This window comes from Rutidosis leptorrhynchoides, chromosome 4, assembly GCF_046630445.1.
Source record: "Rutidosis leptorrhynchoides isolate AG116_Rl617_1_P2 chromosome 4, CSIRO_AGI_Rlap_v1, whole genome shotgun sequence".
In the NCBI taxonomy this organism is placed as follows: Eukaryota; Viridiplantae; Streptophyta; class Magnoliopsida; order Asterales; family Asteraceae; genus Rutidosis; species Rutidosis leptorrhynchoides.
In genome coordinates, this window is record NC_092336.1 from 310686184 (window position 1) to 310758272 (window position 72089).

At 34.9% G+C, this 72089-nt stretch overlaps 2 protein-coding genes across 2 annotated transcripts; both read left to right on the forward strand.

Annotated features, from left to right (window-relative positions):
• The first annotated feature begins 27605 nt into the window (after window positions 1-27605).
• LOC139904572 (glyoxysomal fatty acid beta-oxidation multifunctional protein MFP-a-like) lies at window positions 27606-55542 on the forward strand. The gene is made up of 16 exons (XM_071886487.1): window positions 27606-27763; window positions 28449-28520; window positions 28886-28951; window positions 29120-29173; window positions 29347-29414; window positions 29504-29585; window positions 30454-30509; window positions 30608-30910; window positions 31010-31096; window positions 31207-31384; window positions 31831-31946; window positions 32110-32276; window positions 32561-32797; window positions 33197-33391; window positions 55118-55247; window positions 55326-55542. The coding sequence occupies exons 1-16, from the start codon at window positions 27667-27669 to the stop codon at window positions 55362-55364; spliced, it is 1947 nt and encodes a 648-aa protein (XP_071742588.1). The 5' UTR covers window positions 27606-27666; the 3' UTR covers window positions 55365-55542.
• Window positions 42721-44638, forward strand: LOC139904650 (uncharacterized). The gene is made up of 3 exons (XM_071886583.1): window positions 42721-43312; window positions 43516-43734; window positions 43834-44638. The coding sequence occupies exons 1-3, from the start codon at window positions 42721-42723 to the stop codon at window positions 44613-44615; spliced, it is 1593 nt and encodes a 530-aa protein (XP_071742684.1). The 3' UTR covers window positions 44616-44638.
• Window positions 55543-72089: the final 16547 nt, after the last annotated feature.

The following is a 72089-nucleotide window of genomic DNA, read 5'->3' on the forward strand; positions in this document are numbered from 1 at the left end:
ATTTCATTTAATTTCGATCAATTTTGATGATTCACGAACAGTTATTCATAAATAATTATGCATCAGTAATTATTTGTTATATTAATATTATTATTAATATCATTTCTAATAATATATCATTAATCATTATCATTTACATGTATTACAACTATTAATAATAATATTATTATTAATAATTATTAATAACATTAATATTAATAGTATTATCACTTTTACTAAAAGTGATAAGATTATTATTAATATTATTATAAATATCTTTATTATTAATACATTTATTATTAAAAGTGTTATTAACATTATATAATGATTATTATTATTAATTATAGATAAAAAATTTATCATTAATATTGTTATATTAATATTGTTATCATTATTTTTATTTATCATTAATCATTAATAATATTATTATTATCATTATTATTACTTATATTATTATTAATAATATTATCAAATTATTATTATTATTAATATATATATATATATATTTATTAATATATTTAATAATAATATCAATTAAGTAAAATATATATATACATATAAAAGTTAAAAACCATGCACAACCTATATATATATTTTTTCTGCATTATTGCAATCAAAAACTGTTTTTAATTTTTTAAGAGATCATGATCTGCTTTCCAATTTTATATACATGCTTTTAATTTATTTATTCCATCGTATTTTTTTATTTTTTCCCACTATCTGCTTTTATATTTTATTTCCTGCTTTTAATTTTTTTCTAAGATCGTGAGCGAGCTGTATTTTTTTAATTGAATCTATGTTGACTTAAGTACAAAACAAATTTTTGGTAGTTGATCAAACACTACATATGTTGATCTGCAATTAAGGAATGAAAAACAGAAACATTTGTTTTATTTTTTTATATGCTCGATATATCCCTGTTCGTGCTCAATTTTTTCAAAAACTACGAATTCGAATCGTATTTCAAAATCGTTAAATGTAGTTGTGTTAGGAATCATCCACTCAATCTATCTGCAAAATCCTAGGTTCCAATTCTTGTTATCGAAGTCAAATTTTAGGGTCAAAGTTTAAAAGTAAAAAGTCAACTGTTGTGTTCATCATCAAATTCGAGTTCTAGATGTTGTTTCTGGTTAAATTGAGGATTTAGAAAGATTCTAGGAGTAATTTAGAATCTATTTCATGAATAAACCGAAGTCTAAAACGACCTTAATTTCAAAATCACAAGTTGAGTTGTTCTTGAGCTCTCACGTATTCAGCTACTGCTGCTGTTAATCCTTTTAATTTTTTTCTGTCAGCCATTCTAATCTATAACTGTTTGTTTCTGTTTTAATTAAATTCCTAAATCAAACTAGTAATCCGTTATTATGATTTGATAATTTCTTGGTCGATGTATTAAGTGAAGAAGATGATGACACAGTTAAAAGTTATATAAATTTTTCGGGGAATTAAAATAGAAATGTAAGCAGCAGAGTGATGGTAGGGTGTGTTTGAGGGTGAGCGAGAGGTCACGGGTTCGAGTCTCGTCTTGGGCATTTATTTTTTTGAAGAGCTCCTAAGGTAGTTTTCATTATTATTATTATTATTATTATTATTATTATTATTATTATTATTATTATTATTATTATTATTATTATTATTATTGTTACTAGTATTAAAAGTATTATTAGTATTACTAATATTATTATTATAATTATTAGTATTATCATTATAATTATTGGTATTATTATTAAAACTATCATTATTATTATCATTTTAAATATTATTATTATTATTATGATTAAAATTATTATTATTATTATTTTAACAATACAAATTATTGTTATCATTATTATTATTAGTACTAGTATCATTTTATATTTATAAGAATTATTAATGTTATCATTATTATTATTACTAATAAGATTATCTTTATTAGTATTATTATTATTAATTATCATTTTTACAAAAATTATCATTTTTAATATTATTAAAACAATCATCTTTACTTTATAATTGTTAGTAAAGCTATCAATTGTATTAAAATTACTATTATTACCATTATTATTATAATTATTAGTAAATCATTATTATCAAAAACTATTACTTTTACAAATAAATAGTTTGTACATTGAATACACTTATTTTATATACTACAATTATATTTCATATAGTTATATAACAAATATATTAACATTTTTATATAAATATTCATATATAACAAATTAGGTATTTTTAATATAATACCAATCAAACATATATATATATATATATATATATATATATATATATATATATATATATATATATATATATATATATATATATATATATATATATATATATATATATATATATATATATATATTAATATAACTACGAAAATATATAACAATTGAAATAACATATATAAACTTATTCGATTACGAGTATATGTCTTAATATATATACTTGATATAGGTTCGTGAATCCGAGGACAACACTGCACTTGTTCAGTGCCATCATACACATATTTACTACGAAATATCGTATCGTGAGTTTTCATAGCTCCCTTTTTATATATTTTTGGGCTGAGAATACATGCGCAACTTTTATAACTGTTTTATACGTTAGACACAAGTACCAACTGTTAAACTATGCTATACCTGGCTATGTCCAACAAAGTCCCTACAGTGATATTTTTAATTGCTCGTTGAATGCATTCTTAATTATTGGGGGTAGGCCTATCAGGAGTAATGTCCCCGATACATTTGACTAAGTCTTTGTATTGCTTAATAATGAAATTAAACCGACAAGGACATAACAACTTGTCATTGGGGCAAACTTTAAACGTTTAGTCTAAATATCACGAACTGGCATAACTTTTTGATCTGCGAGATCTACTTCTATAAAAATCTTGTGGTCTATATCTATTACTGAAATCATTGTTTATGACAAACCTATGAACTCACTCAACCTCGTGTTGACACTTTAAAGCATGTTTATTCTCAGGTCCTACATAATGCTTCCGCTGTGCATTTGCTAATTGAAAACAACATTTCAACAAATCATTCATGGATAATTTGAAAGAATTACACTTGCTAAATTGATGATGATTGCTTGCTATGCTTGAAGTCTTCATTACATATCATATCAATTAAAGACATTTTATGCGTTGTTCATTATATACAATGTAACCTATTTATCTTCCGCTGCAAAACTCAATATAACGTCTCATATAGAGTCATTCTCGTTTATACAACTGTGATTTGATATAATTAGTCACAAATACCCCAGGCCCTATTTGGGGGTGTGACACTCACCATGTTTCATTAGAAATTCAGCATGACTTACTGTAATATAAGCACGTTGGCCAAGCGTCATTATATTATACTAACTCATGCTTCAATTTCCAACACTTCTCTAGAAATCATTCATGATTTAAACTCGAATGTTACAGAGATATAGAAACTAAAACAGTTTCCTTTATGATGTAACGCAGACAGCACGAAGAGATAAATAATTTCGGACAAGAGTATTTATGAAAATATCCTCAGAAATATCGAAGATATTTATGATGATATTTGCAATTTCTAAGATCGAAGGTTGATGAAGAAAATTCTTCCGTAAGAATTTAACATGTGTGAGAAGCAAGGTATTCGCTAAAGATTTCCTTAGATACATAATCATCCGGATTCTTTTAATCCTTGTGATTTGTCCATAGTCTCCTTCAGGGTTTGCTCAATCCATTTTTCAGTTCCAAATCTGAGCTTTTTCAACCCACCATTCTTATTATCAAGCTTTTGGCCATTTAGACCATCTATAGCTTTTGCTGCTTCATCAGCATTTTCAAGGTTAACAAATCTGAATCATTGGTTATCGATCCGAGGTGTTTTCAGGAAATTTTGAAGAATTTGAACGCAGATTGTAATCGTCAAGATACAAAAGATTGTTTAAGATGAAATCAAGTGGCAAACTTGAAGAAATGTTTAACTATAGAAGATGTAACTTATTAACGATATTTTAAATCAAAATGTGCTATAATTAATATTTCCTACTCTTTTTAATACTTTTTAATTGTCCAAGGTTAGTAGTTCAATGTTAGTAGTCCAATAGTCCAATAGTCCAATAGTGCAATGGTCCAATATATAATCTTAGAATTAATCGACGTATTGTATAACTATTGTCTCAATTAATCAAGATTATATTATATTGTCTCTGGATTAGCCAAGACTAGTATATTATGACAGTATTTAAATGATGATAATTAAAGTGCGTAAAATAAATAACAATATTTAAATAACAATATTTAAAATTGCGAGTATTAAAATTGCGATAATTAATTGCGATAATTAAAATGATAATTAATAAAATGTAATAGGGAAATAGTCATAACGGGTATAGGAACAGTTAGCTAGGATTTGGTTAGTATAGATTTAAAATTTTACGTAGTTGATTAATTGTTTACTAATCAATTTTATTTTGTCCATTATTTTTTTCATTATGCCACTTGTCAAATCTTGACTTGGATTCTGATCTGTCAAAATCAGAATATGTAATTGAATGAAAATGATGGTTTTTCGGTGAACGGATACATATATTTGTGGATGCAAATAGGATAGTTAATGACTGTTGAATCAGAATTGAAGAATGTACAGTATAACATGTTAATGTGAGATCTAAATATTTCTAGGGTATTACCGACCCGTTAAAATATTCTCATCATTAATAGTTTGTACAAGAGAACTTTTAGTTACAATCTTTAAAAATATATATATACATATATATTTTCTTCAGATGTAATCATGAATTTAATGAGTTAATATAATATTAAACTCATTTGATTTACCGTTAGAACTAGAATACATAATCTCTAAAACATTAGAGATTACAAAATTGCCATGTAGAACGAAGATAAATGATGTAGAACAAATATGTAGAACGAAGATTATGCTCGAGATATAGATTGTGATGTTGAGGCGTGTGATGCGGATGTTGTTGTTGGTGGTATTGGTGCCAGTGATGCTGCTGGTGCTCGTAAGTTTTGCACCATATTCTCCAAAGTTACTACTCGGGCGTGAAGCTCGGTGACTTCTCCTATTACTCCAGGATAATTGGCCATTGGAACAAGCGGATGAATAAGGTTTAGAATAGTAGATATTATGTAATCGTTGCGAGATATCCTGGCAAAGAGGGTAAAGATGGTGTTTCGAACTGGTTCGCCGGTAAGTGCTTCAGGTTGTTCGCCAAGAGGTGAATTCGGTTGGTGGAAGGGATCGCCTTCTTGTCGTCTCCATTGGTTAAGTCGACTACGAACCCATCCCCAATTCATCCAGAATAGGTGATGGCTAATTGGTTGATCCATTCCGGTTACGCTGCTTCCGGAGTTCGTGTGGAAATCCATATCGGGATAGCTGTCGGAATCCGAGGAACTTGAACTAGTTGCGAGTTCTATCTTGTACGGTCAGATAAAGGATTTTTCAATACGAAATGAATTTCGGATATCGAATGATATTCTAATTACATAGAATACCTATATAGTACAAAAGATCGCGTAGATTACGGAGGGAATTAAGGAAACGTGTCAGACAAGGTCTATTATGATAGGATATGAATTTCTCTGTACACCATCTATGCAATAATTGCAATAAGACGTGTCAAGACTGAAATGATAAGTAGATATTTTCCGACAAGAAATGATAAGCAAAACTTTTGACATGCAGACTAGGTCGAAGTCCAGACTCGCTAATGTATCCTATCAACTATCAGTTAAGACACACTAATGCAAAACCCAGTTCGCTAAGACCACCGCTCCGATACCACATGAAACGACCGGTCGCAATCCACCTGGACGAAGTCATCAACATCTGGTCCCATTGCGATGAACGACTCCAAGTAATATCTTTAAAATGAGCAAATGCACAGCGGAAGATTTCTTTCATACATGAGAATAAACATGCTTAAAAGTGTCAACTAAAAGGTTGGTGAGTTCATAGGTTTATCATAAACAATTATATCAATAATTTTAATAGACCACAAGATTTCAGTTTCATAAATAACCTTACACTCGTAAGTGTATAAAAATCATTCATATGATGAACACCTTGTAACCGATATTAGCATAATGCATATAGAATATCCCCCGCATAATGGCACTTCGCAATCAGTATGCTATATACTGGCAATCGCAATCAGTATATATATAGGCAATCGCAATTACCATTTAGATCGAAGTACTAAAGCAGTTCATATCTTTGACTGGGGCTGGTCAGTACCCGTAGATCTACCTTTAGGATTCGCGTCAATTAGGGGCCATTTCCCTAATTCTTAGGTTACCAAGTTAAAGGAGCGATATTCGGTATAGTAATCCAACCATAGAATGTAGTTTCGAGTACTTGTGTCTATTTCGTCAAACATTTATAAAAGTAGCGCACGTATTCTCAGTCCCAAAAATATATATTGCAAAAGCATTTAAAAAGGGAGCAATGAAACTCACGACACGATATTTTGTAGTAAAAATATGCATACGACGGAACTGAACAATGCATGGTTGACCTCGAATTCATGAACCTTAATGTATAAGCCTTTTAAAAAATTAAATGCCCCTGTCTGGGCTCGAACCCGAGACCTCTCGCTCACCCATAACACCCCTTAACCATGACTCCAAATCTGTTTTCCTGATTAATACCAGACTTTCATTTATTTAACCCGTTTATTTTCATTTCGGCCCAACAACTTAAATCATACACGGCCCAAATATAACCCATAAACATGCAGCCTAATCAATTTTCCTAACCCATCTGCACAAGTTCTTTTTATTCGCTAGTTCTATCGACATCCCCAACATAACCACATCATCATCTTCATAATTCAGGTGAACACTCTCATCAATTTTTGATCGTGATTCATTAATTAATATCTATCATCTAAATATCGATACAAGTGTGTGAGGTGTGTATATCGATACAAGTGTGTGAGGTGTGTATGCTATCTCTTTAGTCTGTAACATACACATTAGCAGCAACAGTTCGATAAAGGCTCAACCAATTCGTAGCCCAAAAATTCTATTTAGTTGGCCCAAGTTCCATGTACTTATATTAGGTTAAATAATTCAAAAGTCCACCCGTATGATTTAATTTAACTCGTTGATGGATTGTGGGGTTAGATTAATGATTGTCGGCCATAAAGGAAAAGGAAAAGGAAAAAAAAATATACCACGCGACAATTGTAGTGACCCGAACTTTTCCATGTTTTTATATATTAAATGAAATTTATATTTACATGATTAAATATTTCCAACATGTTAAGCAATCAAACTTGTTAAGACTTGATTAATTGAAATAGGTTTCATATAGACAATTGACCACCCAAGTTGACCGGCGATTCACGAACGTTAAAACTTGTAAAAAATATATGATGACATATATATGGATATATATATAGTTAACATGATATTATGATAAGTATACATATCATTAAGTATATTAACAATGAACTACATATGTAAAAACAAGACTACTAACTTAATGATTTTGAAACGAGACATATATGTAACGATTATCGTTGTAACGACATTTAATGTATATATATCATATTAAGATATATTAATACATCATGATATCATGATAATGTAATAATTTAACATCTCATTTGATTTAATAAACAATGGGTTAACAACATTTAACAAAATCGTTAACCTAAAGGTTTCAAAACAACACTTACATGTAACGACTAACGATGACTTAACGACTTAGTTAAAATGTATATACATGTAGTGTTTTAATATGTATTCATACACTTTTGAAAGACTTCAAGACACTTATCAAAATACTTCTACTTAACAAAAATGCTTACAATTACATCCTCGTTCAGTTTCATCAACAATTCTACTCGTATGCACCCGTATTCGTACTCGTACAATACACAACTTTTAGATGTATGTACTATTGGTATATACACTCCAATGATAAGCTCTTAGCAGCCCATGTGAGTCACCTAACACATGTGAGAACCATCATTTGGCAACTAGCATGAAATATCTCATAAAATTACAAAAATATGAGTAATCATTCATGACTTATTTACATGTAAACAAAATTACACATCCTTTATATCTAATCCATATACCAACGACCAAAAACATCTACAAACACTTTCATTCTTCAATTTTCTTCATCTAATTAATCTCTCTCAAGTTCTATCTGTAGTGACCCGAACTTTTCCATGTTTATATATATTAATTGAGATTGATATTTACATGATTAAATGTTTCCAACATGTTAAGCAATCAAACTTGTTAAGACTTGATTAATTGAAATATGTTTCATATAGACAATTGACCACCCAAGTTGACCGGTGATTCACGAACGTTAAAACTTGTAAAAACTATATGATGAAATATATATGGATATATATATAGTTAACATGATACTATGATAAGTAAACATATCATTAAGTATATTAACAATGAACTACATATGTAAAAACAAGACTACTAACTTAATGATTTTTAAACGAGACATATATGTAACGATTATCGTTGTAAAGACATTTAATGTATATATATCATATTAAGAGATATTCATACATGATAATATCATGATAATATAATAATTTAAAATCTCATTTGATATTATAAACATTGGGTTAACAATATTTAACAAGATCGTTAACCTAAAGGTTTCAAAACAACACTTACATGTAACGACTAACGATGACTTAACGACTCAGTTAAAATGTATATACATGTAGTGTTTTAATATGTATTTATACACTTTTTAAAGACTTCAATACACTTATCAAAATACTTCTATTTAACAAAAATGCTTACAATTACATCCTCGTTCAGTTTCATCAACAATTCTACTCGTATGCACCCGTATTCGTACTCGTACAATACACAGCTTTTAGATGTATGTACTATTGGTATATACACTCTAATGATCAGCTCTTAGCAGCCCATGTGAGTCACCTAACACATGTGGGAACCATCATTTGGCAATTAGCATGAAATATCTCATAAAATTACAAAAATATGAGTAATCATTCATGACTTATTTACATGAAAACAAAATTACATATCCTTTATATCTAATCCATACACCAACGACCAAAAACACCTACAAAAACTTTCATTCTTCAATTTTATTCATCTAATTGATCTCTCTCAAGTTCTATCTTCAAGTTCTAAGTGTTCTTCATAAATTCTACAAGTTCTAGTTACATAAAATCAAGAATACTTTCAAGTTTGCTAGCTCACTTCCAATCTTGTAAGGTGATCATCCAACCTCAAGAAATCTTTGTTTCTTACAGTAGGTTATCATTCTAATACAAGGTAATAATCACATTCAAACTTTGGTTCAATTTCTATAACTATAACAATCTTATTTCAAGTGATGATCTTACTTGAACTTGTTTTCGTGTCATGATTATGCTTCAAGAACTTTGAGCCATCCAAGGATCTGTTGAAGCTAGATCCATTTTTCTCTTTTCCAGTAGGTTTATCCAAGGAATTTAAGGTAGTAATGATGTTCATAACATCATTCGATTCATACATATAAAGCTATCTTATTCGAAGGTTTAAACTTGTAATCACTAGAACATAGTTTAGTTAATTCTAAACTTGTTCGCAAACAAAAGTTAATCCTTCTAACTTGACTTTTAAAATCAACTAAACACATGTTCTATATCTATATGATATGCTAACTTAATGATTTAAAACCTGAAAACACGAAAAACACCGTAAAACCGGATTTACGCCGTCGTAGTAACACCGCGGGCTGTTTTGGGTTAGTTAATTAAAAACTATGATAAACTTTGATTTAAAAGTTGTTATTCTGAGAAAATGATTTTTATTATGAACATGAAACTATATCCAAAAATTATGGTTAAACTCAAAGTGGAAGTACGTTTTCTAAAATGGTCATCTAGACGTCGTTCTTTCGACTGAAATGACTACCTTTACAAAAATGACTTGTAACTTATTTTTCCGACTATAAACCAATACTTTTTCTGTTTAGATTCATAAAATAGAGTTCAATATGAAACCATAGCAATTTGATTCACTCAAAATGGATTTAAAATGAAGAAGTTATGGGTAAAACAAGATTGGATAATTTTTCTCATTTTAGCTACGTGAAAATTGGTAACAAATCTATTCCAGCCATAACTTAATCAACTTGTATTGTATATTATGTAATCTTGAGATACCATAGACACGTATACAATGTTTCGACCTATCATGTCGACACATCTATATATATTTCGGAACAACCATAGACACTCTATATGTGAATGTTGGAGTTAGCTATACAGGGTTGAGGTTGATTCCAAAATATATATAGTTTGAGTTGTGATCAATACTGAGATACGTATACACTGGGTCGTGGATTGATTCAAGATAATATTTATCGATTTATTTCTGTACATCTAACTGTGGACAACTAGTTGTAGGTTACTAACGAGGACAGCTGACTTAATAAACTTAAAACATCAAAATATATTAAAAGTGTTGTAAATATATTTTGAACATACTTTGATATATATGTATATATTGTTATAGGTTCGTGAATCAACCAGTGGCCAAGTCTTACTTCCCGACAAAGTAAAAATCTGTGAAAGTGAGTTATAGTCCCACTTTTAAAAATCTAATATTTTTGGGATGAGAATACATGCAGGTTTTATAAATGATTTACAAAATAGACACAAGTACGTGAAATTACATTCTATGGTTGAATTATCGAAATCGAATATGCCCCTTTTTATTAAGTCTGGTAATCTAAGAATTAAGGAACAGACACCCTAATTGACGCGAATCCTAAAGATAGATCTATTGGGCCTAACAAACCCTATCCAAAGTACCGGATGCTTTAGTACTTCGAAATTTATATCATATCCGAAGGGTGTCCCGGAATGATGGGGATATTCTTATATATGCATCTTGTTAATGTCGGTTACCAGGTGTTCACCATATGAATGATTTTTATCTCTATGTATGGGATGTGTATTGAAATATGAAATCTTGTGGTCTATTATTATGATTTGATATATATAGTTTAAACCTATAACTCACCAACATTTTTGTTGACGTTTTAAGCATGTTTATTCTCAGGTGATTATTAACAGCTTCCGCTGTCACATACTTAAATAAGGACGAGATTTGGAGTCCATGCTTGTATGATATTGTGTAAAAACTGCATTCAAGAAACTTATTTTGTTGTAACATATTTGTATTGTAAACCATTATGTAATGGTCGTGTGTAAACAGGATATTTTAGATTATCATTATTTGATAATCTACGTAAAGCCTTTTAAACCTTTATTGATGAAATAAAGGTTATGGTTTGTTTTAAAATGAATGCAGTCTTTGAAAAACGTCTCATATAGAGGTCAAAACCTCGCAACGAAATCAATTAATATGGAACGTTTTTAATCAATAAGAACGGGACATTTCAGTTGGTATCAGAGCGTTGGTCTTAGAGAACCAGAATTTTGCATTAGTGTGTCTTATCGAGTTTGTTAGGATGCATTAGTGAGTCTGGACTTCGACCGTGTTTACTTGAAAAATGATTGCTTAACAAATTTTGTTGGAAACTATATATTTTTAACATGTGAATATTATGTGATATATTAATCTCTTAACGCGTTTGATATTATGTGATAGATGTCCACCTCTAGAACAAGTCCCATTGACTCACCTAATAATAATGAAGAGTCAAATGTAAATTGGAATGATTCGTGGACTGATTCACAAGTTCCCGAAGAGGAACCGGAAGAAGAGTCGGAACCGGAAGAAGAATCGGAACCGGAAGAAGAATCGGAACCGGATGAAGAAATAGAACCGGTGGGGGAAATAATAAAACGGTTAAGTAAAAGAAAATCCTCAACCAACCGACCAAGGTTAATTATGGTCAATGGTGTTTCCGCCAAGGAAGCAAAATATTGGGAGGATTACCAATTCTCCGATGAATCGGATTCCGACGAGAATTCCGACGATGTTATAGAAATTACCCCAACAGAATTTAAAAAGGCAAAAGAAAATAATAAGGGAAAGGGCATAAAAATAGAGAAATCTAATTCCAACCCCGATGAACTTTATATGTATCGTCAACCTCCGAAGTCCTTAAGTTGTAACAATGACCCGGGAACCTCTAAACCACCAGGTTTTTCTAAACCAATGTGGAAAACGACAGCTCGTATTAGGGGAACATCATATATCCCTAGAAACTTGGCAAAACGAACTAAAACCGAAGAAGAAGAAACAAGCGAGTCGGAATAAGATAGTTGTATTCGTGTGGTGTAATATATGTAATATAGTGTGCTTATGCTTTATGATATATGTAAAAATTGCTTGTATTAATGAGTATTTTTTTATGAATCTAACTCTTGTCTATTTTACAGTATAAAAACACAAAATGGATAGACAACCCAATATTTTAAGAGACCTACCCGGAGACATGATTGATGAAATCTTGTCTAGAGTCGGTCAGAATTCTTCGGCACAACTATTTAAGGCGAGATCAGTTTGTAAGACATTCGAAGAACGTTCCAAGAATGCCTTGGTTTATAAAAGGCTTTCGTTCGAAAGATGGGGGATATCACATTGGGAAATCCATAAGTTACGATGTGTTTACTTTGACGCATATATTGCGGGGAACCCAAATGCTATTTTACGCAATGGGTTAAGAAATTATTTTGACTCAATATATCCGAATATTGGACTTCGTGATTTAGAAAAAGCGGCTAACATGCAACATAAAGAAGCATGTTATGCTTACGGATTAGTAATGTTCGCTTCTCACCAAAGTGAGAACAAGAACATCGGGCTACAACTATTAAACAAAACGTTCCCACAAGTGACGGAGTCGGTAATTGGGGTAAGAAATGAGGTTTTTAGATTGTTACGGGACTGTTGGACATTACGTAACCCTCGTCCCTTTGACGACGTTACAACACGCTGTCTTATCAACGGCCATAACAGTTATGTTCCACAAGACCAAGGATGGGAAGTAATCCTAGTAAAACCAGAATGCATGACTTGTTTCTGGACGTATGAATTACGTGTCTTTATTGCCTTTGCTGAACGACTTGTGTACTAGCTAGAATTATCTTCACAACCACCTTGTATCAAATTTATTGTGTGCTATATTTCATGCTATATGTAAAATAAGTGGTATTGTAAGTTTGTAAAATATTGTGTAAAAGTTTGAACGCGAAATATTATTATAATCAGTTTTTCATATAGAATTGTAGTAGTTGAATTGTATATTAGCTACTAAGTATGAACTTAACGGGTAGGTACTACCCGAATTTAAACTTATAAAACGCTAATATGAAGAAAAAGCTTTTATAAATGAGTTCATATTATGCTACGAAATACTATTAACTACTCTTAATATTCTGTATGATTAACTTGTTCCATTTGACTATTTTGAAGGAAATGGCACCGACTACTCGACACACCGTGAATATGAATGAAGAGGAATTCCGTACTTTTCTAGCTTCAAACATAGCCGCAGTACAGGCTGCGCTACATACCAACAATAACCTTGGATCTAGCAGTACAGGAAATCATGTAGGATGCACCTACAAAGAATTCACTGCCTGCAAACCTTTGGAATTTGAGGGGACCGAAGGACCGATCGGATTGAAACGGTGGATCGAGAAGGTCGAATCGGTGTTTGCCATATGTAAGTGTACTGAAGAGGATAAAGTGAAGTACGCTACGCATACCTTCACAGGTTCTGCATTAACATGGTGGAATACCTATCTAGAGCAAGTGGGACAAGACGATGCGTACGCACTACCGTGGTCAGCATTCAAGCACTTGATGAACGAGAAGTACCGTCCCAGAACCGAGGTCAATAAGCTCAAGACAGAACTTAGAGGGTTACGAACCCAAGGATTTGATATTACCACGTACGAAAGACGATTCACAGAATTGTGCCTATTGTGTCCGGAAGCATTCGAAGATGAGGAAGAGAAGATCGACGCGTTTGTGAAAGGATTACCGGAAAGAATCCAAGAAGATATAAGTTCACACGAGCCCGCCTCCATAAAACAGGCATGTAGAATGGCTCACAAACTAGTGAACCAGATTGAAGAAAGAATTAAAGAACAGACTGCTGAAGAGGCTAATGTGAAGCAAGTCAAAAGAAAGTGGGAGGAAAACGGTGATAAGAAACACCAATACAATAACAACAGCAATTACAACAATAATCGCAATAATTATCCCAACAATCGCAACATCAATCGCAACTACAACAAACGGCCCAACAACAACAACAACAACAACAACAACAACAACAACAACAGCAGCAACAGCAACTACAACAATCATCCCAACAACAATAATAACCGCAACAACAACAACAATCAGAAGCAGCTATGCCAAAGGTGTGAAAAGTATCACTCGGGGTTCTGCACCAAATTTTGCAACAAGTGTAAAAGAAATGGTAATAGCGCGACGAAGTGTGAGGTCTACGGACCAGGGGTTAATAGAACGAAAGGAACAAATGGTGTCGGAACGAGTAATGGCAGAGCAAGTAGTGTCGGAGCAAGTTATGCCAATGTAGTTTGTTATAAATGTGGAAAACCGGGCCACATTATTAGAAATTGCCCGAACCAGGAGAACACGAATGGACAAGGCCGCGGAAGAGTTTTCAATATTAATGCGGCAGAGGTACAGGAAGACCCGGAGCTTGTTACGGGTACGTTTCTTATTGACAATAAATCTGCTTACGTTTTATTTGATTCGGGTGCGGATAGAAGCTATATGAGTAGAGATTTTTGTGCTAAATTAAGTTGTCCATTGACGTCTTTGGATAGTAAATTTTTACTCGAATTAGTAAATGGTAAATTAATTTCAGCAGATAATATATGTCGGAATCGAGAAATTAAACTGGTTAGCGAAACATTTAAGATTGATTTGATACCAGTAGAGTTAGGGAGTTTTGATGTGATAATCGGTATGGACTGGTTGAAAGAAGTGAAAGCAGAGATCGTTTGTTACAAAAATGCAATTCGCATTATACGAGAAAAAGGAAAACCCTTAATGGTGTACGGAGAAAAGGGCAACACGAAGCTACATCTTATTAGTAATTTGAAGGCACAAAAACTAATAAGAAAAGGTTGCTATGCTGTTCTAGCACACGTCGAGAAAGTACAAACTGAAGAAAAGAGCATCAATGATGTTCCCATTGTAAATGAATTTCCCGATGTATTTCCGAAAGAATTACCGGGATTACCCCCACATCGATCCGTTGAATTTCAAATAGATCTTATACCAGGAGCTGCACCAATAGCTCGTGCTCCTTACAGACTCGCACCCAGCGAGATGAAAGAACTGCAAAGCCAATTACAAGAACTTTTAGAGCGTGGTTTCATTCGACCAAGCACATCACCGTGGGAAGCTCCTGTTTTGTTTGTCAAGAAGAAAGATGGTACATTCAGGTTGTGTATCGACTACCGAGAGTTGAACAAACTTACCATCAAGAACCGCTACCCACTACTGAGAATCGACGACTTATTTGATCAACTACAAGGCTCGTCTGTTTATTCAAAGATTGACTTACGTTATGGGTATCATCAAATGCGGGTGAAAGAAGATGATATTCCAAAGACTGCTTTCAGAACACGTTATGGTCATTACGAGTTTATGGTCATTCCGTTTGGTTTAACTAATGCACCAGCTGTGTTCATGGACCTTATGAACCGAGTGTGTGGACCATACCTTGATAAGTTTGTCATTGTTTTCATTGATGACATACTTATTTACTCAAAGAATGACCAAGAACACGGTGAACATTTGAGAAAGGTGTTAGAAGTATTGAGGAAGGAAGAATTGTACGCTAAGTTTTCAAAGTGTGCATTTTGGTTGGAAGAAGTTCAATTCCTCGGTCACATAGTGAACAAAGAAGGTATTAAGGTGGATCCGGTAAAGATAGAAACTGTTGAAAAGTGGGAAACCCCGAAAACTCCGAAACACATACGCCAGTTTTTAGGACTAGCTGGTTACTACAAAAGGTTCATCCAAGACTTTTCCAGAATAGCAAAACCCTTGACTGCATTAACGCATAAAGGGAAGAAATTTGAATGGAATGATGAACAAGAGAAAGCGTTTCAGTTATTAAAGAAAAAGCTAAATACGGCACCTATATTGTCATTACCTGAAGGAAATGATGATTTTGTGATTTATTGTGACGCATCAAAGCAAGGTCTCGGTTGTATATTAATGCAACGAACGAAGGTGATTGCTTATGCATCTAGACAATTGAAGATTCACGAACAAAATTATACGACGCATGATTTGGAATTAGGCGCGGTTGTTTTTGCATTAAAGACTTGGAGGCACTACTTATATGGGGTCAAAAGTATTATATATACCAACCACAAAAGTCTTCAACACATATTTAATCAGAAACAACTGAATATGAGGCAGCGTAGGTGGATTGAATTGTTGAATGATTACGACTTTGAGATTCGTTACCACCCGGGGAAGGCAAATGTGGTAGCCGATGCCTTGAGCAGGAAGGACAGAGAACCCATTCGAGTAAAATCTATGAATATGATGATTCATAATAACCTTACTACTCAAATAAAGGAGGCGCAACAAGGAGTTTTAAAAGAGGGAAATTTAAAGGATAAAATACCCAAAGGATCGGAGAAGCATCTTAATATTCGGGAAGACGGAACCCGGTATAGGGCTGAAAGGATTTGGGTACCAAAATTTGGAGATATGAGAGAAATGGTACTTAGAGAAGCTCATAAAACCAGATACTCAATATATTCTGGAACGGGGAAGATGTACAAGGATCTCAAGAAACATTTTTGGTGGCCGGGTATGAAAGCCGATGTTGCTAAATATGTAGGAGAATGTTTGACGTGTTCTAAGGTCAAAGCTGAGCATCAGAAACCATCAGGTCTACTTCAACAACCCGAAATCCCGGAATGAAAATGGGAAAACATTACCATGGATTTCATCACTAAATTGCCAAGGACTGCAAGTGGTTTTGATACTATTTGGGTAATAGTTGATCGTCTCACCAAATCAGCACACTTCCTGCCAATAAGAGAAGATGACAAGATGGAGAAGTTAGCACGACTGTATTTGAAGGAAGTCATCTCCAGACATGGAATACCAATCTCTATTATCTCTGATAGGGATGGCAGATTTATTTCAAGATTCTGGCAGACATTACAGCAAGCATTAGGAACTCGTCTAGACATGAGTACTGCCTATCATCCACAAACTGATGGGCAAAGTGAAAGGACGATACAAACGCTTGAAGACATGCTACGAACATGTGTTATTGATTTCGGAAACAGTTGGGATCGACATCTACCGTTAGCAGAATTTTCCTACAACAACAGCTACCATTCAAGCATTGAGATGGCGCCGTTTGAAGCACTTTATGGTAGAAAGTGCAGGTCTCCGATTTGTTGGAGTGAAGTGGGGGATAGACAGATTACGGGTCTGGAGATTATACAAGAAACTACCGAGAAGATCATCCAAATTCAACAACGGTTGAAAACCGCCCAAAGTCGACAAAAGAGCTACGCTGACATTAAAAGAAAAGATATAGAATTTGAAATTGGAGAGATGGTCATGCTTAAAGTTGCACCTTGGAAAGGCGTTGTTCGATTTGGTAAACGAGGGAAATTAAATCCAAGGTATATTGGACCATTCAAGATTATTGATCGTGTCGGACCAGTAGCTTACCGACTTGAGTTACCTCAACAACTCGCGGCTGTACATAACACTTTCCACGTCTCGAATTTGAAGAAATGTTTTGCTAAAGAAGATCTCACTATTCCGTTAGATGAAATCCAAATCAACGAAAAACTTCAATTCATCGAAGAACCCGTCGAAATAATGGATCGTGAGGTTAAAAGACTTAAGCAAAACAAGATACCAATTGTTAAGGTTCGATGGAATGCTCGTAGAGGACCCGAGTTCACCTGGGAGTGTGAAGATCAGATGAAGAAGAAATACCCGCATCTATTTTCAGAAGATTCGTCAACACCTTCAACAGCTTAAAATTTCGGGAAGAAATTTATTTAACGGGTAGGTACTGTAGTGACCCGAACTTTTCCATGTTTATATATATTAATTGAGATTGATATTTACATGATTAAATGTTTCCAACATGTTAAGCAATCAAACTTGTTAAGACTTGACTTGATTAATTGAAATATATTTCATATAGACAATTGACCACCCAAGTTGACCGGTGATTCACGAACGTTAAAACTTGTAAAAACTATATGATGACATATATATGGATATATATATATAGTTAACATGATACTATGATAAGTAAACATATCATTAAGTATATTAACAATGAACTACATATGCAAAAACAAGACTACTAACTTAATGATTTTTAAACGAGACATATATGTAACGATTATCGTTGTAAAGACATTTAATGTATATATATCATATTAAGAGATATTCATACATGATAATATCATGATAATATAATAATTTAAAATCTCATTTGATATTATAAACATTGGGTTAACAACATTTAACAAGATCGTTAACCTAAAGGTTTTAAAACAACACTTACATGTAACGACTAACGATGACTTAACGACTCAGTTAAAATGTATATACATGTAGTGTTTTAATATGTATTTATACACTTTTTAAAGACTTCAATACACTTATCAAAATACTTCTACTTAACAAAAATTCTTACAATTACATCCTCGTTCAGTTTCATTAACAATTCTACTCGTATGCACCCGTATTCGTACTCGTACAATACACAGCTTTTAGATGTATGTACTATTGGTATATACACTCCAATGATCAGCTCTTAGCAGCCCATGTGAGTCACCTAACACATGTGGGAACCATCATTTGACAACTAGCATGAAATATCTCATAAAATTACAAAAATATGAGTAATCATTCATGACTTATTTACATGAAAACAAAATTACATATCTTTTATATCTAATCCATACACCAACGACCAAAAACACCTACAAACACTTTCATTCTTCAATTTTCTTCATCTAATTGATCTCTCTCAAGTTCTGTCTTCAAGTTCTAAGTGTTCTTCATAAATTCTACAAGTTCTAGTTACATAAAATCAAGAATACTTTCAAGTTTGCTAGCTCACTTCCAATCTTGTAAGGTGATCATCCAACCTCAAGAAATCTTTGTTTCTTACAGTAGGTTATCATTCTAATACAAGGTAATAATCATATTCAAACTTTGGTTCAATTTCTATAACTATAACAATCTTATTTCAAGTGATGATCTTACTTGAACTTGTTTTCGTGTCATGATTCTGCTTCAAGAACTTCGAGCCATCCAATGATCCGTTAAAGCTAGATCCATTTTTCTCTTTTCCAGTAGGTTTTCCAAGGAACTTAAGGTAGTAATGATGTTCATAACATCATTCGATTCATACATATAGGGCTATCTTATTCGAAGGTTTAAACTTGTAATCACTAGAACATAGTTTAGTTAATTCTAAACTTGTTCGCAAAAAAAAGTTAATCCTTCTAACTTGACTTTTAAAATCAACTAAACACATGTTCTATATCTATATGATATGCTAACTTAATGATTTAAAACCTGGAAACACGAAAAACACCGTAAAATCGGATTTACGCCGTCGTAGTAACACCGCGGGCTATTTTGGGTTAGTTAATTAAAAACTATGATAAACTTTGATTTAAAAGTTGTTATTCTGAGAAAATGATTTTTATTATGAACATGAAACTATATCCAAAAATTATGGTTAAACTCAAAGTGGAAGTATGTTTTCTAAAATGGTCATCTAGACGTCGTTCTTTCAACTGAAATGACTACCTTTACAAAAACGACTTGTAACTTATTTTTCCGACTATAAACCTATACTTTTTCTATTTAGATTCATAAAATAGAGTTCAATATGAAACCATAGCAATTTGATTCACTCAAAACGGATTTAAAATGAAGAAGTTATGGGTAAAACAAGATTGGATAATTTTTCTCATTTTAGCTACGTGAAAATTGGTAACAAATCTATTCCAACCATAACTTAATCAACTTGTATTGTATATTATGTAATCTTGAGATACCATAGACACGTATACAATGTTTCGACCTATCATGTCGACACATCTATATATATTTCGGAACAACCATAGACACTCTATATGTGAATGTTGGAGTTAGCTATACAGGGTTGAGGTTGATTCCAAAATATATATAGTTTGAGTTGTGATCAATACTGAGATACGTATACACTGGGTCGTGGATTGATTCAAGATAATATTTATCGATTTATTTCTGTACATCTAACTGTGGACAACTAGTTGTAGGTTACTAATGAGGACAGCTGACTTAATAAACTTAAAACATCAAAATATATTAAAAGTGTTGTAAATATATTTTGAACATACTTTGATATATATGTATATATTGTTATAGGTTCGTGAATCAACCAGTGGCCAAGTCTTACTTCCCGACGAAGTAAAAATCTGTGAAAGTGAGTTATAGTCCCACTTTTAAAAATCTAATATTTTTGGGATGAGAATACATGCAGGTTTTATAAATGATTTACAAAATAGACACAAGTACGTGAAATTACATTCTATGGTTGAATTATCGAAATCGAATATGCCCCTTTTTATTAAGTCTGGTAATCTAAGAATTAGGGAACAGACACCCTAATTGACGCGAATCCTAAAGATAGATCTATTGGGCCTAACAAACCCCATCCAAAGTACCGGATGCTTTAGTACTTCGAAATTTATATCATATCCGAAGGGTGTCCCAGAATGATGGGGATATTCTTATATATGCATCTTGTTAATGTCGGTTACCAGGTGTTCACCATATGAATGATTTTTATCTCTATGTATGGGATGTGTATTGAAATATGAAATCTTGTGGTCTATTATTATGATTTGATATATATAGGTTAAACCTATAACTCACCAACATTTTTGTTGACGTTTTAAGCATGTTTATTCTCAGGTGATTATTAAGAGCTTCCGCTGTCGCATACTTAAATAAGGACGAGATTTGGAGTCCATGCTTGTATGATATTGTGTAAAAACAGCATTCAAGAAACTTATTTTGTTGTAACATATTTGTATTGTAAACCATTATGTAATGGTCGTGTGTAAACAGAATATTTTAGATTATCATTATTTGATAATCTACGTAAAGCTTTTTAAACCTTTATTGATGAAATAAAGGTTATGGTTTGTTTTAAAATGAATGCAGTCTTTGAAAAACGTCTCATATAGAGGTCAAAACCTCGCAACGAAATCAATTAATACGGAACGTTTTTAATCAATAAGAACGGGACATTTCACTATCTTCAAGTTCTAAGTGTTCTTCATAAATCCTACAAGTTCTAGTTTCATAAAATCAAGAATACTTCCAAGTTTGCTAGCTTACTTCCAATCTTGTAGAGTGATCATCCAACCTCAAGAAATCTTTATTATTTACAGTAAGATATCTTTCTAATACAAGCTAATACTCATATTCAAACTTTGATTCAATTTCTATAACTATAACAATCTTATTTCGAGTGGAAATCTTACTTGAACTTGTTTTCGTGTCATGATTCTGCTTCAAGAACTTTCAAGCCATCCAAGGATCCTTTGAAGCTAGATCCATTTTTATCATTTCCAATAGCTTTATCCAGAAAACTTGAGGTAGTAATGATGTTCATAACATCATTCGATTCATACATATAAAGCTATCTTATTCGAAGGTTTAAACTTGTAATCACTAGAACATAGTTTAGTTAATTCTAAACTTGTTCGCAAACAAAAGTTAATCCTTCTAACTTGACTTTTAAAATCAACTAAACACATGTTCTATATCTATATGATATGCTAACTTAATGATTTAAAACCCGGAAATACGAAGAACACTGTAAAACCGGACATACGCCGTCGTAGTAACACTGCGGGCTGTTTTGGGTTAGTTAATTAAAAACTATGATAAACTTTGATTTAAAAGTTGTTCTTCTGGGAAAATGATTTTTCTTATGAACATGAAACTATATCCAAAAATCATGGTTAAATTCAAAGTGGAAGTATGTTTTCTAAAATGGTCATCTAGACGTCGTTCTTTCGACTGAAATGACTACCTTTACAAAAATGACTTGTAACTTATATTTTCGACTATAAACCTATACTTTTTCTGTTTAGACTCATAAAATAGAGTTCAAAATGAAATCATAGCAATTTGATTCACTCAAAACGGATTTAAAATGAAGAAGTTATGGGTAAAACAAGATTGGATAATTTTTCTTGTTGTAGCAACGTGAAAATTGGTAACAAATCTATATTAATCATATCCTAGCTAACTTATATTGTATTATACATGTATTCTAATATATTATGTAATCTTGGGATACCATAGACACATATGCAAATGTTTTGACATATCATATCGACCCATGTGTATATATTATTTGGAACAACCATAGACACTCTATATGCAGTAATGTGGGAGTTAGCTATACAGGGTTGAGGTTGATTCCAAAAATATATATACTTTGAGTTGTGATCTAGCCTGAGACGTGTATACACTGGGTCGTGAATTGATTCAAGATAATATATATCAATTTTTTTCTGTACATCTAACGTTGGACAACTAGTTGTAGGTTACTAACGAGGACAGCTGACTTAATAAACCTAAAACATCAAAATGTATTAAAAGTATTGTAAATATATTTTGAATATACTTTGATATATATGTACATATTTGTTATAGGTTCGTGAATCGACCAGTGGCCAAGTCTTACTTCCCGACGAAGTAAAAATCTGTGAAAGTGAGTTATAGTCCCACTTTTAAAATCTAATATTTTTGGGATGAGAATACATGCAGGTTTTATAAATGATTTACAAAATAGACACAAGTACGTGAAACTACATTCTATGGTTGAATTATCGAAATCGAATATGCCCCTTTTTATTAAGTCTGGTAATCTAAGAATTAGGGAACAGACACCCTAATTGACGCGAATCCTAAAGATAGATCTATTGATCCTAACAAACCCCATCCAAAGTACCGGATGCTTTAGTACTTCAAAATTTATATCATATCCGAAGGGTGTCCCGGAATGATGGGGATATTCTTATATATGCATCTTGTTAATGTCGGTTACCAGGTGTTCACCATATGAATGATTTTTATCTCTATGTATGGGATGTATATTGAAATATGAAATCTTGTGGTCTATTGTTACGATTTGATATATATAGGTTAAACCTGTAACTCACCAACATTTTTGTTGACGTTTAAAGCATGTTTATTCTCAGGTGAATATTAAGAGCTTCCGCTGTTGCATACTAAAATAAGGACAAGATTTAGAGTCCATGTTTGTATGATATTATGTAAAAACTGCATTCAAGAAACATATGTCGATGTAATATATTTCTATTGTAAACCATTATGTAATGGTCGTGTGTAAACAGTATATTTTATATTATCATTATTTGATTATCTACGTAATGCTTTTAAAACCTTTATTGATAAAATAAAGGTTATGGTTGTTTTAAAAATGAATGCAGTCTTTGAAAAACGTCTCATATAGAGGTCAAAACCTCGTAACGAAATCAATTAATATGGAACGTTTATAATCAATATGAACGGGACATTTCAACAATAGCAGTAACCAAAGTGCAGTAGAAATCAGCAGGTGCAGTAGGTGATGGTTTTGTGATGATCATGGTTTATTGCAGTAAGAAACAGAAAAAAATGGGTGTAGCAGCCGTATAAAATTGCATCGAGCATGTGATTGTTTTGAGTTTGTTTTTAGATGAAACAGAAACAATACTGTTGCTGTTTTCAAACATTAATTAGCAACAAAAAAGAAATATAGTGAGGGGGAGTGGTGGTCGTTGAGGTGATGGCTGTGGTGTGTTTCACAAGAAACAATCGTGGATCTTGGTTTGTAAAATAAACGAATTAGCGACAGTTGCAGTTTTGATTATGACTTGATGAAGTGGGTTTAAGGTGATGGTGAAAGCTTGTGATGGACTACGGTGGTTCTTGGTGGTGGCGGTTTGAATGGTTGATAAAAGGTGAACGTGAGTGTCCACGGTGGTGGTTCAACAAAGGTATTGGTTGTCGGGTGGTTTGATCAAACGAAAGTGAGGGTGGTGGTGGTGGTGGATTCGGTGGTTATAGCCGGTTATGGAATGGGTGTTGCTTGGTGTCCAATAGAAACAGTAAGGTCAAGATGGTGGTTGTGTTTGTGGTTAATCATGTTTGAAGAGGGTGGTGTTTTACGGTTGTGTTTGAGTGATCACAGGAAACCTAAGAATAGCAAGAGCAATCAGTTAACAGAAGTTGCAGGTGGTTAGATAGTAATTGTCGATGGTTAAATGGGTCAAGCAACAATGAGGTAGTGAAGTGGTGGTTTTCATGAGGTGTGATCATCAAGCAATATCAAGAATTAAGTGTGGTAGGATGATTGGAGTAAAACACGAAAATCAATCAATTGTAATATGGAGAAGAAGATGAGTTGTGGGTTTGTGGGTGTTCTAGTCTCTGCATAAGTATATGTAGATATATAACATCGATGATAGAGGATAGATAGATGGTAGAATATAATACTATAATAATGATTGTAATTATTAAACACGGATGGAATCAATTTAAAACAGTGAGTGAAATGAAACGAAATGAAACTGAAAGTGTAAAGCAAAATATTCAGGAGTTTGTGATTCAACAGTATTAATCCATTCATTGTATGTATCCATAAAGAGATATTTACAATCGAATCTAAATCTCAATTTCTCAATTTCAATAGTAATAATAATATAATAATAATTATAATATAATTTAAAATATAAACGTGTGAATTCTTAGCCGTCGTATACTATTCCTTTCACGGACTGGATTTCGTGTTTAATTAGTGGCGGATAAAAGTCCTCCGAAAAATCATAAATTTTTAAATTAAATGTCTTTATTTATTTCAGTCATTATGGTATAAAATTTGGTCATTAACTGTTCAAAATTATTAAATAAAATTTAACTCAACTGTCCGCGCTCAATCACAGGTAAAATATAAAAAAATTTAAAATTTAATAACTAGATCCTAAATACATTTCTAATAAGCCTATAATTTATATCACTCATTTTCGGATCACCGTTTATTTTAAAATAATACAAGTTTGAATTTAACTTACTTAATATCAATCGGAACATCAAACGAGTATTACAATTATTTAATATTAATTTTTAATATACTTTATATATATATATATATATATATATATATATATATATATATATATATATATATATATATATATATATATATATATATATGTGTGTGTGTGTGTGTGTGTGTATATATATATATATATATATATATATATAATATCATATTTTATTTTTATTTTACATAGTTAATTAAAGCATGTAATATTTTAAATTACACTATATACATATCTGTACATATAAAATATATATGTATCTAATTCCAAATAGTTGTTCGTGAATCGTCGGAGATAGTCGTAGGGTAATTGCATATGTGAAAACAGTTCAAAATTTTTGAGATTCAAATTAACATACTTTTCTTATTGTATCAAAAATATTAAATCGTATCGAGAGTTTGATTTAAAATTAGTCGAAATTTTCCAGGTCATCACAATATATGTCCATATATATTCCATTATATCATTTTTACAAGTTATGACGTTCGTGAATCGTCGAACAAACTGGGTGGTCAAACGTTTATGTAAAATTCATTTCAAACATTCAAGTCTTAACAAGTTTGATTGCTTAACATGTTGGAAACATTTATTTAAGTAAATATTAATCTCATATATATATTGATGGAAACATTCGGGTCGTTACAAGGGTTTTGGGTCAAATTGGGGAAGACAAGTATTTAATACTTATGTTTTGGTTTAATTGGTGTCATAGGACCATTTTTACTAGCGTTAAGTGATTATTGGTTAGGTTTGGGCATTGGTTGTGCTTGGAAGTGCATTTGGGTCAAAATTGCACTAAGTGTCAATTTGGGTTGATTTTTAATCCACCTTAATTGTGTTGTTTGTTATGTGATAAATGGAATATGTACTTTCCATTGGCGGGTTCTTTAGAAGACTTTGCTTTTGGAATCGATTTAGGATTGGGTAGTGTTTTTCCAATCATCATGCTCGGTCTTATGTTGGAGTTAAACGCTTTGGGTCAAAAGTGTCTTTTGTTGCGTCAAACGGGTCTTGGGTTGTTATGCCCATTTTGACACCTAACTTATGCAATGCATAAATTAAAGTTGTTTAAACATGTCTAGTGTTGGATGTTGTTTTGAAAATATAAAATAGTGGTGCCGTGTATTAATATTAATGTGTTGTAAAAAAAAAAAAAAATCGGGTCGGTAAAATGACGGGTTGGGTCGTTTCAAAACATGGTTGATAACAACGTCCGTTGGTGGCGTCTATTGCGGTATTTTAGTGACTAGTCCGTCTCGACATCTAATAAATCGGTTAACGGTTAATAGTCGGATCAATGCGAGAAAGATTAAGTCAACTTTGAGTATAAATAGTGTCACCTTGGACTTTATTTGATTTTAAAGTTTTTAAAAGTTATATATAAAGTGAAGCTTGTTTGCATTGTTTATTACGATTTCTTTTGAAAGTCATCTTACACACTTAAACACATTTTTTACGAATATATAATACTTGACAAAAAGGTCGGGATCGGTCGAGTTGAGTCAAGGATGAAATGTGTTCGACTCGAAACGGGTCATGGGTCTAGACATGCCAGCTTTTAGAATAATTCGAATGGGTTGGGTTGAAACCCGGATCGAGTTGGGTCGAGATTCATTTTTTCATCAAAAATTAATTGGTCGGCTTAAGTCGAGACCCAAATTTAGTTTCTAGTTTTGCGTTTCAGTTTTCATTTTCGCATTTTTGCAATTCGGTTTCAGTTTCACGTGTCAATTTCATGTATCGGTTTTGAGTTTACTTTTTATATTCACGTTTTAGTTTTCAGATTTGTATTTTAGTTTCACGTCTTAGTTTTCAATTTTTAGTTTTCAAATCTGCGTACATTTTTAAATCCGTGTTTCAGTTTCAAATTCATGTTTTAGTATTCAGTTTTTAGTTTCAATTTCAGTTTTCATTTTACATACTTTATGTTCGTGTTTCAGTTTTTAGTTTTCAGGTTTTAAGTTTACGTTTCAATTTTCACTTTAACGTTTCGATTCAGTTTCGCGTTTACATATTATGATGCAACGAAAACGCAAAAGGTAACTAGCGCTACACCAATGATTAATAAAAATAATAATAATTTAAAATTAGCAAATTGAAATATACTTTTTCAAGAAAAAATGACAATATTATAGTAGTCAATTTGATGATAAAAAGATATGCCATGAATACTAAATAGTGCGATTAATTAAGTGATACGAAGAATATTTTGAGGTAACGCTGATGATTGTATAAGAGTACTCTTATTAATACACCTAATAACAGGTGTATGTATAAGAGTACTCTTATTAATACACCTAATAACATACTGTACCATATACGGAGAATGATTCACATGGGCTGCCTCTGAGCATTCCGCTTAGGGAATTGATATTTTCAAACATAAATTTGATAGATCCACTCAGAATTACTAACTATATGTTATACAAATTTTTTGATACACTGACATTACTGAAAAAAAAAAAGCAACATCAACTCCCTTCCGCTTATGTTTTTATAACAGAAAGCGAAGCGATAACAAATTATCATAGTTTAATGGCGAACAAAAGCAAAACCCAAATGGTAGTTAGTGACAACGGTGTCGCTATCATCACAATCAATAATCCGCCTCTCAATTTACTATCTTCGTCTGGTAATACTTTAATTTCGTCACTTCATTGTTCATCAAATGGCATATTTCCTTTTTTACTTTTTGTAAGTTTTAAATCAAGTTATGTTAGTGAAATTGTAACTACTTGCTAAGTTATTTTGATGCTGATACTCTTTTGGGTGCTTATGATCTTTCTTCTATGGACAAAAATGAACTTTAATTGATTTGGTTTACTTATATTTATTAGCAATAATCAATTTTGCTATCTCTTTTTGATTTACTATATGAATTTTGCAAAAGCGATAATCAAATAATCTGTACCATTTCACAGTATCAAGTATCCTTTAACTATTTTGTGAAATTTATTTATTGAAATGGAGAATTTAACTTCAAATTTAAAATGACGTCGTCAGTGAGTAGACAATTTTAATGCTTTGCTGGTTTCAATTTGTTATAAATTTAGTAGTAGTAAACTTAATTTGGTGAACACTTTTGGGTGATGTACTAACCTTCTAATGTTCTCGTAAGGCTTTAATACCAGTTAACCCATCAAAACGTCATTATGTTTTGCCAATTGTCTATTAGGATGATGATTTGTAGGAGAAACAATAAAAATTTAGTTCATGTATATTAGGTGTTGTTCTATACAATTTCAGTGCACGGAACCTATATTAATTACTCAAACAGTTTTGTAATATTCGTTTAACACTTTTTGTTGGCCATACAGTGCTTTATAGCTTAAAAGGCAGCATTGAAGAAGCTTTGCAACGTGATGAGGTTAAAGCAATCGTCATAACCGGTAGTTACTAGTAAATTGTATTTTTTTTTTTTTTTTTTTTTTTTTGAACGGCTGGTTAGTTGGTTACTGACTCACGCACCCGAAGGAGGAAACCCACTCTCGAATCTTCGCACAACCTTATTTCAGGAGGTGACCCGACCGGTTTTGTCTGAGGACCCCACCCACCAGAAGTGGAATGGTGATTCAGCCATATGGGAGAAAACCTCCCCTCCCAGGATTCGAACCTACACCACTAGGTGGATACAAACTCTGCACAACAGGGAGTGGCCACCCCGGCTAGGCCCGGATGGTTTAGTAAATTATATTCTAAACTAGGTTAGTAGCATAAACACAATTTAATGACAAACAATGAGTTGATTGAACAGGTTCTGCAGGAAAGTTCTGTGGGGGAGCTGATGTGGCAGTTTTCGGAAATCCTCAAATGGTAAAAAGTGAGTAATCCCATATTTGTCAACTTGTGACTCTAAATCCTAATTTTGTTACTCATGACTCGACTCGTCAGAGTAGTTAATTTTTAATTGCTAACCAACCTAAGGTTTTGTTTTTAAAAAAGTACCGTGTTGTATTTGATTTGTAATATATATCACATGATTCAACAGAAGACAACGAGATTGCGTTTATGTCAATAGAGGTAATCACTGACCTTTTGGAAGGTATGTCATTATGTTATTTTTTATTATCATCTCTTTCTATTCATTCTACCTTTTAACAATATCAATATTAATATTAATGTCAATTCACCCTAAAGTACTTTTTTTTTTTTTTTTTTTTTTAAATTTAGAAAAAATAAATATTCATGTTTAGCTTATAAACATTCATATGCCAGGTGCAAGAAAGCCTTTAGTTGCAGCCATAGATGGTTTTGCATTTGGTGGTGGACTAGAAATAGCACTGGTAAAAATTTGATCTTGGTCAAAGTCGAAGTTGCATTCATTTTAAGTACACACTTGTAATCAAGACTGTTTTGTCACGCTTTCTTGTAGGCATGTCATGCACGCATATCGACACCTACCTCGCAACTTGGCTTGACAGAATTGCAATATGGGATCATTCCTGGGTTTGGAGGTAATTATTTTGTTTGCTTCAGGGTTTGGAAACATTCACATGTTATTCTGATTAGGCCGCGTACACCACAGCAAAAATGTAACCTGAACACAGAAAACCTTATTATTATTATTGTTATTGTTATGTTATTTTTGTTTGCTTCTGTTATACTAATTAGACGATTATTCTATAATTTGTTTCAAGTAATAGCTCAAAAGGGGGTACTTTTCTAACATTAGTCAAGTTGACAACAACAACAAAACCCAATACCACATAAGTGGTGTATGGGGATGTGAAATGTCGACAATCCTTCCTTTATCCGAGAATAAAAACAAGTCATTTCTCCGCCCAGAGTTAAAACACTCTCAAAAGTAAAAGTAGAGAAAGTCATCCCTCTCTTTATTCGACGGATAAAGAGATTGCTTTCGAGTGGACCTCCGACCAATAATGAATTTTTTTTTTTTTAAAATTAGTAAAAATAAAATAAAAATAAAAATTGAGACGCCATGAAAATGGTAAAATCAAATTTTCATGGGTTTTAAATCATGTCTAAAATTTAATTAGTCAAGTTGACTTACTAAAATATTTTAGTTTATGTTCTAATTTTATACACAATTTATGTCTTACATATGACTAGAAGAAATTATACTGATAAATGTATATGTTTCTAATAATTCAAATTAGGAAGGACTTTTAAGCATTTGAAAACTTGAGCTGGGATTTTTTTTCTACCCATTTAACTAGTTCCATATTTTTTTCTTCTTTACCCATTTGACCCGTTTGTTGTCAAATTGGACCCCCGTTCGACATTATTTCTACTAAAAACCGCCACAATGCGTTAATAAGTGTGAAAAAATTATCTAGTTTTTATTCATATAATTTGGAACAGGCAGTCAACGTCTTCCACGGCTTGTTGGCCTTCCTAAAGCTCTGGAGATGATTCTGGTATTATATAACTTGTGCATTCGATTAATTCGGCCATTTTAGTTTAATTAATCCCACTTTTTCTATTATCTTTACTCTTTTTTTTTTTTCATTCATAGATGTCAAAACGAATAAACGGGATGGAAGCTTTTCGTGTGGCACTTGTTGATGTCCTATCTCCCGCTGACGAGTTAATCAGAACAGCATCTAACTGGGCCTTGGATATATTAGACTGTCGAAAACCATGGATCATCAGCCTTTACAAAACCGACAAATTACAACCATTAAAAGAAGCAAGACTAATACTTAACACAGCAAGAGCCCGTGTTAAAAAACATAACCCGAATCTTGTTCATCCCTTGATTTGCATCGATGTCATTGAAGAGGGTATAGTTTCCGGCCCTCGTAATGGACTATTGAAGGTACATTCTGTCATTACTTCAGAGGTTTTTTTTTTTTTTTTTTTTTTTTTTTTTTTTTTTTTTATGATGAATTTCCAACGACAAAATTTCTGGTGGCAGGAAGCACATGCCCTTAATGAACTTCAAGAATCTGTAACTTGCAAAAGTTTGGTCCACATCTTCTTTGCTCGATTTAATACTTCAAAGGTTTTTGAAACTTTTGTTTTTTTTAATATGAATAGCTACGTAAAACATCAAAAATGAAAAAATAGTATATACAAAATTAACATTTATTTATAAATTAACCATTTGTACAGATCCCTGGTATAACTGATACAGGGTTGCAGCCTAGGAAAATAAATAAAGTTGGTGTTATTGGTGGTGGTGGTATATTTGGTTCTGAAATAGCAACAGCTTTTATTCTCGGTAATATTAAAGTACTACTTAAGGAAGATCATCAGAATTTGTTGATGACTTCAATTGGTAAAATCAAAGGTGAGGCTGGAAAGCTAGTGCTGACTAGAGATTACGGTTTTGACCCATTTACTTACAAATGGGTTGATTTGCATTATTTTGTATCTCTAATGGGTAATATATATAGACCTAAAAAGGAAACGGGTCTAGTGGGTGAAAACCACATAAACCTTTTTAGATTACTGTTTTTATTAGTATAGATTTCAATCATAGTTAAGTCACTAATTTTTGATAAAAAGTAATTCTTGTAGTGATCAAAGAGATTCGGGTCAACCCAACCCATTTTGAACCTTAAAAAAGTGGTTCTGGTTATGATTAGTTAGTCGATCCCTCATCTTTTACTTCTAGTGCACATAATTTTCCCCAACCCTCTTTTGTCGTCTTAAATAAATAAGCCTTTATGTTTCGGTAGTACATCTCAAAACTGAAGTCATAATTGTTTGTTACCTGGTTTTGTTCATTTTCAGCTAATTTACAACAGACCCATCTTTTGACGAAACAGAAACTTGAAAAGGCTGCTGCATCTCTTTTGAAAGGTGTAGTTGATTATGATAGCTTCAAAGATGTGGATTTAGTTGTAGAGGTAAGTACAAGTTTTCCTTTTTATTAAATCACATTGTGTTGGATCTTTTTATTACGGTATGTGTTAAAGATTTAACACCTAACTCCATATAAATCATTGATTGATGATAGTTTTAATCCTGTTACAGTAATATTTTTATTATCTGTGATAATTAATTTGGCAGACATCAGAGGGAAGCGTCGAGTTAAAACAGAAAATATTTGCTGATCTTGAACGCTATTGTCCTCAACATTGCATTTTTGCAACCAATAGTTCCACAATTGACATACAACAACTAATTGTGGAGAGAACAAAATCCAAATCCCGGATTGTTGGTACCCACTTTTACAGGTAAGGTAATTCTTAATGGGAGGTAGGTGATATTTCCAACCATGATTTGAAATGAAAATTTGAAATCCACACATATTTTTTGTTACTTTCCAGTAATATCCTCCAATAATTTGAAATGAAAATTTCGTATAACACATCCTTAAGGGTGATTTAGTGACTTTAAGTGGATTTATCAAAAACATATTAGGAAATATCAACACCCGTAATTAAGTATTTATAATCAGGTATCATTATTTTATTATTTTCTTGATAAACAATAATTTTAATTTATATCTTTCAATCAGCCCTTCTCCGCTCTTGGAAATAGTCCGTACCGATTCGAATCCTCCCCAAGTAATTGTCGATGTACTTAATCTGGCAAAGAAGATGAAGAAAACACCGATTTTGGTCAAGGGACATGCGGTTAACAGGATGTCTGATGTGTATTTTCGAGCAGCATCGTTTGTTGCTCAACAATTTGAAGAGAAATACCAAATTGAGCAAGTTATGCAAAAATTTGGAATTGGCATACGTCTTTTCAGGTACCTCTAAACTTTAGTCGGAAATCTGTTGATTCTCCAACTTTTGGTCGTTAATTGTTTTTTGGCTATCTTTTTATTATGGATGAAATGAAGTATGATCATTGTTGAAAACGGCGGCCCTCATGGCCGACTAGTTGGTTTGGTCGCCTGTCCGTTTCACCCAAAAACGTCTAATAAGTCGGTCAACATTAAATTGATGGGTCAAAGTCAGTCTGTGTCGATCAAAGTTGGTCAAGATCAAGGTTGGTTTAAGTTAAGGTCAAAATGTTAATATTTTTTATACTAAGATTTTGTGTCTTACACATGTTTGAAATATTCGTCAATATCCGACTCGACCCCGACTAGTCGTTTTAAAGTCCCAACTCAATCTTGCAACTTTTCCAACCTTAAATATGACAGGACAATGGATCATATCCAATTAGTCGATACCATGCATAAGAATCGTGAACAAAGCTTGTCAGAAGAAGAAATACTGCATATTATTATGTTTCCCGTTGTAAACGAGGCTTGTCGCATTTTGGAACAAAAAATTGTAGTCAAGGCTTCAGATATCGATGTTGTTTCTGTTCTTGCAATGGGATTTCCCTCATACAGGTTTAATGATATATATATATATATATAGGGGCTGGATCAATGGGGAAGTAACCAATCGGGGGGAAGCAAATTTTTTTTTTTCGTTTTTTTTTCCGGCATCAAGATCACACGAAAATATGAACATTTAGAAGAGACACTTCGTGATGAATGTTATTATTTAGGCGGGAAAACGATCGACAAAAATAACATTCAAGATAATATTGTTCGTGAAGAATATGAACGTTTTTTTTCTTCATGTTTTGTAAAGTAAAATTTAGCCCGATTTAGAGTTTAGGGTTTAGGGTTTAGGGTTTGGTGTTTTGGGTTTATTCCATAAACCCAAAACACCAAACCCTAAACCCTAAACCCTAAACCCTAAACTCTAAACCGTTCGTGTTAAAAAACTCAATCTAAATCCTAAATCTAAACCCTAAATCTAAACCCTAAACCCTAAATTTCTAAACCATAATATCTAAACCATATAAACCTTAATATCTAAACCCTAATATCTAAACCCCAATAGCTAAAATCTCAACATACACTCGAAAAACACGATAATTGTTATATATTACTTCTTCGAGCGTTTTCCCGCCAAAATAAAAACATTTATCACAAAGTGTCTCTACTAAATGTTCATATTTTCATCCCATCTATAATGTTCGTGAACAAGGTTTTTTCAAAAAACGAAAAAAAAATTTTTTTTGCTTCCCCCCGCTTCCCCCCGATTAGTTACTTCCCTCTTGATCCTACCACTATATATATATATATATATATATATATATATATATAATCAAGAGGGAAACACTTTTTTGGGGGAAGTGGGGTGAAATAATTTTTTTCGTTTTTTTCGAATTTTTTTTTTTCAGGCATTAAGATCACATGAAAATTTGAACATTTAAAAAAGACACTATTGTACTATTTTTCGTATAGCGGGTGTAAGGTACCAGTACAGAACAATAGCCGCCTAGCGTTGAGTGATTGGATGCCGATTGATGTTTACCCTCGGGAAATAATCCCTGCAGACCCGGAACATGGATGAGAGATCCGTGGGGTGGCCTTAATCAATCTTTGGATCAATCTGTAATTGATCCGTCTAGCGTTCTGTTGCCAAGCGGTTAATGTTTTAGAGTGAGAAAGAATTATGTGAGAGAGAATGTACTTCTCTCTGACTGAAGTCCAGATGTGAAATGTGGTGACCCAAGGGGTCTATTTATAGGCGTAGAATGTCCGAAATTCTCTGGATACACGTGTCAATCGCTGATTAATTCTGTTATGCGAAGTATCCGGAACCGACTTTGGCGTGGCTGACGTGGCTGCGTGCCGCTCACGCGCCTAGTAAAAGGGCTTAAGCATAGAAGCTGCCTGCAGGGCTTACGCATGATGTTGGGCGGCCTGCTGAGCGCTGAACGACAAATGCTAAAAACTGCCAAATATTGTTATCTTTTATGCTTTTTGATCCATTCTTCTGCATAAAAATGATGCTTTTATGCGTGTATCCCCTAGGATACACCATTAAGTCCCCCCAGTTTAATGTCTTTATTTTTGCAAAAAAATAGAGTCATTAAACTAAAAAATAAAAGATGCCTTTTTCCTCGGGAACATAAACCTGCTACAGCCGTTCTGTTTCTCTGCAACGTCAGTCGCTTTTCGATCATGGTTTGCAAAAAGGTGCTTTTTGAATTTTGAATTTTTGTTTTCAATTAAATTTTTATTTCCCGCATATTTGCACATTCGACACGTGGCAACATATCGTCCATGCGATTAACCGCTAACTATTCATCTTCATTACGCTTATTTAATACCCTGATTTTACTGTTTCACATTTACTCTACCTAAATTAAACTCTCATCTACCTTAAACCTCTACACAAAATTCCTTTTCTGTAATTGTTAATCAATGGCTCCCCTTAATGTAGACTATTCGCAGTGAAATCACACCGACCTATTTAAATCGTGTTAGAGAATTATTCCCAAAAATTTTTAGGGCCGACGCCGTAATTCCACTTTCACACGAACGTGCATCCCATCCCCCTGCTGGCAAAGTTGCCATTTACGGCCGTTCATTGTTCTACTCACTTCTTCGAATCCCTTTTACAACATTCTATTTGAATGTTTGTAGTTTTTATGGCGCAAGCGTTGGCCAATTTGAACCGTTGTCAATTCGTAAAATTTTGCTCTTCGAAATGTATTGTCATGCTCGCAACATTACACCTTCTGTTCGCCTCTTTTGCCATCTTGTTACTGTTAAGCCATACGATAAAGGATGGTTGTGCATTACACACATGGATGAATTCCTTCTTTCTTGCAGCGATGTTCCTGAAAATTGGCAAGATAGTTTCTTCTTTATTAATAACGATGTCATTCCCAATAGTTCACTAAAACTCGCTACTGGCGCATTTCACTCGATACTCCCACAATTATCCACCCTAAATTGTCAAAAGATGAACGAAAACTACTGAATGTGATGAAAAAAGAGAAAATCCCTAACTGTCGCTACCCTGAACACATGTTATCCTTGTGTTCAATTAACGCATTAACGCATTAACGCAGAGTGGAATGCAGACGCACGTGGCTGTGCTGTTGTTAGGCTGAAGAACAAAGGTATGTTTAAAATTGACATTTATAGCATGCTTGTATAGACACTTCTACTTTATAATGTATGTGATATATGGTCGGATGGCGATGCTCGAAAATGTCAAGCTCAAGGTGATCATATACATGGCATTGTATATGTATATTTTATTTGCTAAAAGCCAAAGGCAGAACTACGCGAATTATAAGGTAAAGCTATACAATATTCGCTGAAAATAAGTACAGCGGTTATGTTTTCGCATTAATGCAAGACTGCGGTTTAATCCGCTGAGTTTCCGCGGATTGTTAAGTAACTCGCAGACCGCGGATATTTCGATTCCTATAAATAGGGAGCTTGGCCTCTCATTTATAGGTTGTTGATTCTCTGCCATTTTACCTAAGCCTTTGTAATTTCCACTTGTGATCTTGCCCAAGGGATTTTTACACCGCGCAAAGGTGAATTAAGCTAATTAACAATCAAGACCGGGTCGGGGTGGTTGATCACTTGATAGTTAAAGTGAAAGACGATCATCGGGGCCCAAAATAATCATCAAACATTCCATCCTCCATTATAATTTTATTGCACTCAATCCGTAATTATGTAACATCATTAATTAAGGATTGATCAATTGGCGCCATCCGTGGGACACGTTTTACAAATTAACCTGAAATTTTTTTGTTTCGTGCCGTTAAACAATTAATTTGACGGTTTAATTGCAATCGTGTTTTTGTTGTGATGATTTGCAGGTGCTTTTACAATACGCAATCAGTCGATCTGCTCGACAATCATGATGACAAATGCAAAGCAAACTGGTGGTTCTGCGAATGCTGATGCACTGCCTGGTGATTCGCAGAACGTTGTGATATTTCCATTACAAACAAATGCTAGTATAACCGCGGGAAAATCGGTTCAAGAACCGATCGCTAAAACATCTGCTGAAAACAATGCTAGTGACTCGCAGCCAGAAGTTGCTGCTGAAAAAATGATTGCGCGAAGAAATTTGCTACAAAATCGCAGTGAAATAACCGCTGATGGAAGCGACCAAAAGCTTTAGCTGGAAAATCTAGTTTGCGAACTGACAAAATTGTTGGTACTGCAATCGAGCAAGCTAAGAGAGATGCTAAGCGTAATTGTGAATCTCGCATACCGCGCACTTACTTATGGCCATTGAATGATTCAGGATCACAAGTTGATCGTCTAGTTATTGAGCATAATGATAGCGATAGTGATAATGCAGAAGATCGCATTCATTTGAACTCTGTGTATAAATCAAAAATTGGCAAAAACGCCAAGAGAGGAGTGCGAATTTTCTGATGATTCGGACAGCGTAGAAGAGTTTGTTAAAAATCCACAAATTAAGCGAAAGCGACCACCAACACCTTTCCCTCGTTATGGGGAAGAGGCCGACGCATCTGACGCTGCTCGCAGAGAAAATGCCCAGAATTTTTTGGCGGATGCTTTCAGAAGCATTGCGCCAAAGTCAATGCAACATAAGTTTGATCAGCCAAACTTTTTGCAAGACATGCTTACCAAGTTTTGTGCGGAAAATGCAGATACTCGCATAAAAAAGGCAACAGAAATCACTACTGCTGCGGACAAGTTTGCCCAACATATTTCTGACTATCCAATTGTTTCTCCGCCGATCGTGGCGGCAATTGATCCTTTGGATTTTCTACAACGCTTCGAAGGCGTTGTGAGCACTTATAACTGGGATGAACCAGTCGCGTGTAGAGTATTCCCCATGGCCTTGCAAGGGTCAGCAAGGGAATGGTTCCATAGTTTGCAATCTCGCAGTATCATTGGTTTTGTAGATTTGCGCGAAATTTTTTTGCTGCAGTTTCAAAATCTATTACCGCAGAAAAAGACCCACATAGAATGTCACGATATTAAGCAAGGCAACAAGGAGACTTTGAACGCATTACTTACGCGGTACATCTACGAATGTCAAAAGATTCCAAGCTTGCATGAAGATCAAAAAATCTCTGGATTTTTGCATGCTATTAATCCGCAGAGACATCCAACTCTGGTGCGAAGGCTGCGAAGAGATGTCCCGCACACTTTTGCTAAAGTTCAACAGGAAACATATGATTACCTCCGTGGTGGAGAGGATAGCACTATAACCCCTGCGTGTGGGTGAGGTAGAGACAAAAGTTGGCGAGATGATAATGACTCTTTTCGCGATGGTAACAGTGATAATTACCGCGGATCAGGTTTTCCGCGAAGAAATGGCGGCGGTGGATACCCGCGAAATGACAGGTTTCAAAGCCAAAATGATAACCATGAATATGGACGCCGTGATCGCTATTCTACGCGAAAGTGGAGCAATGAATCATTCAACATCATTCAGACGCTAACAAAAACGCCCAAGGAAATTTTGTTGCAAGAAAGAGTTGCTAAGTCTTTTCCTGATCCGCAGCCTTTGGGAGAAAATAGCAGGCGCGATAGATCAAAATTTTGTGTTTTCCATGACGATTACGGTCATGACACCAATCGTTGTAGAGATTTGGCGGAATTCATTGCGGAAGCATACGAGCAAGGCAAGTTGGATCATTTAATCGCACAAAACACCACGAATGCGATTATAATGCCTACAGAAGCTAATACCTCGAATGCGTCAAACTATATATATATATATATATATATATATATATATATATATATATATATATCGGTTGAGCGAAAGGCTCCCGCAGTAAAAAATCTGGGAGTAAAAATGGTGAGCAAAAAAGAAAATCAGCGCGGAATCCAGGTAATCAATGTGGTAGAAGTGCAGGGCGACACGTCGATAATGCAAATTTCAGAACAGATTGTCAGTTGGAAATGTCCTTCTATTGCGTTTCCTCCTGCAAGTTTGACCGCGGATGATGATAAGCCTGTAGTGGTTTCTTGTCGCATTGCAAATACTGGAATAATGATAATGAAGTACATGTGGACACTGGTAGCAGTGTCGACGTCATGTACGAACAATGCTTTAGCAAGTTGCCCGCGAACATTCAAGCTTTGATGAAACCTACTGCGGTTTCACTTGCCGGGTTCTCAGGAGAGTCATCCCGGCCCGTTGGTCAGCTGGAATTACAGATGGAGTTAGTTGATGACAGCGATGAATCGCTAAGGCGCCAAGCTTTATTGAATCTGTACATAATGCGAAATCAATCGCGATTCAATATGATACTTGGGCGCACAGCTTTGCGCATGTTTGGCGCTATACCATCTACCATTCATGGTATGTTAAAATTTTCTGCCAACAAGGGCATTGGCTCGCTGATTTCTGCGGAAGTTCAGCCATTCTGCGCTATGATTATGGCAAATGCGAATTTGGGTATTGAAGGATGATCAGTTAATCCTGAATAGTGCGAAAATTTAAAAAGTTGTAGTAAGATGCTAAGGCAAAATTTATAAATGCATGATATTAAGATGCGAATTTGATAGTTGTGTTTATGTTTCGAATGCGAAATAATAATGAATAAAGCAAAGTTAATTTCAGTGTTAGTAATTGTTTCTTTACAAAGCGAAAACATTGCGTGTGGCCACGCGTAGTGCTTATTTCGCAGAATGCAATTATTTGTCTTTTACAACACTAAGTTAATGTTTGTTCTGCGGATATTTTAAGTAAGGTGGCATGATTTTCGCTAAGCGTGGCCTACTTAAATGATATAATAATGCAAGAATGCATTGTGACAGAATCTGTTAAAAACAAAGTGATGAAATTGCCCACTTGTGTTAATTTGAAAATAATTGCGAAAGGATAACACTTCCTAAGTATTTGATCTTGCCAATACTTAGATGCTTCGCAATGCTAAATTTGCCCAAGGATCGTTATGGCGGACTTAGAAGATTCATAACGTATAAGTATATACGCATACAGATTGTTTCGCAAAAGTACACATTTATTATGTGCACAATAATAAAAGTTGAAAATTGCAAAGGACAAGTCCGTGTTATGAATATTGATAATAAAGCGCTATATAAATAAAAGAAGTTGCAACTGCGAACTGTGAAAAAAGTGATTAATATTAAGCGCGTACGCAACGCGGATTCTTACAGCAAACGCAATTTGTAATTGCGAAAATACATTCAAAAACAAATTAGTCAAGGCAAAACTAAAGTTCTAATGCATTAATATCTGCAAATGAAACGCCTTCCCGCCGACTGAGCTCCTCAAGAACAGGTATGCTAATCTTCTCAACCTCCTTCTTCGCCCTCTCGAGTATTTCGCGAGCATCATCGGTGGCGCATATTTCTTTCGCCATGTCAGAAGGAAGAGGTTGCGAAAGATCGCCAAGTTTGCATAATAAATCATACCACTCGCAGCGAGTGGCAAGCTTTGCTGCTTGAGCATATGTTTGAAATTTTTCAGTGACTGGCTCGGAGTCCATCACTTTATCCGCGAATGTTGGGAGATACTTGACTAGCTGTGCGAACTCATGTTCCGCGACTTCTGCCCTTCTTTTGAGTTTGGCGTTCCCTTCCATCACCTTTTCAAGACGCGTCTCAGCTTTTCGCGCCTTTTTCTCTTGTGCATTGGCAACTTTCACTACTTTATCATACTCGTCTGACATCTCGGTAAAGCGCTCCATGCTGTCGACTGTCAGATAAATTGCATTGTAGCAATTATGTAGTCGTTGTCTGGCAGCCTCGGGATAAGACAATTTGCGATATTGCTCTCTTGTTTCTTCAGGAACAAATTTATAAAGTCTTTGGTATAGTCTAAAGGCCCGATTTGCTGCGGCAGTTTCTTTCGCATCGGCTTCTCCTTCCTCTTCCTGGTTGGACGTTTCTGCGTCAGATGGAAGAGATAAATCTTCATTTCCGGGTTCATTGAGAACATTTGTAGGGATTCTCCCTCTAATGTTGTAAAGCGGTGTAGCTTCAGCGGATGACCCTGGAAGAATAGCTATAAACAGATAAGCAAATATAGCAAGTTTATGCTAAAACAAACAATGTGTAACCAAAGAAGCAGTGCTTCAACGGTACCCGTCCCTTTGAAGCTGGGGCCCCATGTTTGGAAGCTTTACACAAAATGGCGCAGGTTCGAGTCCCGGGGGGAGCAATTCCCTCGGAGTATGCCTTCGGGTTAGGCTCGTGCTTGCCACTCATGGGGTATTCGGTGGAGGTGATTTACAGGCATCCGGCTATTACGGGGTTGGCTTGGTGGGTTGCCAAAGGCAACACAGGGTTAAGGTGTCCCTGCCAATCTACACTTTTTACACAACAATGTGTAATCAAATAAATACTGCAAAATAGCATTTGCTTACTTGCTTCTTGTTCAGAATGAGTGCGTAGACGTTTCTTGCGTGGAGTGGGAGTAGTTTTCGCAACCTTACGCTTGCCGCGGTCCTCGTCTCCAACAATATAACATGTATTGATGATCGGTTCATCAATAAGAATAATGTCGCCGTCGCCGTTCTTTAGGCGACGGGCAGGGCTAATCCTGCTTATATCAGCGGACCTCATGATAAGGTCAAGTGGAACCACTGTAAAAATAAAAGCGCATAGTGTTATGCAAAGCGAAAATATTGCGAAAAATGTAAGTGTATTATGTTAATATACTGTGATAAATTTCAGCGGCATACCATTTTTTGATTGGTCAACCAAAAGCGCATCATGGTCGCTCCACGGCCATTGAATTGACACTTTGCCAATGTACAGTGGTACATTCGAGTAAGGTCGTAGAAATATGCCTGCGTTTTTTAGTGTCTTGAGAGTGTCATTCTCAAGATCATCGAGTACATGCCTCTCATTGAGCTCGGGATTTAAGCTCTGTACACCAAGCTTTAGGAATAGCACTGTCCAAATAGGCGGTGTCGTTGATGTAAAAGAACGAACTGCGCCAATTGCCTATTGAGTCCTGATCAATCCTTAATTAATGATGTTGCTTAATTACGGATTGAGTGCAATAAGATTATAATGGAGGATGGGATGTTCGATGATTATTTTGGGCCCCGATGATCGTTTTTCACTTTAGCTATCAAGTGATCAACCACCCTGACCCGGTCTTCGTTATCGATTAGCATGATTCACCTTAACTCAATGTAAGAAGTCCTTGGGCAAAGTCACAAGTGAAATCTACAAAGGCTTAAGCAAATGGCAGAGAATCAACAACCTATAAATGAGAGGCCAAGCTCCCTATTTATAGTATCCGTGATATCCGCGGTCTGCGAGATGCTCGACTCTCCGCGGAAAGTCAGCGGATCAAACCGCAGTTTGACATTTCAGCGAATACTTAACCGCAGTATTTATTTTCAGCGAATATGGCATAACTGTGCCTTATAATCCGCGTAGTTCTGTCATTAGCTTTTTAGAAAATAAAATATACATATACAATGCTATGTATATGATCAAGTCCCCCCAGTTTATTATGATGCATTTTCGCGAAGCAAATGCATCATGATAAACTCTAAAAATAAAGAAGTGCATCTTTAAAATATCTCGCGAACTTTATTATATATTTTTTACTGTCCATTTATTACCGTTGTTTTAATTAGGCGAAACGCGTAATTACAACGGTAACTTTCGCTATTCTGTCAAATCAGCTTATTTTAACGGCTAGATTTTTACCGTTTTACGCGTCACAGTAATTACAGCCGTTAAAATTCAATGATTACCTTTTCAACTTGCTCGCCCTAATCCCAATTATAAATAGCAGACAACGCCGCACAAAAACTTTACGCTTTCCTTTCCCAATTTCGCATTCAAATTCGTTGAATCATAATCGTACCGTGCAATTAATCAATTTCAATCTTTAATTTCTTCAATTTTATCATCCAATTTATTTGCAAATGGCATCGTCTTCTTCAATGCACACTCCCGGAGGATATGTTTCCTACATGACGGAAGCAAAACTGCAAACTTTGCAAGAATGGTACCCACCACTTTCCCAATTCGTTCCTACCGTGCCTGCGGCAGAGCAGCGAGCCGATACTCCCCCTAAAGGGATGATATCCGTGTACGAGGTTGCCATTTCTCAAGGCAACCTTCGATTTCCCCTTACCCGTTTTTTTCGCAGCGTTTGCGAATATTATAACATCGCTATAGCGCAGTTGCATCCTAACGCAATTAACAAGATTATGCTATTTGAGATGTATTGCAACGCCATCAGCCAACCACCGCTGCTAAACGTTTTTCGGATGTGCAATAGCCTGGTGCTATATGACGTTGGGTGGTTTTCTTTCCGCAGTAAACTTGGCGTAATGACTTCACCAAAAGATTCAATTGGGAATTGGCGCAGTTCCTTCTTCTATACTAACGATACAGCATATGTGAATAACAAAATACCGAAAACGTGGTGTACAGAGCTTAATCCCGACGTCAATGAGAGGCCTGTACTCGATGATCTTGAGAATGACACTCTCAAGATACTTAAAAACGCGGGTATATTTCTGTGACCTTACTCGAATGTACCGCTGTACATTGGCAGAGTGTCGATTCAATGGCCGTGGAGCGACTATGATGCGCTTTTAGTTGACCAATCAAAAAACAGTATGCCGCTTAACTTTATCGCAATGTATCAATCTTACTTTCATTTTTCGCAATATTTTTGCTTTGCATAACTTTACGCGCTTTTATTTTATCAGCGGTTGCACTTGACCTTGTCATGAGGTCCGCTGATATAAGCAGGATTAGCCCTGCCCGTCGCCTAAAAAATGGCGACGGCAACATTATTCTTATTGATGAACCGATCATCAATACATGCTTTATTATTGGAGGTGAGGATCGCGGTAAGCGCAAGGTTGCGGATACGACTCCCACTCCACGCAAGAAACGCCTGCGCACTCACTCTGAACAAGAAGCAAGTAAGCAAATGCTATTTCACAGTATTTATTTGATTACGCATTGTTTATATTGGCATGAACTTGCTATATTTGCTGATCTGTTTATAGCTATTCTTCCAGGGTCATCCGCTGAAGCTACACCGCTTTATAACATCAGAGGGAGAATCCCTACAGATGTTCTTAATGAACCCGGGAATGAAGATTTATCTCTTCCATCTGACGCAGAAGCGTCCAACGAGGAAGAAGAAAGAGAAACCACTACGGAAGAAACTGCCGCAGCAGATCGGGCGTTTAAGCTGTACCAAAAGCTTTATAAATTTGTTCCTGCAGAAACAAGGGAGCAATACCGCAAACTGTCTTATCCCGCAGCGGCCAGGCAACGACTGCATAATTGCTATAATGCAATTTATCTAACAGTCGATAGCATGGAGCGTTTTACTGAGATGTCAGACGAGTATGAGAAAGCAACTAAGGCTGCCAACGCCCAAGAGAGAAGGGCGCGAAAGGCTGAATCGCGGCTTGAAAAGGTGATGGAAGAGAACGCCCGACTTAAAAGAAGGGCAGAGGTCGCGGAACACGAGTTCGCACAGCTAGTCAAATATCTACCGACATTTGCGGATAAAGTGATGGACTCCGAGCCAGTCACTGAAAAATTTCAAACATATGCCCAAGCATCAAAGCTCGCCACTCGCTGCGAGTGGCACGATTTATTATGCCAACTTGGCGATCTTTCGCAACCTCTTCCCTCTGACATGGCGAAAGAAATTATCGCCACCGATGATGCTCGCGAAATACTTGAGAGGGCAAAGAAAGAGGTTGAGAAAATCAACATACCTGTTCTTGAGGAACTCAGTCAGCGGGAAGGCGTTACATTTGCAGATATCAAAGCATTAGAATTTTAGCTTTGCCTTAACTAATTTGCTTATTGAATGTATTTTCGCAATTACAACTTTCGTCTGTTGTAAGATTCCGCGTTGCATACGCGTTTAATATTAATTACTTTTTCGCAGTTCGCAGTTGCAACCTTTTTATTTTTATAGCGCTTTTACTTTAATTATTCATAATTCAGACTTGTCCATTGCAATTTCCGCATTCGTTATTGTGCACATAACAAAGCGTACTTTGTGCGAAACAATCTTTTAACATTATGAATCTTCTAAGTCCGACAAAACGATCCTTAGGTAAAATCTAGCATTGCGAAGCATCTAAGTGTTGGCAAGATCAAACACTTAGGAAAATTTATCCTTTCGCAATTTTTATTAACATAAGTGGTCAATTTCATCACTTGGCTTTTCTGCAAAATATTCCGCAATACAGTTATGTATTGGTATATTTTTTTAAGCAGGTCATGTTTAGTGAAAACAATGCCACCTTACTTAAAGCATCCGCAGAGCAAACATTAACTTAGTGTTTCAAAAAGATAAGTATTTGTATTCTGCGAAATAAACACTACGCGTGGCCACACGCAGTGTTTTCGCTATTTAAAGAAACAAGTACTAACACTGAAATTAACTTCGCTTTATTCTTTATTAATTCGCATTACATTATTCAAATCATGAACATAACATGTCTCGCATTAATGGAATTTCAATACAATATTTTGTTAATCATTTTCGCACTAAGCAGGGTTAACTGAATGCCCTTCAACACACATATCCGCACTTGTCATAACCATAGCACATGAAGGCTCCATTTCCGCAGAAATCAGCGTGCCAATTCCCTTATTAGCAGAAAACTTTAGCATACCATGTATTGTAGATGGTATAGCGCCAAACATGCGCAAAGCTGTGCGGCCAAGTATCATATTGAACCGCGATTGATTCCGCATAATGTACAAATTCAATAAGGCTTGACGCCTTAGCGACTCATCGCTATCATCAACCAATTCCATTTGTAATTCCAATTGGCCAACATGCCATGATGATTCTCCCGAAAAACCAGCCAATGAAACCGCAGTAGGTTTCATCAAAGCCTGAATTTGTGCGGGCAGCTTGAGAAAACATTGCTCGTACATGATATCTACACTGGTACCAGTGTCAACATGTACCTTCATGATTATAATGCCGGTATTAGCAACACGACATGAAATAACCACGGGCTTATCAACATCCGCATTCAAACGCGCTGAGGGAAATGTAATAGAGGGACATTTCCAGCTAACAATTTGCGCCGAAATTTGCAGCACTGACATTTCACCGTGCACTTCCACTACATTAATCACTTGTACCCCGCGCTGATTTTCTTTCTTATTTACCATCCGTACTCCCAAATTTTTCACCGCAGGAGCTTTCCGCTCAACCGCGTTTGGGGCACTCGAACCATTAGCTTCAGCTGGCATAATGATCGCATTCGCAGTGCTGGATGAGTTCTGCGCCAACAAATGGTCCAACTTACCCTGTTCATACGCTTCCGCAATAAATTTCGCTAAATCTCTGCAACGATTGGTGTCATGACCGTAATCGTCGTGAAAGACACAAAACTTTGATCTGTCACGCCTGCTGTTTTCTCCCAATGGCTGCGGATCAGGGAAAAACTTAGCAACTCGCTCTTGCAGTAAGATTTCTTTGGGCGTTTTTGTTAGCATCTGAATGATATTGAATGACTCATTATTCCACTTGCGCGTAGAATAGCGGTTATTACGGCCATATGAATTGTTATCGTTCTGACCTTTAAACCTGTCATTACGCTGATATCCGCCGCCACCATTTTTTCGCGAAAAGCCTGGACCGCGATAGCTATCGCTGTTACCATCTCTGAAAGAGTCATTGTCATCTCGCCAACTTTTATCTCTACCCCAGCCACATGCAGGGGTAATACTGCTATCTTCTCCCCCGCAGATATAATCATAAGTTTCCTGTTGCACTTTTGCGAATGTCTGCGGGACATCTCTTCTTAATCGCCGCACAAGCGTAGGGTGTCGCTGTGGGTTGATAGCATGCAAGAAACCAGAAATTTTCTGATCTTCATTCAACCGCGGAATTTTCTGGCACTCATAAATATACCGCGTAAGTAGCGCACTTAGAGTCTCCTTGTTGCCTTGTTTAATATCGTGACACTCTATATGTGTCTTTTTCTGCGGTAATAAATTTTGAAACTGCAGCAAAAACTTTTCTCGCAGATCCACAAAGCCAACGATACTGCGAGATGCCAAGCTGTGAAACCATTCCCTTGCTGACCCCTGCAAGGCCATAGGAAACACTCTACATGCGACTGGTTCATCCCAGTTGTAAGTGCTTACGACGCCCTCAAAGCGTTGCAGAAAATCCAAGGGATCAGTGAGGCCTGAGTAAACTCCCAACGTCGCCGGCACAATCGGCGGAGAAACAATTGGATAGTCAGAAATGTGCTGGACAAATTTATCTGCAGCAGTGGTAATTTCTGTTGCCTTTTTTGCGCGAATGTCTGTGTTATCCGCACAGAATTTGGTAAGCATATCTTGCAGAAAATTTGGCTGATCGAACTTATGCTGCATTGATTTCGGCGCAATGCTTCTGAAAGCATCCGCTAAAAAATTTTGGGCGTTTTCTCTGCGCGCTGCTTCAGACGCTTCACCTTCCTCCCCATAGCGAGGGAAAGGTGTTGGTGGTCGCTTTCGCTTGACGTATGGATTTTTAACAAACTCTTCTGCGCTGTCTGAGTCATCAGAAAATTCATCTTCCTGCCTTGGCGCTTTCGCCAATCTGGACTTGTGTGCGGAGCGCGCGTGGATTTGATCATCCGCGTTATCACTATCGCTGTCATTGTGCTCAAGAACCAACCGATCACTTTGTGATCCTGAACCACTTAATGGCCATAAGTATGTGCGCGGTATGCGAGATTCACAATTATGCTTAGCGTCTCTTTTGGCTTGCTCAATAGCAGTATTAACAATTTTCTCATAAACTGGATTTTCCCGATAAGATTTTCGCTCGCTTTCCTTCAGCGATTGATTCTTCGCGATTTTGCAATAACGTTCTGCGTGCGATCATTTTTTCAGCGGCAGCTTCAGGCTGCGAATCGTTAGCATTGTTTGCATTAGATTTTTTAGCATTCGTTTCCTGAACCGATTTTCCCGCAGTAACACTTGCATCTGTTTGCATTGGAAATACGATAACGTTCTGCGAATCGCCAAGCAATGCATCAGCATTCGCAGAGACGCCAGTTTGTTTTGCATTCGACGTCATGATTGTTAAGCAGATTAACAATTTGCGTATTGGAAAAAACACCTGCAAATCATCACAACAAAATCATGATTTGAAATTAAACCGTTGAATTAATTGTTTAATCGGCGTAAAACAAAAAATTTTCAGTTTAATTTGTAAAACGAGTCCCACGGATGGCGCCAATTGATCAATCCTTAATTAATGATGTTGCTTAATTACGGATTGAGTGCAATAAGATTATAATGGAGGATGAGATGTTCGATGATTATTTTGGGCCCCGATGATCGTTTTTCACTTTAGCTATCAAGTGATCAACCACCCTGACCCGGTCTTCGTTATCGATTAGCATGATTCACCTTAACTCAATGTAAGAAGTCCTTGGGCAAAGTCACGAGTGAAATCTACAAAGGCTTAAGCAAATGGCAGAGAATCAACAACCTATAAATGAGAGGCCAAGCTCCCTATTTATAGTATCCGTGATATCCGCGGTCTGCGAGATGCTCGGCTCTCCGCGGAAAGTCAGCGGATCAAACCGCAGTTTGGCATTTCAGCGAATACTTAACCGCAGTATTTATTTTCAGCGAATATGGCATAACTGTGCCTTATAATCCGCGTAGTTCTGTCCTTAGCTTTTTAGAAAATAAAATATACATATACAATGCTATGTATATGATCAAGTCCTTGGGTGAAGTCATTATGCCAAGTTTACTGCGGAAAGAAAACCACCCAACAACGTATAGCACAAGGCTATTGCACATACGAAAAACGTTTAGCAGTAGTGGTTGGCCGGTGGCATTGCAGTACATCTCGAACAGCACAATTTTGTTAATCGCGTTAGGATGCAACTGTGCCATAGCGATATTATAGTATTCGCAAACACTGTGGAAAAAGCGGGTAAGTGGAAATCGAAGGTTGCCTTGAGAAATGGCAGCCTCGTAAACAGAAATCATCCCTTTAGGGGGAGTATCGGCTCGCTGTTCTGCCGCAGGCGCGTTAGGAACAAATTGAGCAAGTGGCGGATACCATTCCTGTAGGGTTTGAAGTTTTGTTTCCGTCATATAGGAAACATAACCTCCGGGGGTATGCATAGATGAAGACGACGCCATTTGCAATAAGGAAAATAAATTGGATGATAAGAAAAGCTAAATCGGAGGTTGAATTGATGAAATTGAAGGTTCGATTGGCTAATTGCAAAGTACGATTGTGATTGGTAGAATACGATTGAATGCGAAATTGGGAGAGAAAGGTGTAAAGTTTTTATGCCGATTATTGTGTTATTTATAATCGGGATTAGGACGAGCAAGTTGAAAAGATAATCATTGCATTTAAATGGCTGAAATTACCACAACGTGTAAACGGTAATTTTCTAGCCGTTACAGCGTGTTGATTTGACAGATTGGCGAAAGTTACCGTTGTAATTACGCGTTGAGCTTAATTAAAACAACGGTAATAAATGGGCGGTAAGAAATATTAAAGTATTGTTTGCGAACTATTTTAAGAAGCATTTCGTTATTTTTAAAGTTTATCATGATGCATTAGCTTCGCGAAAATGTATCATAATAAACTGGGAGGACTTGATCATATACATGGCATTGTATATGTATATTTTATTTGCTAAAATCCAAAGGCAGAACTACGCGAATTATAAGGCAAAGCTATACAATATTCGCTGAAAATAAGTACAGCGGTTATGTTTTCGCATTAATGCAAGACCGCGGTTTAATCCGCTGAGTTTCCGCGGATTGTTAAGTAACTCGCAGACCGCGGATATTTCGATTCCTATAAATAGGGAGCTTGGCCTCTCATTTATAGGTTGTTGATTCTCTGCCATTTTACCTAAGCCTTTGTAATTTCCACTTGTGATCTTGCCCAAGGGATTTTTACACCGCGCAAAGGTGAATTAAGCTAATTAACAATCAAGACCGGGTCGGGGTGGTTGATCACTTGATAGTTAAAGTGAAAGACGATCATCGGGGCCCAAAATAATCATCAAACATTCCATCCTCCATTATAATTTTGTTGCACTCAATCCGTAATTATGTAACATCATTAATTAAGGATTGATCACAAGGCATTATTTGGAATATTGCTTCAGATTTTGATAGTTTGAAACGTTTGGAACGCTCTAATCGAGTTCATCGGGATAAGTCAGAAAAGATTGAGAAGGATTCTGAATTAATGAAAGCTGCTAAACTTGAGTTAGATGCTGCTATTGCTGCTAAGCATTCTGCTGAGGCTCGTGTTGTTAAGATGGCAACAAAAGAAAAATGGTACATCCATAAAATTGAAACACTGACCAAATCTGAAAGTGCGTGTTGTTAAGATGGCAACAAAAGAAAAATGGTACCTTCATAAAATTGAAACACTGACCAACTCTGAAAGTGCCTTAAAGGAAAAATTACACGCAAGTTAAGATGAGACTAGGCGGCTTGCTGTTGGCATTTCCAAGATTGTGAAAAATGCCTTTGCTTCTGATAAGTTAACCAAGCCGTTTGATGAGTTTATTACTGTTGCGCTAGACGCTAAACGGATAAGGTTTTTAGAAACTCTGAAGAAGGATGTGCCTGATTTTCCTAAATCATTGCCTGATAACCTCACATTCAAATTGAAGCCAGATGCTATTGATAGGATTAGGATAGTAGGTGAGCAGATAGAATACTTAACGTTCCCTAAATTGGAAAATGTGTGTAACAATCCTGTTGCATCACTGGATGATATTTTAAATTTGAAACTATGATATGTATGTACTATTTGTATTATCTGTTGATTATCAATGCCAAATATCTATTTAAATACTTTGTGTTAATTTTGTCAAAGCTTTATATGTTTGATTTTTAAGAATCAAATATGGTGGCTAGCCATGTATTATTTTTACATTTTACGACGTTCGTAGATACAATCTATTTCCTGGATGCTCAGCGGAGTTCTACGTCATCCGCTGCCATTTCAACCCTTTGTGTATGATTGAACTTCTGCCATCGAGAATAAATTTCTCTTCTGTAGGCAAGGATGACACACAGCTTTATGACATCTGATTAAAAATCTTTGACTGGATAAAAATCATGAACAGTATGCTATAAGTATAACCGTTTAAATTCTTATTTATTAAATTAATCTTTACATTTATGATTGCATCTCATATTCACAATAGTTGAGCAGGTTATTCGAATATGCAATACTACGCATAAAATTTCTTTAAACTCATTGCATTCCATGTTCGCTGCAATTCCTCGCCGGAGGGAGTTGCAAGGGTATACGATCCATTTGGATGTGCTCATATAATTTTGTATGGCTCTTCCCATCGTGGCCCCAATTTCCCTTGATTTGCTTGTCTGCTTGCTTCATTGTCTCTTAATACTAAATCTCCTTCTTTAAATTGCACATGCCTGACCCGTTTATTGTAATATTTTGCCATTCGCTGCTTAGCATCCGCTTGACGGATAGCGGACATGATTCGCCTTTCTTCCAATAAATTCAAGTATTCAGGCAAAACGGATGAATTGTTATCTACATCAAATGCTAAAACCCTTTGTGTTGGCACACGGATCTCAGCTGGTATTACTGCCTCCGTGCCATATACCAAGCTGAACGGTGTTTCACCCGTGCTCCGTTTTGGCGTTGTACGGTGAGCCCACAAAACGTATGGTATTTCATCTACCCATTTAGTCTGACTTAAACTCAGTCCTGCCTTTATGCCAGCTACAATTTCTTTGTTTGTAACCTCAATTTGGCCGTTTGCTTGTGGGTGAGCAACAAAGGTGAACGTTTGTTTAATGTTTAATTCTTCACACCAACTTTTGAACGGGTAATATGCAAATTGTTTACCATTATCACTTACGATTTCGTTTGGCAAACCATATCTACACACGATATCATTCCATTCGAACTTCTTTATGTTTTCACCCGTTATCCGTGCTAACACCTTTGCTTCAACCCACTTAGTGAAAAAATCAATTGCGACTACCAAAAACTTTTCATTGCCAGCACTCCTTGGGAATGGTCATTATGTCAATTGCCCATTTGCAAAATAGCCATGCGGATGAGACTGAAATTAAGTCATATGCGGATGACATGCATCACATGCTTTGATTATCTCTGTTGTATCTCTGTAAATTGTTTGCCAATAATATCCTTGCCTCATTATTCGTGATACCACAGTTCTGTAACTAGAATGTTGTGCACACAAATCTTCGTGCATCTCTTTAATCACATCTAATACTTGTTGTGGCGCTAAACACCTCAAATTTGGACAATTGAAGGATTTCCTATAGAGTACCACAGTTCTGTAACTAGCTGTTTTATCTTGATCCCTTACTGCCATTGAAATTTGGTGATATCTTTCGTAAGCGTCCAAAAAAGACATAAACTGGTATCCACTTAAAGATTCTACTTTCCAGTCTATTTCTGGTAAATGGTAGTTATCTTTCCGGCAAGCTTTATTGATATCTGTGAAATCAACACACATCCTCCATGTATTATCTGGCTTCTTCACCATTACCAGATTCGCTACACAAGTTTGATATTTGACTTCTCGCAATATTCCAGCATCTACCAAATTTCTAACTTCTTCTCTCAAAAACTTTGTCCGTTCAGAAGCCATTCCTCTTTTCTTTTGACATACTGGTGGGATATTATGATTCACATTAAGCTTATGCTCAGCAATGTGTTGTGGTACTCCAGTCATGTCAGATACTTGCCATGCAAATACATCTATATTAGCTGCTAAAATTTTGTAGAGCTTCTCTTTTGTTTCTTTTGTTAATGTATTTCCAATGATAATCTTTTGGTCTGAAAATGCCGGATTTGGTGAAACAGATCCATCATCATGGACAATTGACGTAACAGTTGTATGATTTATCTGTATACATTCAATTGTTCTTTTCCGCTCTGCGTACAGCGTTGCTATGCCGACTGGCGTAGGAAATTTATCATTCCGTGTACCGTCAACGTCACAGTTCCAAATGTCATCACAACTGAACGTCCCAAAATAACATTATATTGCGAATTTACTTATACTACAAGGAACTCGATGTGAGCTGTCCTTTTGAATGGCGACTTCCCTAGCACTACTTCTAAAACTATACTTCCTTATGACCATGATGGATCATTAGCAAAACTTGCTAAAGAAACAAGCGTATCTTTCATCTTCTCTTTTACCCTTTTAGGTAATTGTACGAAACAATGTTCATACATAATATCTACTCCTGCTACAGTATCAGTGTATATTCCTCCAACAATACAATTTGCTATACGAGCTTCAATCACCACAGGAGCATCAGATGGATTAGTATTAAACATAGAAGGAAAAGTAATCAACTCCTGCTTCCAATCTTCCAATGTTTATGCTTTTCTCCGCTCTCCAACTTGCCACGTATGTATCATGTTTGCTTTAATAGGTACTAGCTGATTAGTATGAGTTGCCTTACTCTTGAGAGATAAGTGACTCTTTAAAACGGATGGCGCCCATATGTTGGTACTATTTTTCGTATAACGGGTGTAAGGTACTAGTACAGAACAATAGTCGCCTAGCGTCGAGTGATTGGATGCCGATTGATGTTTGCCCTCGGGAAATAATCCCTGCAGACCCGGAACACGGATGAGAGATCCGTGAGGTGGCCTCAATCAATCTTTGGATCAATCTGTAATTGATCCGTCTAGCGTTCTGTTGCTAAGCCGTTAATGTTTTAGAGTGAGAAAGAACTTTGTGAGAGAGAGTGTACTTCTCTCAGTCCAGATGTGAAATGTGGTGACTCAAGGGGTTTATTTATAGGCGTAGAATGTCCGAAATTCTCGGGATACACGTGTCAATCGCTGATTAATTCTGTTATGCGAAGTATCCGGAACCGACTTTGGAGTGGCTGACGTGGCTGTGTGTCGCTCACGCGCCTAGTAAAAGGGCTTAAGCATAGAAGCTGCCTGCAGGGCTTACGCATGACGCTGGGCGGCCTGCTGAGCACTGAACGACAAATGCTAAAAACTGCCAAATATTGTTATCTTTTATGGTTTTGGATCCATTCTTCTGCATAAAAATGATGTTTTTATGTGTGTATCCCCTAGGATACACCATTAGACATTTTGTGATAATGTTCGTATTTTGGCGGAAAAACGTTCAAAAAAATAAATGATAACATGCATCATATGTAATATTTTTAACTAATGTTTTTTTTATGGGATTAGAAATTAGGGTTTAGAAATTAGAGTTTAAGGACTAAACCATAAACTCTAAATCGAGCTAAATTTTGAAGAAAAAAAAAACGATTAAAAAGAACTCTAATTAAAATATTACTCATGATGCATATTATCATTTATTTTTTCGAGCGGTTCCCTCCAAAATAATAACATTATCACAAAGTGTCTTTTAATGTTCATATTTTCATGTGATCATAATGTTGGGAAAAAATTTTCCAAAAAAAAAAAACGAAAAAATAAAAACAAAAATAAATATAAAAATTTACTTCCTTATTCCCCTAAAAAAAAAGTGATTCCTTCTTGATCAAGAGGGAAGCACTTTTTTTGGGTAAAGTGGGGAGAAGTATTTTTTTTTAGTTTTTTTTAATTCTTTTTTTTCAAACATTAAAATCACATGAAAATATGAACATGTAAAAAAGACACTGTGAGAAATGTTATTATTTTCGCGAAAAAACGCTCGAAGAAATAAATGATAACATGCATTATATATAATGTTTTAGTTAAAGTTTGTTTTAAGGGGTTAGAAATTAGGGTTTAGAAATTAGGATTTGGAGTTTAGACTGAATTTTTAACACAACGGTTTGGGGTTTTGGGTTTAGGGACTAAACCCAAAACACTAAACTCTAAATCGGGCTATATTTTGAAAAAAAAAAATAATCACATAAGATAAAAAAAAATGATGAAAAAAAACTTTAATTAAAACATTACTCATGATGGATATTATCATTTATTTTTTCGAGCATTTTTCCGCCAAAATAATAACATTCATCACAAAGTATCCTCTTTTTTTTATGTTCATATTTTCATGTCATCTTAATGTTTGAAAAAAAAAATTCAAAAAAAATGAAAAAGTAATAATAAAAAATTTACTTCCCCTTTCTCCCCCAAAAAAAAAAGCTTCCCTCTTGATGATGACCCATATATATATATATATATATATATATATATATATATATATATATATATATATATATATATATATATATATATATATATATATATATTATACCTTTTTTTTTGAACGACAAACCATTGATTTATTTTCCTTAGTAACTTTACGTGAATTGAATTAGGGGAGGGATCATTTACTGGGCTAATAATACTATTGGATACAAATATATTCATTCAAGACTTGAAACATGGGCGAGTAAATATGGAGAATTCTTCAAGCCTTGTGCGTATCTGAAGGAACAGTCTTTACTAGTAAGAGACAATTTCAGTTTATTTTCTATACCTGCTTTTTGATAGTTGCTTGTCTAATGTACTGAATGGAAATCTCAGGGGACTACGAAGAACACGCAGATCAAATCACAGATGTAGATAATCATATGGTTACTTACAGTATGGGCGTGTAAAACGTAGCAAAAACCAAGATAAAAATTACATGAGTATTGTGTTGACTTTGTGTGCACGTTATAACACAAATCTATACTACCGCTTATATACATGCTTATGGGGTCACACACTTTAACATTTAGACACCTTTATTATATATTGTTGATATATAATTATAACCTATAGTTAAAAAGTACAATTTAATAAAATATGATTTAATTAAATATAAACAATACAACGTCCCGTTGAAGTATATTAGAGGGGCTTATCTTGATTTTATAAAATAAAATAGTCATATATATATATGGGCCTTGTTTGTTTCGTCTGTTAACCGAAAATCAAATGGAATAAAAGGTTTTGTTTTGTTTTATAAACCGAGCAACCCTTTTTGTTTTGTTTTGTTTTATAAACCGAGCAACCCTTTTTGTATGAATATAATAGCCGCAAAAAAAAAGGAGATTCATTATTTTTCTTTACTTGTTTTACGGCACAATTAAGAAGAAAAGGGGTTCTTTATTTTCGTCTAGTGTTTGACGGCTACAAGAAAAAAGGATGGTGATTTTTGTATATACGTAAACAACACATTCATGTGTTTGTCTTTTATTAATTAGAAAATCAACATGATTGTTGAATTAATTTAAGATTTAGTAATTTGTTCTATGTTGGTTTGAGAGGTAAACAGACGAGACCAAAACTATGTTTTGGTTTATGCTTTTAACTAATATTTAAACAATATAAGATATTGTTTTCGGGTTATACGGACTAGCATTAGATTGGTGTTGTTTGAGGTTCTGTGTAGATCAAGAGATATTCATACACTTTGAATATATGTTTCAACCTAGACGTGGACTATTGTTTCTACCGTTCTTGCATCACTCGATAAAGGTACATCTAAACTCCACTTTTTATGTATATATTTTTTGACAATTATTGGTGGTGTAATTGGATCTTGTTGGGAACCGCTAATCGTATGAAAGTTTATAATAAAATAAATGATGTTTATTTTAATCTTAATGAAAGATGTTTATTAATGAATTAAAATATATTTATTTTTATCGTTCATCTGCGTTTGTAAAATTTAAAAGTACACGCAATTTTCCATTAGTGGTATCAGAGCCGCTTTTACACCGTTTTAATTGTCGTGTGATTTTTCTTTAGATTTAGCTTTGTGGTGTAATGGTGAAAGTCAAAACTTTTTTGATATTTAAAGTCATCTCGGTTGATTTAGACTTAACCTTATGACGCACAAATATGATTGAAAGAAATATCACTATTTTACATTGTAGATTTAATTGTTATGGCTTGAATAAGTATTATAATTGTTGATTGTTTTATTCCATGGTTATACACATGCATTGTAACCATGGACAAGCCATATGTAGGTTTTAATAATGTAGTTATTAAATTTGTGATAGCATACATAGCTCATAATGCCCCGACCTATGTGTTTGATTTTGTATGATTGTTGTGATTGTTGGTCATGGCGATTTAAGCCATGTTGGTAATTGATTTATTGAGTGGCCATGAAGCCAAAGTTGTATTGTATTTATTTTCAATTTCATAGTTTTGTAATTAGGTTTATCTAAAATTGTAAAAGTATTAGATTAGTTGTGTTTTTCTATTTTATATAAATGTAAAAAAGATGAAGATTTAAGATAAAGATGCGACATGGAGTTTGGTTTAGAAGATTGTGCACATATCAAGTTAACAACAATGGCGTTCGACAAGTTTTCACTTGATTTTTAAATCAAGTGGGAGCTATGGTATTGTCCTTAGTTTGACCTCTTGATCTCATGTCGGCTCATGAGATCAAGCATAGGATTTTGGGCTAGGCTATGTATGTGTGTGATGCATGATTGTGTTTTATTTTTTTTCGCATTTATATATATAATTGTTGATTATAGTATATGCTAAATGTTTTTGATGGAAACGTTAAATAAAACATGTAACGAGTTTAAAGATTAAAATTGTTGATTTTAAAAGTTAAACTCTAACGAGTTTAAAATTGATGTTTTTAAAACTCAAATAATATATATGGGCAACATCTTTTAAAATTGTTTTATAACGATGCACGTTTGTGTATTTGTTATTTTTATATTTTATAAATTAAATAACAAATTAGACGCACAAACATAATCGACATATATAATTGGTTAAAATATTTTTTAACTAATAGTGTAGCGAATCTTGTGTGCATGCAATATTCGTTGACACAAACTTTTCTAAAATACCTGTCAAATTTAAGTCATGCCATCCAATGAGTTTGCAAAACACTCCTCGTTATTTTTCTGATATAGTGAGACTAGGCTGAATTATAGCCACGAGGTGGATTTTTCGATCTAGTGAGACTAGCGTGACTTTCCACTGTTTCCAAATTGGACGACTTGATCATATACACGGTGAGACCTGAGTACGAGGCAAGGATGGGACCAACATTGTAACAACCCGACTTTTTCGACTCGCTTTTGTGCCTTGTAATTCAGCGAAACTGCGTATCTGTGCGTACTGTGTTACTTTATACTCTGGAAACTTGATATACGTGGTTTACTTCCAATTATATGTTAAAACGTGCCTTAGAGTACGGAGGATACTTAACTTGTTCACCAGATGCTTTTATAACCGTTAGTGTTATTTAACGTTTCGAATAAACCGCGAACTGCGCGCACGTTTGACTTTTGTCGTAACCGGAATATTATGACTGCGAAATATTGATTATTATTTTATAATAATAATTACCTGGGCTTTTGGATGCTTAATTTTATTTATTTAATGGCTAAAGCCCAATAGTTAGTCTTATTGGACTTTCTACCTTGATTGGGCTTAAGCCCACCCTACTCTAGCTAGTGACCCAATTAATTAGCCCAAGTATTATTATTAGTGGCCAATAATAATAAATAAATAAATAAATAAATAAATAATTAGTGAGTCATACTAGCATAATGGATAAGGATTATTTATTTGTCACATGAGATTCTAGCATTAGTACACACTTTAGACAACCATTATCCAAAAAGCAAAGTTTTGTCTCCCCTCCTCTCCCTCAAAATCACGGCCAAGAGGCCTTTGGTCTTGGCCACCTCATCAATCCATGTGAACCTCATTTGCTTATAAATACTAGCCCTTTGCCTCTCATTCCAACACTTGATCATTTTGGTTTTTCACACACTTGTTCTTCCTTTCTTTCCTTACTTGTAAGTTTTCTTTTTCTTCCTCTTTTCTTCATCATTTTCGTGATCTTCATCATCATTCTTATGGAGATCAAGTTCCTTGTAGCTTTGATCTTGCTTATATCTTGTTGATTCAAGCATGAATCCTTCAAGAACATTGAAGATTCAAGCTTTCTAGCTTTGAATCTTCACCAACTTTGTAGATTCATCTTTCTTTTACTTTAATCTTTCTATTTTGTGATAAAGATTCAAACTTTTGTTTGTAATCTTCATGCATCTTCAAGATCCAAGCTTTATGCTTCAAGATCTTCAAGAACAAACAAGATGCAAGCTTTCTAGCTTGAATCTTCATATCTTTTTGTTAGATCTAAGTTATTTTTGCTTTGATCTTGTTATTTTGTTAAAAAGATTCAAACTTGTGTTTGTTATCTTCATATATCTTAAAGATCCAAGCTTTATGCTTCAAGATCTTCAAGAACATCAAAGGTTCAAGCTTTCTAGCTTTGCAACCTTGTAACTTGTGTGAATAGGATCCAAGCTCTCTAGCTTAGGGCTCCATCACCTCATTTGACTTAGATTGTGTTCATACTTGTTTGATTGATGTAAAGTTTGTAACTTTAGTTGTTATTGTGAATTGAAATTGTGTTAAGACTAAGGATATGATGTAACCTTGGTTCATCATCCATCTAAGACTTATGAATGAGTTGTGTTCTTACTTGGTCTTAACATATTGTGTATTGATGGTGAATCTTGGTCAAAAGTGATGCTAAACCATCAACGAGTTGTACACTTGAAGCTACAAGCATTAAGGATGAGAACCGTGATGAGCATCAAGCACCAAGAACCCCACCGGAGCACTTGTCCACTGATTTTCGTATCTGATCAGACTACCTGGGCTACTGGAAAGTTGATTTTCAGTTAGTTCGGTTCGAGTAGATGATTTTCCGTTTAGGCCTCGTCTTAATCCGAGTTACGGTTTAGGATTTATGGCCCTCCGATAGTCACTACAACCTATTAACGTTGTGCTGAAATTTCTGACCTACTCGCACTTAAACCGTCACCACGGTCAAACGAAGACGAGTTAGGTTCTGAAAATTGGTCAGCTGTTAGGGGACTCATATACGGAGCCATAGCCACTGACTATGCGTCTTTTCGATTTACGTAGAGGTCGTAGCAGCTGACCAAAGTCAGCCTATTGTTTCGATCTCTATTCTTGTCAAACTTACTTAGCTTTTATGATGATGAACGATGATGATTGTAGTGACCCGAACTTTTCCATGTTTATATATATTAATTGAGATTGATATTTACATGATTAAATGTTTCCAACATGTTAAGCAATCAAACTTGTTAAGACTTGATTAATTGAAATATGTTTCATATAGACAATTGACCACCCAAGTTGACCGGTGATTCACGAACGTTAAAACTTGTAAAAACTATACGATGACATATATATGGTTATATATATAGTTAACATGTTTTTATTATAAGTATGTATCTCATTAGGTATTTTAACAATGAGATATACATAAAAATGAGACTATTAATTTAAGAAACTCGAAAACGATATATATAACGATTATCGTTATAACAACGTCTTACTAGGTACATATGAATCATATTAAGATATTGATACACTTGGTTAATTATGTTAAATGATAAGTAAATATATTATTAAGTGTATTAACTATGAAATACATATGTAAAAATAAGACTACTAACTTAATGATTTCGAAACGAGACATATATGTAACGATTATCGTTGTAACGACATTTAACTGTATATACATCATACTAAGATATATTATATATCATAATATCATGATAATATAACAATTTAACATCTCATTTGTTATAATAAACAATGGATTAACAACATTCAACAAGATCGTTAACCTAAAGGTTTCAAAAGAACATTTACATGTAACGACTAACGATGACTTAACGACTCAGTTAAAATGTATATACATGTAGTGTTTTAATATGTATTCATACACTTTTGAAAGACTTCAAGACACTTATCAAAATACTTCTACTTAACAAAAATGCTTACAATTACATCCTCGTTCAGTTTCGTCAACAATTCTACTCGTATACACCCGTATTCGTACTCGTACAATACACAGCTTTTAGATGTATGTACTATTGGTATATACACTCCAATGATCAGCTCTTAGCAGCCCATGTGAGTCACCTAACACATGTGGGAACCATCATTTGGCAACTAGCATGAAATATCTCATAAAATTACAAAAATATGAGTAATCATTCATGACTTATTTACATGAAAACAAAATTACATATCCTTTATATCTAATCCATACACCAACGACCAAAAACACCTACAAACACTTTCATTCTTCAATTTTCTTCATCTAATTGATCTCTCTCAAGTTCTATCTTCAAGTTCTAAGTGTTCTTCATATATTTTACAAGTTCTAGTTACATAAAATCAAGAATACTTTCAAGTTTGCTAGCTCACTTCCAATCTTGTAAGGTGATCATCCAACCTCAAGAAATCTTTGTTTCTTACAGTAGTTTATCATTCTAATACAAGGTAATAATCATATTCAAACTTTGGTTCAATTTCTATAACTATAACAATCTTATTTCAAGTGATGATCTTACTTGAACTTGTTTTCGTGTCATGATTCTGCTTCAAGAACTTCGAGCCATCCAAGGATCCATTGAAGCTAGATCCATTTTTCTCTTTTCCAGTAGGTTTATCCAAGGAACTTAAGGTAGTAATGATGTTCATAACATCATTCGATTCATACATATAAAGCTATCTTATTCGAAGGTTTAAACTTGTAATCACTAGAACATAGTTTAGTAAATTCTAAACTTGTTCGCAAACAAAAGTTAATCCTTCTAACTTGACTTTTAAAATCAACTAAACACATGTTCTATATCTATATGATATGCTAACTTAATGATTTAAAACCTGGAAACACGAAAAACATCGTAAAACCGGATTTACGCCGTCGTAGTAACACCGCGGGCTGTTTTGGGTTAGTTAATTAAAAACTATGATAAACTTTGATTTAAAAGTTGTTATTCTGAGAAAATGATTTTTATTATGAACATGAAACTATATCCAAAAATTATGGTTAAACTCAAAGTGGAAGTATGTTTTCTAAAATTGTCATCTAGACGTCGTTCTTTCGACTGAAATGACTACCTTTATAAAAACGACTTGTAACTTATTTTTCCGACTATAAACCTATACTTTTTCTGTTTAGATTCATAAAATAGAGTTCAATATGAAACCATAGCAATTTGATTCACTCAAAACGGATTTAAAATGAAGAAGTTATGGGTAAAACAAGATTGGATAATTTTTCTCATTTTAGCTACGTGAAAATTGGTAACAAATCTATTCCAACCATAACTTAATCAACTTGTATTGTATATTATGTAATCTTGAGATACCATAGACACGTATACGATGTTTCGACCTATCATGTCGACACATCTATATATATTTCGGAACAACCATAGACACTCTATATGTGAATGTTGGAGTTAGCTATACAGGGTTGAGGTTGATTCCAAAATATATATAGTTTGAGTTGTGATCAATACTGAGATACGTATACACTGGGTCGTGGATTGATTCAAGATAATATTTATCGATTTATTTCTGTACATCTAACTGTGGACAACTAGTTGTAGGTTACTAACGAGGACAGCTGACTTAATAAACTTAAAACATCAAAATATATTAAAAGTGTTGTAAATATATTTTGAACATACTTTGATATATATGTATATATTGTTATAGGTTCGTGAATCAACCAGTGGCCAAATCTTACTTCCCGACGAAGTAAAAATCTGTGAAAGTGAGTTATAGTCCCACTTTTAAAATCTAATATTTTTGGGATGAGAATACATGCAGGTTTTATAAATGATTTACAAAATAGACACAAGTACGTGAAACTACATTCTATGGTTGAATTATCGAAATCGAATATGCCCCTTTTTATTAAGTCTGGTAATCTAAGAATTAGGGAACAGACACCCTAATTGACGCGAATCCTAAAGATAGATCTATTGGGCTTAACAAACCCCATCCAAAGTACCGGATGCTTTAGAACTTCGAAATTTATATCATATCCGAAGGGTGTCCCGGAATGATGGGGATATTCTTATATATGCATCTTGTTAATGTCGGTTACCAGGTGTTCACCATATGAATGATTTTTATCTCTATGTATGGGATGTGTATTGAAATATGAAATCTTGTGGTCTATTATTATGATTTGATATATATAGGTTAAACCTATAACTCACCAACATTTTTGTTGACGTTTTAAGCATGTTTATTCTCAGGTGATTATTAAGAGCTTCCGCTGTCGCATACTTAAATAAGGACGAGATTTGGAGTCCATGCTTGTATGATATTGTGTAAAAACTGCATTCAAGAAACTTATTTTGTTGTAACATATTTGTATTGTAAACCATTATGTAATGGTCGTGTGTAAACAGGATATTTTAGATTATCATTATTTGATAATCTACGTAAAGCTTTTTAAACCTTTATTGATGAAATAAAGGTTATGGTTTGTTTTAAAATGAATGCAGTCTTTGAAAAACGTCTCATATAGAGGTCAAAACCTCGCAACGAAATCAATTAATATGGAACGTTTTTAATCAATAAGAACGGGACATTTCAGTTGGTATCCGAGCGTTGGTCTTAGAGAACCAGAAAATTTGCATTAGTGTGTCTTATCGAGTTTGTTAGGATGCATTAGTGAGTCTGGACTTCGACCGTGTTTTCTTTAAAAATGATTGCTTAACATTTTTGTTGGAAACTATATATTTTTAACATGTGAATATTATGTGATATATTAATCTATTAACGCGTTTGATATTATGTGATAGATGTCTACCTCTAGAACAAGTCCCATTGACTCACCTAATAATAATGAAGAGTCAAATGTAAATTGGAATGATTCGTGGACTGATTCACAAGTTCCCGAAGAGGAACCGGAAGAAGAGTCGGAACCGGAAGAAGAATCGGAACCGGAAGAAGAATCGGAACCGGATGAAGAAATAGAACCGGTGGGGGAAATAATAAAATGGTTAAGTAAAAGAAAATCCTCAACCAACCGACCAAGGTTAATTATGGTCAATGGTGTTTCCGCCAAGGAAGCAAAATATTGGGAGGATTACCAATTCTCCGATGAATCGGATTCCGACGAGAATTCCGATGATGTTATAGAAATTACCCCAACTGAATTTAAAAAGGCAAAAGAAAATAATAAGGGAAAGGGCATAAAAATAGAGAAATCTAATTCCAACCCCGATGAACTTTATATGTATCGACAACCCCCGAAGTTCTTAAGTTGTAACAATGACCCGGGAACCTCTAAACCACCAGGTTTTTCTAAACCAATGTGGACAACGACGGCTCGTATTAGGGGAACATCATATATCCCTAGAAAGTTGGCAAAACGAACCAAAACCGAAGAAGAAGAAACGAGCGAGTCGGAATAAGATAGTTGTATTCGTGTGGTGTAATATATGTAATATAGTGTTCTTATGCTTTATGATATATGTAAAAATTGCTTGTATTAATAAGTATTTTTTTATGAATCTAACTCTTGTCTATTTTACAGTTTAAAAACACAAAATGGATAGACAACCCAATATTTTAAGAGACCTACCCGGAGACATGATTGATGAAATCTTGTCTAGAGTCGGCCAGAATTCTTCGGCACAACTATTTAAGGCGAGATCAGTTTGTAAGACATTCGAAGAACGTTCCAAGAATGTCTTGGTTTATAAGAGACTTTCGTTTGAAAGATGGGGGATATCACATTGGGAAACCCATAAGTTACGATGTGTTTACTTTGACGCATATATTGCGGGGAACCCAAATGCTATTTTACGCAACGGGTTAAGAAATTATTTTGACTCAATATATCCGAATATTGGACTTCGTGATTTAGAAAAAGCGGCTAACATGCAACATAAAGAAGCATGTTATGCTTACGGATTAGTAATGTTCGCTTCTCACCAAAGTGAGAACAAGAACATCGGGCTACAACTATTAAACAAAACGTTTCCACAAGTGACGGAGTCGGTAATTGGGGTAAGAAATGAGGTTTTTAGATTATTACGGGACTGTTGGACATTACGTAACCCTCATCCCTTTGATGACGTTACAACACGCTGTCTTATCAACGGCCATAACGGTTATGTTGCACAAGACCAAGGATGGGAAGTAGTCCTAGTAAAACCAGAAAGCATGACTTGTTTCTGGACGTATGAATTACGTGTCTTTATTGCCTTTGCTGAACGACTTGTGTACTAGCTAGAATTGTCTTCACAACTATCTTGTATCAAAGTTATTGTGTGCTATATTTCATGCTTTATGTAAAATAAGCGGTATTGTAAGTTTGTAAAATATTGTATAAAAGTTTGAACGCGAAATATTATTATAATCAGTTTTTCATATAGAATTGTAGTAGTTGAATTGTATATTAGCTACTAAGTATGAACTTAACGGGTAGGTACTACCCGAATTTAAACTTATAAAACGCTAATATGAAGAAAAAGCTTTTATAAATGAGTTCATATTATGCTACGAAATACTATTAACTACTCTTAATATTCTGTATGATTAACTTGTTCCATTTGACTATTTTGAAGGAAATGGCACCGACTACTCGACACACCGTGAATATGAATGAAGAGGAATTCCGTACTTTTCTAGCTTCAAACATAGCCGCAGTACAGGCTGCGCTACATACCAACAATAACCTTGGATCTAGCAGTACAGGAAATCGTGTAGGATGCACCTACAAAGAATTCACTGCCTGCAAACCTTTGGAATTTGATGGAACCGAAGGACCGATCGGATTGAAACGGTGGACCGAGAAGGTCGAATCGGTGTTTGCCATAAGTAAGTGTACTGAAGAGGACAAAGTAAAGTACGCTACGCATACCTTCACAGGTTCTGCGTTAACATGGTGGAATACCTATCTAGAGCAAGTGGGACAAGACGATGCGTACGCACTACCGTGGTCAGCATTCAAGCACTTGATGAACGAGAAGTACCGTCCCAGAACCGAGGTCAATAAGCTCAAGACAGAACTTAGAGGGTTACGAACCCAAGGATTTGATATTACCACGTACGAAAGACGATTCACAGAATTGTGCCTATTGTGTCCGGGAGCATTCGAAGATGAGGAAGAGAAGATCGACGCGTTTGTGAAAGGATTACCGGAAAGAATCCAAGAAGACATAAGTTCACACGAGCCCGCCTCCATACAACAGGCAGGTAGAATGGCTCACAAACTCGTGAACCAAATTGAAGAAAGAATTAAAGAACAGACTGCTGAAGAGGCCAATGTGAAGCAAGTCAAAAGAAAGTGGGAGGAAAACGGTGATAAGAATCACCAATACAACAACAACAACAATTACAACAATAATCGCAACAATTATCCCAACAATCGCAACATCAATCGCAACTACAACAAACGGCCTAACAACAACAACAACAACAACAGCAACTACAATAATCATCCCAACAACAATAATAACCGCAACAACAACAACAATCAGAAGCAGCTATGCCAAAGGTGTGAAAAGAATCACTCGGGGTTCTGCACCAAATTTTGCAACAAGTGTAAAAGAAATGGTCATAGCGCGGCGAAGTGTGAGGTCTACGGACCAGGGGTTAATAGAACGAAAGGAACAAATGGTGTCGGAACGAGTAATGGCGGAGCAAGTAGTGTCGGAGCAAGTTATGCCAATGTAGTTTGTTATAAATGTGGAAAACCGGGCCACATTATTAGAAATTGCCCGAACCAGGAGAACACGAATGGACAAGGCCGCGGAAGAGTTTTCAATATTAATGCGGCAGAGGCACAGGAAGACCCGGAGCTTGTTACGGGTACGTTTTTTATTGATAATAAATCTGCTTACGTTTTATTTGATTCGGGTGCGGATAGAAGCTATATGAGTAAAGATTTTTGTGCTAAATTAAGTTGTCCATTGACGCCTTTGGATAGTAAATTTTTACTCGAATTAGTAAATGGTAAATTAATTTCAGCAGATAATATATGTCGGAATCGAGAAATTAAACTGGTTAGCGAAACATTTAAGATTGATTTGATACCAGTAGAGTTAGGGAGTTTTGATGTGATAATCGGTATGGACTGGTTGAAAGAAGTGAAAGCAGAGATCGTCTGTTACAAAAATGCAATTCGCATTATACGAGAAAAAGGAAAACCCTTAATGGTGTACGAAGAAAAGATCAACACGAAGCTACATCTTATTAGTAATTTGAAGGCACAAAAACTAATAAGAAAAGGTTGCTATGCTGTTCTAGCACATGTCGAGAAAGTACAAACTGAAGAAAAGAGCATCAATGATGTTCCCATTGCAAAAGAATTTCCCGATGTATTTCCGAAAGAATTACCGGGATTACCCCCACATCGATCCGTTGAATTTCAAATAGATCTTGTACCAGGAGCTGCACCAATAGCTCGTGCTCCTTACAGACTCGCACCCAGCGAGATGAAAGAACTGCAAAGCCAATTACAAGAACTTTTAGAGCGTGGTTTCATTCGACCAAGCACATCACCGTGGGGAGCTCCTGTTTTGTTTGTCAAGAAGAAAGATGGTACATTCAGGTTATGTATCGACTACCGAGAGTTGAACAAACTTACCATCAAGAACCGCTACCCACTACCGAGAATCGACGATTTATTTGATCAACTACAAGGCTCGTCTGTTTATTCAAAGATTGACTTACGTTCCGGGTATCATCAAATGCGGGTGAAAGAAGATGATATTCCAAAGACTGCTTTCAGAACACGTTACGGTCATTACGAGTTTATGGTCATGCCGTTTGGTTTAACTAATGCACCAGCTGTGTTCATGGACCTTATGAACCGAGTGTGTGGACCATACCTTGACAAGTTTGTCATTGTTTTCATTGATGACATACTTATTTACTCAAAGAATGACCAAGAACACGGTGAACATTTGAGAAAGGTGTTAGAAGTATTGAGGAAGGAAGAATTGTACGCTAAGTTTTGAAAGTGTGCATTTTGGTTGGAAGAAGTTCAATTCCTCGGTCACATAGTGAACAAAGAAGGTATTAAGGTGGATCCGGCAAAGATAGAAACTGTTGAAAAGTGGGAAACCACAAAAACTCCGAAACACATACGCCAGTTTTTAGGACTAGCTGGTTACTACAGAAGGTTCATCCAAGACTTTTCCAGAATAGCAAAACCCTTGACTGCATTAACGCATAAAGGGAAGAAATTTGAATGGAATGATGAACAAGAGAAAGCGTTTCAGTTATTGAAGAAAAAGCTAACTACGGCACCTATATTGTCATTGCCTGAAGGGAATGATGATTTTGTGATTTATTGTGATGCATCAAAGCAAGGTCTCAGTTGTGTATTAATGCAACGAACGAAGGTGATTGCTTATGCGTCTAGACAATTGATGATTCACGAACAAAATTATACGACGCATGATTTGGAATTAGGCGCGGTTGTTTTTGCATTAAAGACTTGGAGGCACTACTTATATGGGGTCAAAAGTATTATATATACCGACCACAAAAGTCTTCAACACATATTTAATCAGAAACAACTGAATATGAGGCAGCGTAGGTGGATTGAATTATTGAATGATTACGACTTTGAGATTCGTTACCACCCGGGGAAGGCAAATGTGGTAGCCGATGCCTTGAGCAGGAAGGACAGAGAACCCATTCGAGTAAAATCTATGAATATAATGATTCATAATAACATTACTACTCAAATAAAGGAGGCGCAACAAGGAGTTTTAAAAGAGGGAAATTTAAAGGATGAAAAACCCAAAGGATCGGAGAAGCATCTTAATATTCGGGAAGACGGAACCCGGTATAGGGCTGAAAAGATTTGGGTACCAAAATTTGGAGATATGAGAGAAATGGTACTTAGAGAAGCTCATAAAACCAGATACTCAATACATCCTGGAACGGGGAAGATGTACAAGGATCTCAAGAAACATTTTTGGTGGCCGGGTATGAAAGCCGATGTTGCTAAATACGTAGGAGAATGTTTGACGTGTTCTAAGGTCAAAGCTGAGCATCAGAAACCATCAGGTCTACTTCAACAACCCGAAATCCCAGAATGGAAATGGGAAAATATTACCATGGATTTCATCACTAAATTGCCAAGGACTGCAAGTGGTTTTGATACTATTTGGGTAATAGTTGATCGTCTCACCAAATCAGCACACTTCCTGCCAATAAGAGAAGATGACAAGATGGAGAAGTTAGCACGACTGTATTTGAAGGAAGTCATCTCCAGACATGGAATACCAATCTCTATTATCTCTGATAGGGATGGCAGATTTATTTCAAGATTCTGGCAGACATTACAGCAAGCATTAGGAACTCGTCTAGACATGAGTACTGCCTATCATCCACAAACTGATGGGCAGAGTGAAAGGACGATACAAATGCTTGAAGACATGCTACGAGCATGTGTTATTGATTTCGGAAACAGTTGGGATCGACATCTACCATTAGCAGAATTTTCCTACAACAACAGCTACCATTCAAGCATTGAGATGGCGCCGTTTGAAGCACTTTATGGTAGAAAGTGCAGGTCTCCGATTTGTTGGAGTGAAGTGGGGGATAGACAGATTACGGGTCCGGAGATTATACAAGAAACTACTGAGAAGATCATCCAAATTCAACAACGGTTGAAAACCGCCCAAAGTCGACAAAAGAGCTATGCTGACATTAAAAGAAAAGATACAGAATTTGAAATTGGAGAGATGGTCATGCTTAAAGTTGCACCTTGGAAAGGCGTTGTTCGATTTGGTAAATGAGGGAAATTAAATCCAAGGTATATTGGACCATTCAAGATTATTGATCGTGTTGGACCAGTAGCTTACCGACTTGAGTTACCTCAACAACTCGCGGCTGTACATAACACTTTCCACGTCTCGAATTTGAAGAAATGTTTTGCTAAAGAAGATCTCACTATTCTGTTAGATGAAATCCAAATCAACGAAAAACTTCAATTCATCGAAGAACCCGTCGAAATAATGGATCGTGAGGTTAAAAGACTTAAGCAAAACAAGATACCAATTGTTAAGGTTAGATGGAATGCTCGTAGAGGACCCGAGTTCACCTGGGAGCGTGAAGATCAGATGAAGAAGAAATACCCGCATCTATTTCCAGAAGATTCGTCAACACCTTCAACAGCTTAAAATTTCGGGACGAAATTTATTTAACGGGTAGGTACTGTAGTGACCCGAACTTTTCCATGTTTATATATATTAATTGAGATTGATATTTACATGATTAAATGTTTCCAACATGTTAAGCAATCAAACTTGTTAAGACTTGATTAATTGAAATATGTTTCATATAGACAATTGACCACCCAAGTTGACCGGTGATTCACGAACGTTAAAACTTGTAAAAACTATACGATGACATATATATGGTTATATATATAGTTAACATGTTTTTATTATAAGTATGTATCTCATTAGGTATTTTAACAATGAGTTATATACATAAAAATGAGACTATTAATTTAAGAAACTCGAAAACGATATATATAACGATTATCGTTATAACAACGTCTTACTAGGTACATATGAATCATATTAAGATATTGATACACTTGGTTAATTATGTTAAATGATAAGTAAATATATTATTAAGTGTATTAACAATGAAATACATATGTAAAAATAAGACTACTAACTTAATGATTTCGAAACGAGACATATATGTAACGATTATCGTTGTAACGACATTTAACTGTATATACATCATACTAAGATATATTATATATCATAATATCATGATAATATAACAATTTAACATCTCATTTGTTATAATAAACAATGGATTAACAACATTCAACAAGATCGTTAACCTAAAGGTTTCAAAACAACATTTACATGTAACGACTAACGATGACTTAACGACTCAGTTAAAATGTATATACATGTAGTGTTTTAATATGTATTCATACACTTTTGAAAGACTTCAAGACACTTATCAAAATACTTCTACTTAACAAAAATGCTTACAATTACATCCTCGTTCAGTTTCGTCAACAATTCTACTCGTATACACCCGTATTCGTACTCGTACAATACACAGCTTTTAGATGTATGTACTATTGGTATATACACTCCAATGATCAGCTCTTAGCAGCCCATGTGAGTCACCTAACACATGTGGGAACCATCATTTGGCAACTAGCATGAAATATCTCATAAAATTACAAAAATATGAGTAATCATTCATGACTTATTTACATGAAAACAAAATTACATATCCTTTATATCTAATCCATACACCAACGACCAAAAACACCTACAAACACTTTCATTCTTCAATTTTCTTCATCTAATTGATCTCTCTCAAGTTCTATCTTCAAGTTCTAAGTGTTCTTCATATATTTTACAAGTTCTAGTTACATAAAATCAAGAATACTTTCAAGTTTGCTAGCTCACTTCCAATCTTGTAAGGTGATCATCCAACCTCAAGAAATCTTTGTTTCTTACAGTAGTTTATCATTCTAATACAAGGTAATAATCATATTCAAACTTTGGTTCAATTTCTATAACTATAACAATCTTATTTCAAGTGATGATCTTACTTGAACTTGTTTTCGTGTCATGATTCTGCTTCAAGAACTTCGAGCCATCCAAGGATCCATTGAAGCTAGATCCATTTTTCTCTTTTCCAGTAGGTTTATCCAAGGAACTTAAGGTAGTAATGATGTTCATAACATCATTCGATTCATACATATAAAGCTATCTTATTCGAAGGTTTAAACTTGTAATCACTAGAACATAGTTTAGTAAATTCTAAACTTGTTCGCAAACAAAAGTTAATCCTTCTAACTTGACTTTTAAAATCAACTAAACACATGTTCTATATCTATATGATATGCTAACTTAATGATTTAAAACCTGGAAACACGAAAAACATCGTAAAACCGGATTTACACCGTCGTAGTAACACCGCGGGCTGTTTTGGGTTAGTTAATTAAAAACTATGATAAACTTTGATTTAAAATTTGTTATTCTGAGAAAATGATTTTTATTATGAACATGAAACTATATCCAAAAATTATGGTTAAACTCAAAGTGGAAGTATGTTTTCTAAAATGGTCATCTAGACGTCGTTCTTTCGACTGAAATGACTACCTTTATAAAAACGACTTGTAACTTATTTTTCCGACTATAAACCTATACTTTTTCTGTTTAGATTCATAAAATAGAGTTCAATATGAAACCATAGCAATTTGATTCACTCAAAACGGATTTAAAATGAAGAAGTTATAGGTAAAACAAGATTGGATAATTTTTCTCATTTTAGCTACGTGAAAATTGGTAACAAATCTATTCCAACCATAACTTAATCAACTTGTATTGTATATTATGTAATCTTGAGATACCATAGACACGTATACGATGTTTCGACCTATCATGTCGACATATCTATATATATTTCGGAACAACCATAGACACTCTATATGTGAATGTTGGA

Coding starts and splice junctions, on each gene's coding strand:
- LOC139904650 (XM_071886583.1), top strand. CDS start 42,721: ATGGCATCGTCTTCTTCAATGCACACTCCCGGAGGATATGTTTCCTAC. Junction 43,313..43,515: donor CAAGATACTTAAAAACGCGG/GTATATTTCTGT, acceptor TTATTTTATCAG/CGGTTGCACTTGACCTTGTC. Junction 43,735..43,833: donor TCACTCTGAACAAGAAGCAA/GTAAGCAAATGC, acceptor CTATTCTTCCAG/GGTCATCCGCTGAAGCTACA.
- LOC139904572 (XM_071886487.1), top strand. CDS start 27,667: ATGGCGAACAAAAGCAAAACCCAAATGGTAGTTAGTGACAACGGTGTC. Junction 29,174..29,346: donor AATCACTGACCTTTTGGAAG/GTATGTCATTAT, acceptor TTCATATGCCAG/GTGCAAGAAAGCCTTTAGTT. Junction 33,392..55,117: donor ATGGGATTTCCCTCATACAG/GTTTAATGATAT, acceptor GAATTGAATTAG/GGGAGGGATCATTTACTGGG.